Source organism: Netta rufina (assembly GCF_964035555.1).
Source record: "Netta rufina genome assembly, chromosome: 5".
Lineage (NCBI taxonomy): Eukaryota > Metazoa > Chordata > Aves > Anseriformes > Anatidae > Netta > Netta rufina.
Window position 1 is genome coordinate 51,077,650 of NC_140128.1, and position 72,089 is coordinate 51,149,738.

The 72,089-nt window shown below is 38.0% G+C and overlaps 1 protein-coding gene across 1 annotated transcript; it reads left to right on the forward strand.

Moving 5' to 3' along the window:
* The first annotated feature begins 4,517 nt into the window (after window positions 1–4,517).
* VRK1 (VRK serine/threonine kinase 1) lies at window positions 4,518–37,391 on the forward strand. The gene is made up of 13 exons (XM_084287369.1): window positions 4,518–4,581; window positions 9,389–9,550; window positions 11,082–11,137; window positions 15,697–15,766; window positions 16,170–16,257; window positions 17,656–17,764; window positions 17,907–17,999; window positions 18,954–19,086; window positions 20,337–20,457; window positions 20,754–20,812; window positions 21,974–22,152; window positions 27,169–27,262; window positions 35,762–37,391. Exons 2-13 carry the CDS (start codon window positions 9,394–9,396, stop codon window positions 35,842–35,844), a joined length of 1,242 nt encoding a protein of 413 aa, XP_084143495.1. The 5' UTR covers window positions 4,518–4,581; window positions 9,389–9,393; the 3' UTR covers window positions 35,845–37,391.
* The last annotated feature ends 34,698 nt before the right edge of the window (window positions 37,392–72,089 follow it).

Here is a 72,089-nt window from a genome sequence, read left to right on the forward strand (position 1 = left end):
ATTAGCAGCTCAGTGTTTCTTTAATTTTTGCACAGAAGCATCAATTTTTTTTTGTCAGATCACATTTTGTAACACAATATCAATCTTGCCATATCCATGTTCTAGACGGGCTGTAGGGATTCTGCTGTAATTATGTCAAAAAATGAAATATTTCAAAATCTGATTGACAGCTTGATTACAATAATGCTTGTGATTAAATTCAGGGTGTGCTGGTGTAACGAAGGAGGGAATGTCAGTGGTAATTAACTGTATTTTTGTTAAATTTTGTTGAGCATTTCTTGCTCCTAGGTTGGAGTATATTAAAACCAATGAGACACCTAGTGGTAGGATTTTTTTAGAATTACTCAGTGCCATTTGGGACCGAGGAAGCCAGTTCTTATGCAAATCATATATTTTGTTACATGTCATGTAAATTTTATGTAGATGAGTGTGGTCATGAACACCAAAACTACACTACAGAGCAGCATGACAGGAAGGATTCCATGCTATGCCTGGGTACAGAAGAGCAGCAATAAGTGTTTTTATTTTTTGCCAGACACCTAGTTTTGGGTAATACAGCTTGCCAGAAGACAGAAAAGTATATATTATAAGATACAATATTTTATTTTTAATTTTTGTGGTGTGATATCTTCTGATGAAACATTCAATGACTTCTGCCCCTTCTACTTTCTCCAAGGAAGTTCGTATGAGACAATTAATCCACCAAATACTTGTTTATATGAATACGAATTAATGTTTTGTATGAAAGAGCATGTGATATGCACTGCTTTTTCTTTCTTTCGTTCTTTCGTTCTTTTGTTCTTTCGTTCTTTCTTTTGTTCTTTCTTTCTGTCTCTTTTTTCTCTCTGAACAATAAGCTCCTTGGATAAAAACTGCTGTGTCCAATCTTACAAAATATCTCAGGTATTTAGGGTGTTGCTTGGATGTACAAGAAAAATGTTGCCTATATGTTAAATCTTTAGTGCTCTCTCTCTGTAGTTCTGCTCTTCCTCCAAGTGTTAATCAAGCTGCTGGCTAAAAGCAGAGATGGGAATCTGTTATTTCCTAGATTCCAGTAACTCCAGGTGCTGTGCCAGAGCACCAGGGGAGGAACGTAAGAGAACTGCAGCCTTGTGTCCTCACTGCTCTGCCAGTATTTCTAACCTTGCTATCTGCCTGCCCGTCTCTTCCACCAGTTTTACTGTCCGTTTACACATCTCCCTTACAACTGCAATATCCATTCCAGACCAATGCTCTTGCTGCCCTCCAGCTTTTATTCCCTTTTAAAAGCTGTTTACTTGTCAGAAACAACGTTACCTGTATTCACTCCATTTTTTGGGAGTGAGAGGACAGGTCAGAACAACTAACAGAAAGCTTTGGAATTTATTTGATATTTACTGACCGTAAACTCTTTGAACAAATGAAACATTTTTCTCTGTATCTGGGTAACATGCAGTAAATTTTGCTTGCTTGCACGATACAGATGGTAGAAATACATAAATAAAATGCAATGTAATATAATAAAGTGAAATATAAATATATAAAGCTGACATCCTCATTTATTTTCTGTGAAAGGAAACCCCAAGGAGATTGCTAGAGAAAGTAACAAATACATGGTAAGTGATTCTTTATTTTTCCCACCACACATACATTTTCAAAAAGTGAGGAAAAGATGCTTTTTTTTTTTTTTTTTTTTTTTTTTTTTTTTTCCCTATTTTCAAGCAACAGAATTAATGCTGCAGTTGTTCAAAAATCTGCTGTGGAAAACCTGCAATAGCCTCGTGATCTTGGGAGCAATGCTGACGTCTTTAAGCAGCGGGAAATATAGAACTGCAGATAGGGAGTAATTATACAAGGTTTTGCAAAGCATGGAGCTCTGCCTGTTTGCATCAAAAGAGGGTTTAAAAGTATATAACCTCATTCTTTCTTGCCTTTTGCTAGTGACTAGTCACTATAAGAAATCACTATTTGGTCAGTAAGTCTATTGCTACGGGTAAGCTCACCTCATTCAAGAGATCTCTATCCTCTGAGCTACAAAGGATTATAAATAATAAGTTTATAGATTTCTGATTTCTTATTTAGATAGCATGCAGTGAGAACACCACTACTATTTAGCAGAGAAGTGTTTGGAGGTATGCTAATGACCACAAGAAAATTTCAAACCTCCATAATGTGCTTTAATCACCAGCTGGAGATCAAAAGCCACCATGTGATTTTATACAGCATGGGCAGCTTCCAGAACTGCCTTACATGGAAGGAGATCAATGGTAAAATTGGTAGATACAGCAAAGCTTTTGCAGTAAAAGCGTTTTATGTATCTTGTTCAAAGCATTTAAGTGCCTTTTAGATCACTGATTGAACCATAGACATTATAAAGTGGAACCTTTTAATACCAAAATAAATTTGCAGAGTAAAATTCCATTATAGGAAAAAGCATTGCACTGCAACAGGATAGATAATAATTCTTTCACATGTAATGGGATATATGAAATGTTTGATGATAAACAGAAGTTCTTTGTATTGCTATAGTTAGACTGCCTGTACTGTTGTTTGTCCGCACATGAATGTATCTACAGCGTAGGATATCCAGCATTCCCCAGATAAAACGTGTGTATACCTATAAATATAATTTTTAACTAAGATGGGTGAAGACACTTCCGAGACAGTCTGGGCGTTTATTTTTAAGTAGAAAAAAATTGCCCGTGCATACGAGTTTTGGACCTTGACCAAAGAAAACATACAAACCCTTCAGAAACTCATGAAAGTCCTTTAATTTGGATTAATTTAATGCACTTCAAACAAGCTCTCGCCTTAGAAGTTTCAAATTATTTAAAATGATTCCCTTTAACAGCTTCAAATCTTGCCTGTTAGCTTCAGAAAACTTCAGGAAAAAGTGAAATTTCCAAGTGATCTGACTCTGTAGCATTTCCTCCACACTGTTTTCATTAAGGCCTCTAATACTCCATCTCTTTTTCATGAAATTAACAGGTACTCTGTAGAGTTTGGACCTCTTCTTCCCTATCTTCCATTCCTCTATTTACCTATTTAGCTACTTAATGTGAGGAATGAATACAGAAGATATTTTCAAAGAACTGCAAGATTTTAAAAGACTTTTCCTCCCTCTGCATCTTAATTTTGAATTTAATATATTTTGAACAGTACAATTAATAATGACCTTGCAATTTGTAATACCGAATTAGGAGTCCGGAAATCCATTTCTTACTCAGGCATTGAATACAAATTTCCTTTGTTACAACAGGCTAAACAAACTGTAGTCAGCATCTCTGTGTTTGTTTCTCCATTTGTTTTAAGGGCAAAATAGATATTTGCTGAAGTGATTCTTTATTAAGTTATTTAAGGACTTGATTCTATTTTAAAATGATATTGTACCTTCCTTTGGTAAGAAGAGCTGAAGTGTCAGCCCTATCTCATGTGGAATTTTTTAGACTGAAATGTAATATCTTTACTGAACAAATCAGTTTTGTCATCAAATCGATTGAATATTCAGAATTACAGTTGATTCTCTCTGGGTTCTGAAGGAATTCATAAACAAAAATGTAAGGTCCTATCTAAGCAAATACAAAAATTAGTCCAACTTGTAAAGACAACTGGAAAGATCTTAAATGTGTCAAAAAATTATTTGTAGCTACCTTTTAATAGCATTCTGTACAATAGTTTTTTACTGCTTTCCTAAAATACACCAGAGCTGTGAGGTTACCGAGCAGATCATCTTGAAGTCCTCTTGGAATGTACATTAATGGGTGAACAAAGACAACTCTGCGGCATCATACTGCTATTCTTAGGGAATGGTGGCTTTCCTTTTAAAGATTAATAGCAGCACATTAAAGGAAAGAAAACACACCTTTCATTTAATTTGTACACATTGTCACACTAAAGAAAATAATATGAAATGTGAATGAGAGGGAAAGAAAAAGGAATAAAGTTGTTTTAAGTTGTTTGCACTTTTGCCTGGCATCAGTATAGTCATGCTGCAGGGTAACAGTTGGATATGATTGGAAGTGTAACTGTGCTCTGTGGTGGAACCCCTTGCTTCTTCACAGACATTTTGTGACCTCTAACCTCAGGTTTTTAGCAAGACTTTTCGGGTTTAATGCTTCACGGTTTTACTAGGACCTGAGAGAAGTAGACAGGGGCAGTGACAAAGGGAGCAGGTGTGCTTCTGGGGGTTTGTGAGGCGTTTGGGTGAGGGCGGAGTGCGGGGATGGCTGGCATGGGCCCCTCATGGCCTCTGCACCAACCACTGCTGCACCACCTGGTCCCCCACACCCTACGGCCTGTGTCCCACCATGGCTCTGGGCCCAGGACACCTCCATCGGCCTGCCCACCCCCTCCCTGACGCGCTTCGTTTTAAAACCGTCCACTTTCAAACAAAACTCCCCAAACTCGGTGGCTTCCCGAACTACATTTCCCATCATGCCCTAGTGCCCCAGGCGGGGCAGGGCGAGGCGGGAGCGCGGCGGCCAATGGGCGCGGCCGATGGTGGGAGGTGGGCGCCGCGGCGGGGCGGGCCGCCGGCGGGCAGTGCGGGAATTTCAGACGGGGCGGCGGCGGCGGTGGCGGCCGGGCCGGGGCGCGGAGGAGGTACTGGCGGCCGCCTCGGCCCGGGCGGGCCTCGGGGCCCTTTTTTCATTTTATTTTATTTTATTTTATTTTTTTTCCTGGGGACGCCGTTTCGGCCTCGCGGGAGCCGCCTCGGGCGGCGGGGCCTGGCTGCGGCCCTTCCCGCAGGGGCTCGGCGCCCAGTAGCGGCGGGCAGGGGCTGAGGCGCGGCGCGGAGGGCCCGGCGCGGCCTGCAGGCCTCGCGGTCCCCTGTCCGGGGCTGCTCCCGAGTAATCCTGAGGTACTGCCGTTGTCAGAAGGCCGCTGCCGCCTTCTCTGGAGGAGTGAACTGTTGGGTAAATTCCCAGGGGTAACCCCCCTAGTAGGCGGGGTTCCTGATGAATTTCAGAGCTGGTAATTTTATACGGTATGCCAAGCCGCCAGGCAGTCTCAAAGTTAGGTCACTTTCACGTGCATGGGTACTTGCTGTTGGTTTGGAGGTGATTTGGAGTGACAATGGCACCTTATAAAGGGTTCTGTGTTCTTTATTGCAAGAACTAACTGAAGGCATCAGATTTTGAGGAGAATCTGTACTTCTCCACTGCACAGAAGAATAAAATGTATCTGTTGGAGACACTTGGGAATTAGTTAGCAACACAGCAATTCCCCTTGTAAATGACTGCCTCCTTTCTCTGAGCAAACTTCTGAAGTTAGGGAAAAAAAAGAAGGTTGTGTTGGTGTGTTTTTAAAAAACAAAACCAAAAGCCCCACAAAACAGCACATAAAGTTCAGTTTGCCTAGTATGATGCAATCGTGATGAAGAACTTTTAGTAAACTGTGGTCTAACAATGCACACTTACTCATTTTCTCTTAAAAAAAAAAAAAAATTCTTATGGAAAGAGCTGTAAGGCCTCATCTTCCATACGTAGCATCATTTGTTAGCTGTCAATCTCTGGGAACCGAGATTACAGCAGTACTCAAAAATATAAGATGGTGATAGTGAGAGAAGACTTCTTCGCATATACTGGACACACAAATTGTGACGGGTCCATGTACCCCTTGGCACTGCATGTTACTGCTGCTTCAGGTGCATTTTTTTGTGCTCCTTCCTGTGAAGCAGTCCTGCAGCACTCAGAAGTCTTCAGGTGTTGCGTTCTTCCCCTCTTGCTCACTAAGCGAAAACATTTCTTTTGTTTCTGGTGGTCTTTATTTCCTTTTTTTTCAGGCAGAAAAGGTGTGTTGCTGTGACCAATGAGCAGTATTAATGATGCACAGACTTCAGGTCTTGCCAGGCCTACGTGTTCGTGAAAAGGAGCACAGGTCACCAACGTGCCTTCTCAGCGCTGAGAATGAGAATAGGTCCTACTGAGATAAACAACCATGAAAACGACAATTTCCTGAGAATAAAAGGAGAGGATCAGGAAGAAACCAGTCAGACTTGCCACGCAGCTGAAATGCGTCCTTCAAAATAAATTTGATTTATATTAATTACAAAGTTTTATTGAGAACGGATGCCACCACCGATTGAGAAGTGGCTATTCATATTTATTCTAAGAGTTCAAGTGTAGTTAGAGTAGCAACCATTGCAGACATGTTTGTAAAGATAACACTACTAATGGAACTATTGATGCAAAATTGTCTGCATATCTCAAGTACGGTTTATTCAGTTTCTTCCAAGATGTTTTATTAGGGAGAAGAAGGAGAAATAGCCTTTGTGGTACTAAGAGGCTTTCAGAGAGAGTTTAGACAAATAGGCTTCTGTTATTCATACTTGTTAGAAGCAAGATCTTTGTTTTGCACATATTGTAACCACATAAAATGCTGCTGTTTACAATCGTGCACCTTGAAAATTGTTCTTGTCAGATACCTTAGCTAAGTAGGGTCAGATCTATTTGCTACTTGAATGATAGTATAGTACTTGACACGGGTGGCACTCTCTTTCCAAGGACTTCAGCATGGCTGCAGGCACTAATGAATTGAGCTTCACAATACCTGCGAGATAGAAAGTATTTCCATTTACTGATGGGGAAAGGTAATTGAGATGCAGGAAAGGTAAAGGTGATTTCTCTTAATGAAGTTTTAAAGGTGATTTTAGGGAAAAGTAGATGACTGTATTCCAGCTGTTGAAAGTACAGTAGGCAGTTCTGCATTGCATTTGCTGGTTCGTACATTTCCTGACAAACCTCTTGTGTTTGCTGCTTTGTGAGGAACACACGGAATGATACAATTTGCACTAAAATGTCATTATCTCATTTTTTCATTATTTTTGTTGTTATTTTTCAATTTTGTACTTTCATGACAAAAGTTCTTGCAGCCTCCAGGTATTTCTGCTTTCAATCAGTCTTTGAATGGATGGCTCATACAAGTGAAAGCATGTGTGGCCATTGCTAAAATATTTCCAGGGATAACAGCTTTTTAGCAATAGGCTCTGTGCTTAGTGTTGTGCATGCTGCCCATTGAAAGCGATCAGTGTTTGGCACCTATGGCCTACTGATAGTTTGACCAACTTGTAAGTAGGCACGCTGCCATCCTAACAGATGGATACGAATATAGGCAGCCAGGAAACCATGTATGTGTGTCTAGTGTAGTTGGAAGGGCAGGGTTCCCAGCTGGGGACGTTCAAACTTATGTCCATTTTGAAATTTTGCTTTTATGGATGAAGGGAAGACATTGTTAATTTTTTTTAACTAACTACCTTCAGGCATATAATTACTGACCACATTGAATAATAACGCCAAAAAAGGGAAGCACCAGCTCCTTTTATACTATTGAGGACCTATTTTAAGTAAACTTAATTCCATTTCAAGCAAACCTACTATCAACAGACTTGCTGTGAATGTCAAAGATGTCAAATGAATCAATCGTTTTGTTTCACTGGCTTGCTAGCTTTATTGAAAAAGAGGTTGCAAGTTGTGCCTTTACTGAACAGTGGTTAAGACACTTCCAAGTCTCGCAGGGATGATGAGCAGTAACTCAAGAGGTCAAGCTGCAGTCTCTCCAGTCCTCTTCATGTCTCTCAAATTGTTCTTAGCTTGAGATCTGTTTGCTCACTTCGTTTAGTTTTGTACTCATTAGAAAATGACAGTGATTGCAATCATGTCCCACATCTGAGTCTGTTAGGCAACACTGCTGATTTTTGCACTCTGTTTTTCCTTAAGTCAGTCAGTCTTTGAGTTCCAAACTATTTTATTTTCCCATTATCACTTTCTAAAGGCTTCAGTCTGCCCCCTGTGTTATTGTCTTTCCTTTTCCTGAGCTGGGTGTCCTGAGAAGCTGCTTAAAAGCCTGCTCTGATCTTGTTGGCCCGCTCTTCTAAGCAGTATCAACATGTTGCCATTCCTTCCTAACTGTGTCTGTTCCTGATGCTTTGACACCATCACACTCCCATTGGTATGGGCCTAGCTGGGATTGCATCTGTTGCTTGGAAGTGTCATTTTTCTTCTGCAGAAAGTCTAGGGGAAGAATCTTCCTCTAAGACAGTACAGTGGGTATCACCTTGAAGATTTAAAAAAAAAAAAAAAAAAAAAAAAAGGAGTTTAAGTTAGCCTTAAATTGTGAGTGTAGAATGTCAGAGTTACATCTGGACTACAGGGGGAAGGTTACTTTACAGAAGTAATTGGAAATATGGGAAAGTGATGCAGAATTAAAACATCCTGTTTTGTGATACTGAGGAGGTGTGTGCTGTGTAGGTCCTTCAGAGGACCGTAAGAATTGAAAAAATAAAACTGATGTTAAGTAACTGCACTAAGGGTTATTGTACTGAACAGCTGGACTAATGAGGAAAAGATTTTGCTGTCCAGAAGCTTTCTGAATTGTGTTAATACTCCTTCCTGCTTACGTAAGCAAAATAAAGTAGTAATCCTAACAGTCAGAACTTTATCTTTTATAAAATAAATGTGTGTGTTTGTATACCTTTCATCTTTATAAGGTGGTGGGAAAGATCATGTCTTTGTAAAAGCACCTCATGAAGGTCTTTAATGCAAGTAGAGCTAGTGCACACCTTGCCTTATGGCCACTTCAGTAAGTTCTTTTACTGAAGCAAAACATGGCTCTGCAAAAAACCCCAAACGTATATTTGCTCCCAGTGAAGGCTGTTGTAGAAATGCAGCGGTGCTTTTACATCTCTGATCTCTAGATACATAGTTATGTACTGTTTTTTTGGTGATCTACGAAGTGCTGTCCTGTGAACAATAAGCAGATGCTCACTTCTGTTGCTTGCAGTTATACAGAAAAATAATTAACAATTAGTTCTGTATTTTTCTGGTATTTTTTTACAGCTAAGAGGAATCTCTGAGAAATTTTTACCAGTGATGGTGTTTTTTTTTTTGTTTGTTTTTTTTTTTTTTTTTTGTGTGTGTGTGTAACCATTAATAACTTTCTGTATTATTACTGAAGACTTGGACTATCTGGCATTTCTTCACTAAGCAAATTAAACCCTAGGAAAACTGATGAGCTGTGTTTCATTAGTTTACTTTTTCTAAGTTCAGAGTTGTGATTGATTTAGAGCAATAGATTCTGAGATTTTTCCAGCATGTGTTCTACAAAGTCTCCTCATAGATTTCTCATGTGAAGACTTTTGCTGTTTGATTTTTCTGATGCCTGGAGAAATTAGTTATTTTTTGTTTAGAATTCATGCCAATAAAATTACTTGCTCTATTTCTTTTAAACTATCTTTGTAGTACCAAATTAACAATCTATCCTTACGTGGAAATCTCTCAGAAGGAAAAACAAGGGTAAAACACTGGCATGTGAAGTAGAAAGACAATAATATTTTCTCGTCAGCATGTAACCCATTTTTTTCTGTTTTTTTTTTTTTTTCTTTCCTTTTCTCCCTCCCTACCTGCTCCAGTGAAAATGCCGTATATTAAGAAGACGTCAGGAAAAAGAGCCCCTGCAAAAAGGAAGCTTGCTGAAGTGTTTGCCCCAGGGGAGGTTCTAACAGATACATCAAAAAAAGAATGGAAATTGGGTGTCCCTATAGGGCAAGGAGGCTTTGGACGCCTGTACCTTGGTAAGTCTGGTTATCTTTGGTAATACTTTAAAATGGAGAGTGAGGTGTTTATCCTTGTTCAAAACAATGACAAATTGACACAGTATCTTTAACTAATTTTTTTTTTTTGACTAGAATCAGAGCTTGGCTCATGTTCTTGGAAAAAATTAGCAAGAGGGGACAAATGGTCATTGCAAGTACTGGGTTGTGTGAGACGTTCCAGTAGTAATCAGAGTGGTGGCTCATTCATTCTTCTTATCCAAGATTATTATTCCTTTTTAGCAGTAAAAGGATGGTCTAATTTTTGTTTAAATTATATTTTTGGTCTGGCTGAACTGGATTTTTACGTGAGTGTCCTTTCACAAATTCTGAACTGGAACTGTCTAAGTGCATCCTATGGAGACAACTGATCAGCTGATGTGTTGGCTATTTTTGACTGTGCTGATTTTGAGTTCTTCATTGCAATGTGAGCTTCTGACAGAAGTTGGTTATTTCATCACCTAACCCACGTTTGGAACAGATTGCAGTCTTTGACCTTATGGTTTAAGGCATCGCCACAAACCTTGTCTTGTAATTCTGTTTTATTGAATTCAGAGAGAACTTCTTTTGGTGGATACTGTTCCCTATTCAGTATCTGTTTTTTGTACAGATGAACAGAGGTCTCAAGGATACCTCAGGGAATCAAAAAACTTGTTCTGTTCTTAGTCATTTTCCATACAATTTTGAAGGGATGAAATTTAAGGTGATTGTGTTAACAAGGTTTTCTTTTGCTGTGTACTTACATTCTTCCTCTTTGTGATGAGGTTGCACTGAAATGACACTGATTTAAAAAAAAAAAAAAAAATCTATCTTGGTTTCTAAATGAACAGAATGCAGTGTAAGTGGATTAAGAAACAAAAAGGACCAATGGGTGGCTTCTTGCCAACTCTCTACTTACTCAGCCTTGCACATTGAGCTAATAAATTCACAGAGACTGGAGTTCCAGCTCTCTGAAGTTGTGTAGTTCTTGTGTTAGCAATACTTGCATTGTTCAAGCCCAAACCTGCCTTCTGTTTGTTTACTCATGATTTGCACAAAGCTGCGCACCTGACTCCTGTGCTTGGTCTTTGCCTAACTTGATGTCTTTTATACTCGTGACCCCTTTTGTGACAACTATCAACAGCTTGGTACCAAGAAAAAATCATTTTTGGGTATGTGACATAGCAAAAAAATAGAATGTTCTCATGTTCATACCCACAACTGTGTTCATCACAGTCCTAGAAAATGAAGGAAATGCTTTTGACTGAAGAAAAAGCTTTTGAATAATAGAGAAAGAAGAGCCTTGGTTAGTAGACTGCCTGTTCTCCTGAAATAGAAGGGAGAATGTGGACCATGTCCATACAGAGTAGTTTTGTCATATATAGAAGTTCTTTTACAAGACACTAAGATACTAATACATGCTTTTGCTTCAATAATTGCACTGTCATTTGGTTGTCCATCCTGCATAGCAAATAAGTGTATGTTATGTGACAGTTTCCTCTCATACTACTAATAAACTCTTCCTTTTTAACAGCTGATGATAATTCTTCAAAGTCGATTGGCAGTGATGCACCTTATGTTGTAAAAGTGGTAAGACAGCATTTGAATCTTACTTCACAAATTGAAAATGTTTGTTCTAGAATAGTATGTGTAATCTAAAACCTCTTCTGACTGAAAATAATGTAGTTGCAGTGTTTTGTTGAAGTGTGCTTTGTTTAAGTCTAACACTGAAAAGCATGGTGATGCAGCAGAACTCTGAGATCCGAGATTCTTGTGTTTGAGGGTGGATAGTGGAACATAAGAACAGTTGAGAAAGGTTCCTGAAATGGATCAGATTCTGTTTCATTTCATGTTCATTGTAAGTAGCCCAATTACAAAAAAAAAAAAAAAAGAAAAATATAGGTAGCTTTGGACAATTTCTGTGATTCAAGAGTGAGTCTGTGTGAACTGCTGCTCACCACTGGATGTTGGTAAGCTGACAGATGGCTTGGGAGTAGAAACAGCAGAACTTTGATTCCCAAGGTCCCCGCAGATATAAAGTCCTTTAAATCTTTTATCATAAAACACATGCATATTCTAATTTCTAGTGAATTAAAATGGCATTGATGCATAATTTTTTAACCTCAGGATTAGGTAGAAGAAAAAGCACTGTTGGTAGCTCAACTTTTTTGCTCACTGAAGTAAATAAGCAAGTTTTTTTTTATTAGTTGAAGTTTTCTTCTGTTCTAATATTAAGCTAAAAAAAATACTTATCTTTGTTTGGTTTTAGATATTTAATTTAGGAAAGAACATTAAAATATATTTTCTTAAATTTTGCTAGATTATTTTGCATAGATCCCGCTATTAGATATAGTTGCCTGGTAAAATCATGGTAAAAGAAAATGGGAATACAGGAATAGACATAGTAGATCCAGACCTGTCATTATCTTGGTGGTATGGTTTGTGGTCTGTGACAGAAGCAGATATCAGGAAATTCTACAAGTACTTCTCAATGTGAAAAGCTAGGTCTTTGGCACATGTCAGAAGTTTCATCTTTTTCAATATCACTATGTGGTTTAATAAATAAATGCTTTACTGTAATATATAGCCACTTATGCAAATATGTTAATACTCCTAACATTTTTCCCCAAAACTAAAAGATCAGGTTAATTTAGAGTGAAATACGTTTTAGTTAGCATGTGCCTTTATTCTTGATGGTTTTACATGTGCTGACCAAAGGGAGATTCTACAGTGCTGTTTTTGATACTGATAAAGCACCCCAAGATGCTGTTGGTGATGACTCTCTTTTTGAAATGCCAGTTGCTTAAAAAAAAAAAAAAGCAGTGCTTATGAAGCAAATATCAAGCTGCCATACTTTCAACATCCGCACAGTGCTGCTGTAGGCGTTGGGCAGGAATTCCACGTGGCCCAGAAGTGGCCCTGCAGCTGTTCCATGGTGGCATCCTGCTCCTGCATGCCCAGCTGTGCTGTCCAGGGCAGGGAGTGTCCGTCCTGCAGCAGCCGTGCCCTGTTCCAAAGGCAAGGAGCAGACACCCCAGTTAACTGCAGTGCATTGTCTCCTAATGCTAGCCTTCTTCTGAGTTTGGACAGTTGGAACTGACCGGGAAGTATAGAGCCTTGTAGTTTTCATGGAGGAATGCAGTTTGACCTGATGAAAAAATAGTCAGATCTGCATTATTTTGCACTGTGCATAATTGCTGTCCCCTGCTTTCCCCAAGGTGCAAGGCTGTGCACCTGCTTTTTTTCCTTCTACTTTGGGCTCTGATTATAAGGAGAGTTGTCATAACTTTTGGGCTGATTTTATGCTGGATTCACTTTGTTGCAGCAATTCATAAATACCCCCAGTTCTAATCCCCCCCAATGACCACTCACTTTTAATTTGTCTTTTATAATTTTGTGTTTATGGCAGTAAAGAGTAGCCCAGTCTCTGCCTGCCCTCACAAATGACCCATAACATATTATGCCTCCACAGTCTAGTAAAGCACAACTACAGATAAGGGCCTATTTTTAGATGCCTGGGTGATTCCTAGTTGATCCAAAGCAAAGTGGTTAACAGCTTTGAACAATTATTAGCGTTTAACAAAATATGTGCTTCTATAGTAATGTTCTTCAAATTAAGCTATTAAAGCGGGATGGAAATTGGCTTAGTCTTTGACATATCCTCGTAGTATTGATGTCTGAGCGGTACGAAATGAATCAGAGCTTTTATGAAAAAAGAAATGCTTTTTAAACATGTGGACCTTTCAGGTGTCATTGTTCAGGAGTGGATGCAGAGTTTAATAACACTTCATTAAATTGCTGACTGAAAAAGATTGCAATTCTTAAAATATTACCTGAAGAAACTTGTTGGGTTTTGACATATGTTCTGTAATCTCTTCTCTTCTATCTTTTCTAATTAGACTTCAATTTCAGTTTTGCAAAGTGTGTGTTTGGCATGACTCTGAGCATGAAGTTGGAGAACTTTGTGTTCGGATTCCTTCTGGATTTAGTGTTACAAGATGACAAGTACAGCATAGAGTGGACATCGTTATGTGAACCTTTTTAACTCAGCACATGCATTCATTTATCTCTACGTAGAGTTAATGATATTATGGGAAAACAGCAACATAGTTAACATGAATTTCTGTTTTCTGCTTAAATCATTTCTTCATCCCCAGAAGAATGAAAATATAGCAGATCTTCAGTATTTGTTCTAACTAGAGGATGATTTTTTTCAGTTTTGGGGCATAATTTTTTGTTAACTTATTTAAAGATAAATATTTTAAGAATTTTTAACACTTGGAGCTTTTCACTGCATTTTAGTAACAATAACATTCTACTAATGTTTATAAATTGAATCAAAATCATATGTAAACTTTGTTCTAATTAAGTTGGAGTGTTAATGGAGTATGCTACACAGGAACAAGCAAATAGGTCAGATAACATTTGTCCAAGATGACTGCAGTAAAAGACTTCAAATGTTTAACCCTTCTCCATGGATATAAGCTATATATCACTAATTTATTGTCTGTAGTGGAGATATGAAGTATATGAAGGTAGTTATGCATGTTCCAAAGTTTCTGTGCATAACTCAGGCGGTCTAATGTTTTTTTTTCAGGTTCATTGCTCAGGTCTAGAGCTTGGTTGCACAAAGAGGGGCCAGAAAATGGTTGTCTTGGCTCCACTGTTGATCGGTGCAACGGTGCTGGAGAATGGGAGATGGAGATGGGCTTGTTAATAGTCTCCAGGCCTAGGACTGGTGCCCAAGCTGGTGTCTGGTCTCATTCTGACTGGTTTTCCTACTCTACCTGTAAACCAATAAATCAGATGCACATTAAAGGCCATGTTCGTCAGTGTGTTTGATCTCTTTGCATTGCTTTGTCAGTGTCAGACAGCAGTAAACCTCTATTCACTGTGGTGCTGTGTGACATTTAACAAGTTTCTGGATCGCTGCATCCGCATTTAAAAGTTACAATTAAAACCATTTAAGGTCAATATTATATATCTTGGAAATTTTGCTAATACTGTGTGATTGTATTTCTCTGGTTTTGCTTGACAGTAAATACATACCTTATTTTGTTGTTGCTTTAAAGTGTAGGATATCCCAGAAAGGGGAATTTTCATTGAGAATGAATGAGTTTGGATGTATTTGAGTAACCAGACTAAAATCATAGAATCACAGAATGGTTTGGGTTGGAAGGGACCTTAAAGACTGTCCCTGACCATGGGCAGGGACACCTCCCACCAGACCAGGTTGCTCAAAGCCCCATCCAGCCTGGCCTTGAGCACCTCCAGGGATGAGGCATCCACAGCTTCTCTGGGCAGCCTGTGCCAGTGCCTCTCCACCCTCTGAGTGAAGTAGAAAATAAGCTGCTGAAACTTACCTCAAAATCAGTCATTTAAAATTGTAAGAGTTAAAGTCACCTTTTCTGTGCAAACTTCTGGAAATGTATAGTGAAGGTACTCACCCACCTGCAATTCTTGCAGTATTTCAAAGCTTTGGTGTTTTCAAACTGATTTCTCTGCTGTTTGCTTATAATGTGTAGCTAACCAGAGCTTTGTCCAAAGAAAATGGATCCAAAATATGTTACGTTAGCTTAAACACAAGGTAGACACTTAAATCAAAATTACTGTAGTTCTTTAGTTAGAGAGAAATTGTGAAATCCTCTGTAAATTTTACCTTGATCAACTAACCTGTGAAAGGAACAAAATACCTTATGTTCAGTAAGAATTTAACTTTTGGTGAGATTTTTTCCATCCTGTCATTTCAGGTTCATTAATGGCTATTACAACTATGGCAATCCAACTTTAATTTGGAAAATCTGAGATAATAATGTTGTTTAATGTTCTTTGCTAAACTATTGCTGCCAGTTATTGGTAATATTTCTATACATTTCAGTTAATTTGCTATTCTTTATTCTCCCTTGTTATGGGAATAGGTTATTTGATACTCTTAATGATAAGCAATTTATAATAAAAATAAGTTTTTAGGGCCAATCTTATATTATAAAAAGAACATAGTATTTAATTTATCAGCAACTGTAGAGTATTTGAGGAAGAATATGCTTTTACAGGGTGAGGGTTTTTTTTTTTTTTTTTTTTTTTGGAGCTTTTAGTAATTATTAGGCACTAACACAGCAGTTTTTAACTAATTTTAAATTGTCTTAAAGGAACCCAGCCAGAATGGACCTCTTTTTACTGAGTTAAAGTTCTACATGCGAGCTGCTAAGCCAGATGAAAGTAAGCAGTCTATTAAAATGTTTTTAATGAACTACAAGCATTTAGGAAAATAGAACCTACAGGTATAATGTCGATCTTAAAGAGAATCTTTTTAGATAATTTTCAAAATTATTTTTAAAGAATTAAGACCATACAGACATATACTCTTAGAGTAATTCAGACATACAGTAAAACTAGGCATTTTAGTAATGTGTTCATTATCTTTGTGTTGATGACATTGTCTAAATTGAAACTTTAGTTGTATCTCTGTCCCTATAAATGATGCATCATTAATTTTCCTGTATAATTGGCATACTAGTTTCCATAAACAAAGCAGCTCACATGTAAGTGATGGGTAGATCACTTTTCTATGTAAATCTTCACCAATGCAAATTCATGAACTTATCTTTATTTGTATTCTCAGTTCGGAAATGGACTAAGTCCCATAAACAGAAATATTTAGGTGTACCAAGATACTGGGGTTCTGGCTTGCATGAAAGAAGTGGAAACAGGTGAATATATCTCTTGTTAGCATATACTGGGATTTATTTAATTCCAGTCACTGTCCCTTTTAACCTAATTTAATTTCTAAAGATGTATTTTCACTTACCTTCGTATTGTTAGTTTTGTTGCAAAAGTTCATGTTCATAACTGATGATGTATAAAGAATAGATGAATAGACACATTTTATCTGTATCCTATTTGTTACTCATTTGTGTCTCATTAAGGATGTACTTTTCATTTGTCTGGAATATTGCTGGGAACAGCAATATTGTGTGTGTGGTAGAAGCTCTCTTCTAATAAAGTTAACTTTTAATTTATATGTCCTCAACTAATATGACTACCTTTAAAATGTTTCCTTTTTCATTCTTCTGGCACTGTGTGTACTTAAGAGTATTTTTAGTCACATATATGAGGGACTTACTACTATCTCTAAATCTATTTGATTTTCCATAGGGAGACTTACTCACAGACTTTATACGTGAGCTAGACTAATTCCTAGTCTCTTGTCAAAATGTGTCTCGAGTTTAGTAATAGTTTTATGATTCTTCTGTGTCACAAAGGGTTTTTGTTACTTGGTGTTGAATGGTATGCCTGTTTATTAAACAGTCCTGGTTTCCTAGTGGACCTTCCTTTCATGGTTACGCTGCAAAGTTTTACTATTTCTCTGGCAGATTATAAGTAGGGCTGGGTTTTTGTCTGGACAGCTTCATGGGTCAGTTGGTATGTATGGCCTAATCTGCCAGAAATATTGTTTCAGTAGGTCCTTAGATTTAATCTTACATAAAAACAGTATTGATTTTGAAAGGCAAAAATAAATGTAACAAAATATATTTTTCTAAGTAAACTTATATTCACAGTTTAATATCTGAAACTCTTTCATATAGGTGCTATGAACTTTTACAGTAATAGAACAGGTTTGGCCATAGTGATGAATGTCAGAACGCTTTTGGCAAGTGAGATTTTTGTTTTTAATAGTAGGCTAAACGAAAAGTTGTAATAGATTTTGAGAAACTAACTCTTTAAGGTAACAATATTAAGTTACATTTCTTAGCTTTATAAACGACAAAGTATTTCTATAAGCAGTTGATGCTTGGTTTTACCTAGAATGAATGGCAGTACTTTTTTTTTTTTTTTTTTTTTTTGTGGGGGTATGGTATTGCGTAAGCAGGCAGGCATAAGGAACAGTTCCGGTAATGGACAAATTTTCAATTAGCTCATGTAGAAAAGTTAACTGTCAATATAAAACCTTATAAAAAGAGTTTCCTATATAGTTGTTTTCTGTGTACCTGCAGTGTATAGTTTCGGAGAAATGTTTTCTTTCAGTAATTTGTACAGTTAACACATAGATTAAAATACTTTGCTAAGTACAATTCAGTAACTTTGCTAGTTTTTTTCCTTGGATTTAGCTATCGGTTTATGATAATGGATCGATTTGGCAGAGATCTTCAGAAGGTGTTTGAAGAGAATGCAAAGCAATTTCCCCATAAAACTGTACTTCAACTAGGCCTGAGAATAGTAAGTTTAAAATATATATATACCTTTACAATTTGTCTTCCTCATATAACTCTTTCAGTTAAATCCCAATTCTGTGCTGAATATAGGTCCTCTGCTGGGTGGAACTGGGTACTGCATTTATGTAACTGTTCTGTTTTGTTAGCTTGATATTCTGGAATACATCCATGAGCATGAATACGTGCATGGAGACATCAAGGCCTCAAACCTTCTTCTGGGTTACAAGAACCCTAATCAGGTATTTCTGATGCATTTTATTCCTCATGTTTTAAACCTTTTGTTTGACAACACATGGAAGTGCTTTGAACCTGTGAAATCTAGCAGAAGCTCATTTTTAAGAATGTATATAGTAACATTATTTCTGCTTGACATTTATATCTAGTTAATATTCTACAATTTTTTTATGCAATTTGCTGGACAGTTATCAAATTGACTATTTGCCCTAAATAATATTCTAGAGCCAAAAAAAAATTGACTCTCAAATAGGTATTTGCAGGTGGAAGCTTAAAATTATATAGCACACCAGTAAATTATGTTTGCCTGTCTGCATTGTTACTTCATTCCTTTGTTCAAGAAATCCATCAGATAAGTGTTCTGTTACTTGGAAAAAATGGTCTTTACAGTGTTTATTGTTCCACTTGATTTACGGAAGTCTTTCATTTGTCTGCATTTTTAACTCTCTTTGCTATTCAAAAAATGTATATTAGAGTTTCAGAATTGTGTATGTATTCTTGCCAAAATGTTTTGGCTCATGAAATAAGTAAAATAATGTCAGTTTTCTTAAAGTAACTGTGGTGTTAGTGAGGGGTAATAGTATATAGTAGTCAGTGTGTTCAAATGGGACAGCTGACTTTAAAGAAGGCAGGACAATAAGTGTATTCTTAACTCTGCACATTAAGATATGGTAGGATTTTTTTTTTCTTGCTTTGCAGCTTGCTGGTAATAACTGACAGTTTTGCTATATTTGTCCTCTGCATCGGCAAGAAATGACTTTAAGATCAGACTGGAAAACAACAAAACCTAATACATAGTTTTCAAATCATATGTACTAATCTCAGTGAAGCAAGGATCGTTTAAATTAAAAAAGAATATATCAGTTTTTGAGTCTTTTTAAGAACTGAGAATGATTGGGAGTTACATTTATTATTTGTGTATTTTTGTATTTATTGGAATTCTGTGTGGCAATTACTAGGTATACTTGGTGGATTATGGACTTGCTTACCGGTACTGTCCTGAAGGAGTTCACAAAGTATATAAAGAAGATCCTAAAAGGTGTCATGATGGAACTATTGAATATACCAGTATTGATGCACACAAGGGTGTGGGTAAGGATGTAAAACTTTGTTCTCAGCAATAGACATTTGTGCCTCCTTTTTAAAATAAATCCTAAAGATGTTGTTTGTTGCATTAAGTTCGTAAACAACCAGGTTTCCGAATCTGTTTTTTTTCTCTGTGGACTCTGCTGGCATTTTTCTTCTTCTAAATTTACTAAATTCAATACTCTGTTTTTAATGCAACTTTCTTAAATAGGTTTCCTTAATTTACAAAGACTATTAAGATGTTTAGTGTATTACATCTTATTAACTAGGTAGAAATGGAACAGTACTTATGAGATCTTGATAGACGAACAGGTCCTATTTTCAGGAGTAATAGTTTCTTCTATCAGTGTGAACATTGTTCCTTCACATTTAGCAAAGATACACAATATTCTTGTTTATAGATTAATTTTTATATGATGATTGAACAAAACTTTTGTTATGATATATTAATAATTATGCTTATGGTCACTAAACATCAAAAGGCAAGAAGTAAGAAAATATTGAACATTAAAAAGCAGATCTGTGAATATAAATTGTGGACCTATAGTGAACACCAATTTTATTTTCTTTATTCTTAAATTTTGTTTTATTAGCATAAAAGTGTGTCTTGCAAAAATGTCAGTTTTTGAAAGTTATTTACTCCAGGAGGAACTGTTGCATATGTACTTAAAACCGAATATAAACAAAGGTGGCTTGAATTGCTCATTTATCCTTTTAAAGTGTAATCTGTGATCCATGTATGTGTTGTTTGTTTTTCTTTTTGGCAAGATTTAGGAATATGATGTATTTCTATCCTCTGTTAGGTTTTCAGGCCACATAAAATATTTCAGCATTGTGAAGTAATTATTTCAGGAGCTGTGTTTCAGCACTATTACCTTTTTATAGAAAAGGTGAAGTAAAAACTGTTTTGAACAGAAAGTCTATCACTTCAGTAACTTGATCATTTTTTTCCCACAATCTGAGTACTTAAAAAGCTTCCCAAATTGGGAGAACTGCAGCATGTCATTTCCTTGAATAGAAGAAAGAGATTGCTAAAGGACTTGAAAAATGAAGTTATCCTTCCAGTTGTAGGAACACTATTTTTTCCTTCTTTGCTTTCATGCTTTAAATAAATAAAGAACAGATACAGTAGCATTCCATTGCTAGCATTGGCTTTCTATTGTTTTAACACACATACAGATTTTAACTGTAGTTTAACTGTGTTTTTTAGCTACTGTTACGGATATATATTTTTTAACCTCTGTGTATATATTTAGCACCATCAAGACGTGGTGATCTGGAGATCTTGGGTTACTGTATGATTCATTGGCTTAGTGGTCATCTACCATGGGAGGATAATTTGAAAGATCCAAATTTTGTCAGAGACTCAAAAATCAGGTGAGAAACTACTTGTTTTCCTTTTGAAATAAAAAACAAATGAAAATGTCTTGGTGCGGAAATGCTTTGTACTTTCAGTACGTTTCCTTTTGGTCAGCAGGGTATTGTTTTTTATACACCTCAATTTCTCTTCATTGTGTATCATGTGTTCTTGGGGTGTAATTAAACTCTACTTTAATAAAGTTTGTCTAGTAGTATTTCCTGTCTCTGACAGTAACCTAAATCAGGTACTTAGAAATTGTGTCAGAATAGGGCAAGATTTGAAACTTGAAAGAAACAATAGTTTTGTTTTTCAGATGTAGAGATAATATTTCGGATTTGATGGACAAATGCTTTTCTGGGAAAAATAAACCAGGTAAGAGGAGCCATTTTATATTATAATGCTTTGATTAATACCACTTTGAAGTCATTCGTTATTGGTTTTAATGTATTTTTTTCTTCAAAAATAAAAAAAATAAAATCATCAATCATCAATCGGTTTGGTTGCCATCACTGAATTGTAGAAAGCTTTGACAAGTAGAAGCTCTGAAATGCCTCCTTACATTGGATGTTTTGAGCGTGTACAGGGGAAGGCTATTCTACTCTGTATTCGATTAAGAACAAGTGAATTAAGTTGCTGCAAAAGGTGAGGAGTCATCAGATTGTCAACAGCATTTTCTTCCTAGGAGGTGTGTGTCAGGCATTTGTACTCCAATCTGTTGCTGCTTTTAAGTCCTCTACTGAAGTTTGTAACCTTTACTTTTCTCAGCAGTGACAGAATGGCACTGATAACCTTGCTGAGTAGTAGCAGTTTACCGTTCTTTTTGGCTGAAGTTATATGAACTGCAGTGACTGTGCTGCTTCTGACAGTATTACATATTTGCAAGTGTGCAAGTATAAGCTAATTTTTACAACTGAGCTTTAGAAACGTAAAATATAAAGTAATGCAAACTTGAAGTCTAGAGTGTTTCTGTTCATCATTGGTGACGTGTTGAGTAGATGTTATTTTAAAAGCTGACTCTACTAGAAATCTGTTTTCTTGGGATTTCAGACTTAAATGTTTAATTATTTCCAGCTACTTCTGGTGGTCAGTAGAGGGTTGCCTCTGTCAAGTGTGACTTGTCTGGTTTTCAGTAGTAAAATTTGTTTCATGTATTTTTATACATGTTTCAGTCTTAAACTGATGAAATTCCTCGATGACATTGAGTTTCCTATTCAACATTTTAAAATACAGACATAAGAAATATCGTAAAAATAAGCATTCATTGGTGAAGATTGGCCTATTACATTGTTTATGACTGTTTTCTTCATTGCAGTAAACGTATAAAAAAAAAAGTGATGCTGTCATCACTGGGTAATGAAGCTTGGTATAATTTTTTAAAATGTGTTGTGATAAAGTCATAATTATGAGTTTATAAATAACATTTTCAAAAAAATAGCATAAGTAATGCACACATAATTTCTGACTCTTTTGTGGTAAAAGTGAGTGATTAAAATGTTTTCTTCTAGAAATTAATTGGAGATACCATTTCTTTAGATGAACTTGGCAAATACATGGAAAAGGTGAAGCTGTTGAGCTATGAAGAGAAACCTGTTTATCAGCATTTCCGAGAAATACTTCTGCAAGGTCTTAAGTCCATTGGGCAAAAAGATGATGGAGTACTTGACTTTGGCTTGTCCGAAAATGGAGACTTGCAAACAAATCCCAGGCAAAAGGTTTTTACTCTAAATATTTGTCAGCTTTCAATGCTCTTTTTTTTTTTTTTTTTTTTTTTGAGATAAATGAAGGAGTGGTATTGGAAGTAGGTGTCATAAATGTATGAAGTAGGAAATAAGCAAATAGCAAGGTGTTTATTTAAGTCATACTCATACGCACTATTTCCCTAATTTAACACTAATTGTTAGGAAAGGCTAATAAAGATGTATGTTTATAGGTGTACTTTTATAATAGATAATATCTTGGATAATAGAATGTGTATGTGTAGTTGTAATGACATTTGAACAGATGAACATTTCGTTAATGGACTTTTTTTCCTTAAGTTGGTAGAACTCTCCAGATGGGTCAAAATACGTGAAAGGTAAAGTAAATCCAGTTTTCCTTTTCATAGGATGATAGAATGATTTGGGTTGGAAGGGACCTTAAAGATGATCTAGTTCCAAGCCCCCTGCCATGGCAGAGACACCTTCCACTAGACCAGGTTGCTCAAAGCTGACCTTGGAACATTTCAAGATAAGGATGGGGCATCTGCAGGTTCTCTGGTGCTGTTCCACTGTTTCAACACCCCTGTGGTAAAGAATTTCTGCCTTATATCTAATCTAAATCTGTACTCTTTCAGTTTAAAATCATTACCCCATGTCATATCACTACATGCTGTTATAAAAAGGCTCTCTCCATCTTTCTTGTAAGCCCCCTTTAAATACTGGGAGGCAGTGGCCTCCCTGGTGCCTTCTCTTCTCCAGGATGAACATCCCCAGCTCGCTCAGCCTCTCTTCATAGCAGAGGTGCTCCAGCCCTCTAATCGTCCTCATGGCGCTCCTATGGACCAGCTCCAACAGGTCCATGTCCTTTCTGTGCTGGGAGCCCCAGACCTGGAAGCAGTGCTCCAGGTGGGGTCTCACAAGAGCAGAGCAGAGGGGGAGAATTGCCTCCCTCGACCTGGTGGCCATGCTGCTTTTGATGCAGCCCAGGATATGGTTGGCTTTCTGGGATGCAAGTGCATGTTGCTGGCTAATGCCCAATTTTTCGTCCACCAGTACCCCCAAGTTCTCTGCAGGGCTCCTCTCAGTGCATTCATCCCTCAATTCCAAACATCAATACAGACTGCCCCAGCCCAGGTGCAGGACCTTACACTTGTCTTTGTTGAACTTCATGATATTAGCTTCCTTTCCAAGACTAGTTCAAAGTTTAGTTTTAAATATACGTCTTTATGCTATGTATTTGATTCTGGAGTGTACATACTGTATTCACAGTGACCTAATACGTTATTTATGAACCCTAATTATGGTGGTAGACTGGGGGTATTTTATTCCTTGTGTTTAAGAAGCCTTTAACTCTAGATTTGGACTTACATTTGAATACAGCCTAAGAACTTTTTATGTTTTAGGAAAATAGTATGCTAAAACAGTTTATAATAAGAATAAAAAATGGGCAAGCAGTTGAACAATAAATATTATTCCTGTACTTCAGCCTGCATTTATTACTTGTGCGTTTGCATTTGTTAATAACAGGTGGGCAGTTTATTGGTTCCTCTAGCATGAACCAGGGAACTGAGAATTACAATACAGGATAATATTAAAAGAATTCTGCTTGCTTGCTGACATCGGAAAAAAGTTGTAGGCTCTTAAAGTCTTCTAAGGATACATCTATCTCCAGCCTTCCTTGCTTCATTTTGCCCAGTAAATAGTACTTTGGCTAAAACTCTCTGGCCCTGGTCTTTATAGTAATATTTTCTGCCAAATCGAGTGTAAAGATCTGTCCAAAAAGAGAGTTTATTAGCGTAAATTCTTCTGTTCCCCCTGTGGATCGACATGGCTTGAGACCTGTGTTTTGGAAAAAAATAAATAAATCTGTTTGTAATGGTTGGCTGGCTTCTTTGCTGAGTAAGTTGGCCTGCTGCAGAGCCAGCAGCTGTGACCTTTAATGTCCTTGTCCAGCAGAGATGGCTGGTGCACATTTCCAGTGGAATAGAACTTCAAAAATCTTATTTACATAGCCAACATCAGTCAAGACCATTCTCAAAGGGTGTGATAATACTTGTGTGTAGGTTCTTATGTGCTAGCATCAATTAATGTTTTTACACTTGCGCCCTTTCCCCCCTCTCTCCCTCAAGAAGCACATGCATGGTCAACTTACTCAGTCATCATAAATACGTTCAAGCACTGAGGTAAAACAAAGGGTGTTGCTGTCCTTTTTGAAAAAGGGTATTCAGCTTAACGATTAATATTGCAGTGCACTTTGTACTAGCTATTTCATGGCAGCTACTGCTAGGTTGTCTAGATGGAATAAGATTGTTTGCTTGAAGCCAGGTTAACATGTAAGATAGTCTGCTTGCTTTTGACAAAATACCAGGTCAAAGGACTCTTGCTTCTACGCTGGATTTTCTAGCCCTTGTAACTGTGGTGGTAGGCCAATAGATTGCATTGGTTATCCTTCCAAGGCTGTATCTTGCACCTCCCTTCAAGCTTGAATAGTAAGAGAGTCTTCAGCGGGATGTCTCCCTTCCCAGAACGTATGTTTGGGACCTGATGTTCTTAGCTACATTTCTGTCAGGGTATCTTCCAGAGGGTATCATGCATTAATGAGAGGCCAGGAGAACTGGAAGACAAGATCTGCCAGTTGAGAGAGAGCTGGACAACAGAACTGCTGAACATTTAGATATGCAGAGGAAGAATGGAATAACATGTATGTATTTTCAATTAGCATATTATTTTGAGCAGTGACAAGAAGCTTAACTTGACAACTGCTTGAAAGATGTGTTCTCTCAAAGTTCCAAATTTTATCAGAACAAAATGCTTTCTGTAAAGGTAATATATCAGTGATCAGTAGCATCTTGCTTCTGAAAGCCAGTATATTCTACCACATGTTAAATTTCTTTTGGCATGCTTGATGTTTAATTTGGAAAAGAAAAATGGAGCCTGGCATCCTCCTTTAAGAAGACATTAACCTCTAGTGTACAGTATTTGACGCATTTTGATAGTACTGATTTTTCAGTTCTGGCAGGACTTAAGACACCTACTCTTCAATTCCTTTGGGGCGATCTTCCATAATACTGTCTAAAAAGCATTATTTCATGTCTTGAAGTTATGCTATTTCATAACTAGAGGAGAACTTTTGCCTTCTGTCTAAATTGTTACAACATAGGGTTCTCTTGTGCAGTCAGCTTGTATGGCTAATTGAGCCACGATGTGCACTAAAGGTTGCGTATAATCATGGTTGGTCTGGAATCTCAGACATTCTCCAGTACATGGATATCTGGCTAAAACTCACAGATGCCTTCTATATTAAAAGTTAGCATTTTATTTTCTGTATCATGACTCAAGTTTCCCCAGATGTATAAGTAAATGAAACACAGTCCACAGTTGTGCTGGAGTTTTTTTTTTAATTTCTGTAAAATACATGCATGTTGGTTCATGTGTGTGGTATTTTATAATAGTTCTAGCTGAGCAAGAAACTAACAATAACATGTGTTGAAGGAGGTATCTGGAACTCTTGACTAAATTATTTAGGGTAAGAACCACATCTTATTTTTGTTTAGTGCTTAAGAGTTGCTGGGAAATACTGGGAGACAACTCTATTGTAAAATATGTTTTTTAGTGATTTGTAGTTCCATCTAACATTCAGCCTCAGATGCGCAGGTGTTGCTTTTGTCAGATGAATGCTGTCTGATTTCTATTGCTATGTAATTCACCTGCATCAAGATTAAGAAACCATTTTTATTAAATAAGCTTGGAAACAAGATAAATGTATTTTGCTTTTGTGTAGCATGTATTGGATATCTGTTTTTCTGATGAGCGTTTAAAATGTTTTCTAGTACAATTGGGAGGAATGCATTATCTCTCGTATAAAAGCAGTACTGCGCTGAAATAGTCCTCCTTAATTTTGGTCAGAATGAACAAAAGTGTCTGTGTTTATTCCTGCCTAATGCATCACAAATCTGCTGACATGCTAACCTTGGAGTCTTGGCTGGCGGTAATCAGGCCTGTGCACCGGCAGGAAAGATGTACCTAATGCACTCCATCAGTGCAGTTTGCATATGGAAGTTCTCACAGGGGAGCTGCCCTGTGCCAGCTGAGGGTTACCTGCCCACTGCAGTTATTGTATGTAATTATCGAACCAATCTGTTCAGCCCAGCAGGGTTTAGATGGTAATCATGAAGCAACACTTTGGAAAGGAAAGATGTAATGCACTCTCCCCTTCTCTCACGAGCCACGTGAAGTTGTAACCACTTTTAAAGCTGTATTAGTAAAGCTATAGTCTTACACAATTCAGGAAGAGGTAAACTCTTCAAGTGTTTAAAATGGTCAGCTATGTCTCTGATACGGATATGTGTCAACTCATCCTTTGCAAAAATTATGTGGCTTTGGAAAAAAAAATCTCCAGCCTTAAGAATAGTTTGTACTAGTAAGATTTAATTATAATACACAGATAAAACCTTTAAACGCATAGAACTATTAAGATAATGTACCTTGAATAGGGTTCAGCTTTCCCAAGTGCCTCTCTTTGGAACAGAACCCGTAGCTGCTATTAGACAAAAATAATAACGTACCGTCAGTGGGTGTTAGGTACTTCTAAGCTGTGCAAAGAAAGCCTTTGGAAGCCAGGATCCAGATAAACATGAATTTAATGAGGTGTAATTGCTAAAGAAAAAGCAATTAACATCAACTTTGCTTAAAATGTTTTTCTTTGTTCTTTAAGATTATTCAGATTGATTCCTTTGTAACCAGTTACACAATGTAAATAAAAATAGGTTTTGATCATAAAAAGTTGTGTTTTTATACATTAAAATTTCAATTCCTAATGTCATCTGTCGATAGGGGAACTGAACTTCTAAATTTTCTGTTGCCTAGTACTAGTGTTCTTGTATTAATATATGAATAAATTTTCTTTACAATTGGAGACCTGATATATTATATGTGGGAATAATGGTTAAAATTACAGAATACCATGTGAGGATATTTTCTACTTTGTGTGGTCTTCCCTTGTCTTGAGTTCAATTGCCATTTGTTTTACAGAAAAAAAGAAAGGCAGCAGTTGCAACCAATGAGAGCAGTGAAGCAGAAGTGGAAGATGCAGGAAGTCCAGCAAAAAAGAAGCCTACTTCTTCTAGTAAGTCAGAAGATCATTCTTACAGGCACATATACTGTTGTGGTAGGTTAACCTTGGCTAAGGGCCAAGCTCACACCCGCCATTCACTCCCCACATCAGTGAGACAGAGGGAGAAAAGAGGTTGAAAAAGCTCTTGGGTTGATACGAAAAGGGGAGATTCCTTATCAGTTACTCTTGCAGGCAAGACAGACTCAACTTGGAAAAATAGTTTTAATTTATTACCAATTAAAGTAAATTTTGGTAGTGAGAAAGACAAACATTAAAACATCTTGTCTTCCTGCCCTTCCCAGCTCTGCTTCTTCACTCTAGACATTTCTATTCCACTCCCTGGAATACGGAGGGCATGGAGTGTGTGTTATGGTTAGTACACAGCACTTTGTCTGCGACTTCTTCCTCACGCTTTTTCCCTGCTCATATGTGGGTGCTCTTTCATGGGCTGCAGTGCTTCAGGAAATATCCATTATGGTGAAGTAGCCTAAAAATAATAAAGTAGTGGCGTTAGACTCTACCTTAAAACAAATCTTGTTTAAAAAATATTGATGGAGGAGTATAGCAGGATGGGAAAATGTAACATTACAAAGACAGTAATATTGGTAAGTTATGAATTTGCTCTAGTATATTTACTCAGTGTGGTACAAAGTACAAGTAATTAAGCTAGTATTATTCCAGAAGGTAACACTGATCTGTTCATTTTCAGCTGTTTACATTATAGAATTCTGATCATTAAAATCAGTGGTTATTTCTCTAACTTGAATGCCTTTTGAATTGTTGATCTCAATTTATTATGAATTTTCTAGTCAGTCAGTGGCTAAAATAACATTAGCCAGATTATACTTTCTTTGAAGGAAATACAGTTATTTAACATGGTGCTGACTTTTATTCTTGGTTTTAGCAGATTTTCTCGAAGGCCCTGTAACAAAATGTTTAAAAATACAGCTGACTACATACTAGTTATGTTTTGATGCACATGAACAGAATATACTTCCACTTTATATTATATTATATATTACACTTTTTATTCCTCTGGGATTGTGGATTGAGATTTTCAAAGACTGAGATGAAAAAGAGCTTCAGGAGTTACAATCTAAGTGTTAGCATCAGCTTTTTAGAAACGTTAAGATTTTTTTTTTAACTAATAGTATTTGGGAAGTTGCATGTATTTTCAGCATCCAGTGGTTAAAACCAGTGATGAACACGAATTTACATTTAAACATTCTTTTGCTAACTCAATAGATTTACAAGTGAAATGGTACTAATTTTGCCTTTTTTTAGTACTTACCTTAATGAATGCCAAGCAGGGGTGGGGAGGGCTTACCAAATTATTTTAGATAGAGTGATGCATGTACTTCTTCATCTCATTGTTTTCAAATTTGGAATTAAAAACTTTACCACTTACAACATGATCATAAATCTGTGTTGAAGGAAAAGGCAACTCTTTCATAATTTGATTCTGGTGCTTTTGATAAATTGGAAATAGCTGATTACAGAAATATTTAGAACTGTAGTTCCAAATCTGACTGGTTTTATGTTCCCGTGGCCTTTCCTTCTACTTTATGTGGTAAGTCCTGTGACTAAAAAAAAAAAAATCCTAGTTTACTGTCCATTAAAAAGGATAATTTCCCGATGCATCTTAATTGTAGAAATTAAAGTTTAGTCATACAAGAACGTTTACAATTTTTTGAAATGCTATTTCATTATAGGTATGTCTGGATAGGGTTTACTCTTGAGGTGTTCAAATAACATCTCATGAGTATTTGGACTTACATGGCAAGAAGATTGATGCAGACTCTTGCTGTTTGGCTAATTGGCGTTAACTGCATCTGATTACTCAGTTTGTCCAATCCAGTCCAAAAGATTAGTTGGCCCCAAAAGACCCTGATCCAGCTGTGCAGCAGTCTGAGCACGCCATGGTGCTCAGTTGTCTGTAGGGACTCTGCTAGTACAAAAGTCTGTTACTGCTGAGATTAAGGAGACCCAGACTTGGTAGAGGAGAAAGAAAGAGCAGAACTAAGAAAGGACAAGCAGGCTTGTCCCGTGAAAGGTAACCTTACAGGATAATATGGATGATGTTGAAATAGTCAATCTCTTTCCACCAAGCAAAATACAATCAAAAGATATCATTACTATTTGAAAGGTTTTTTTTTACACTTCATTATAGTTCCATTTTCAGTATTAGCCTCCTTCATGTAAAATATGCAAATTTGTAAGTGATGATGCTGTTAAAGCAAAATACCAAGTTTTGGCATACACTGTACATATCCACCAACGCTTCTGCAGGGCTGTACTGCATAATATTAATAGTTCTAGTATGCTTTTTAAAGTCAATGTATGGAATAGGCAGCTACTATAAGGAACTTTTGTGAAAATAGCATAAATACTGCAAAAACAATAGTTTTCTGAGAATTTGTAAACAGTCCTATGTTCAAAGCTACCACCACTGGGAGTTTTCTTTAATCTTGGGGTCGATGAAGATTGGGTTGTATCAAACAGAATTTTTTATATGAGCTTTTTTCTTTCGTGATTTTTAAAAACATTTTTGGTTTTTATTAATTGGAATAATATAGAGGTAATATAGAGTGAAGTTCTAACATAAACGTGACATATAAAGTCCTGCATTTTTTAATGGGATTTTTTAATAGGTAATACTGCTAGGGGTAGGAATTGTGTGTGTCTGTATTGCTGTACAGCAAGCATCTAACATGGTAAGGCCTTAACAGAGGTCGTTTGGTTACTCTTGCAGTATAAAAAAATATAACCATGTGAACAGCTCTATGTGAAAACAGTTACACTCATGGATTGGTTAGAAGGCATTCAAAAGTAGAGGTTTAATAGCATTTCTCAATTAATAGGTACTTAGCATTATGCTTATTTACATTGTGTGGCTTTGCATAAATCAGTCTCTGGGGTTTTTGTCCTAGAAATCTTTTCTTTCGTGATTCAAGCAAGATTTATTACTTAATGTTGGATTAAATCTATACTCAGGTTCATTTTTGTATTTACAAAATTATTGATCTTGTTCTCAAACCTTAGGAGAAAGCAAATCATAGGGGGGTTTTGAGCTTTTTTGTGGTACTACTTGTTCCTCATCTTTGTAGCCTACACCCATGCATATGTTATAGGTCAATTCTTGCCTCTTAATTTTATGTCTTTGTGTAAACATTTTCAGAAAAAAAAAAAACAAACAAAAAACAGTACTTTACAATAGCTATGATAATTATAACTATTATAAGTCTGTTATTCTTTTGTTGTTTCACTTCACTTCCTGCTCATGATGATAAGTGCCAAATTTAATTTTTTATACATAAAATATGGGAATGCTCCTGTTTATATCTGTGTCTACTTGGAAGACAGTTTTCTATTTAGCGTTCATCAATGTTTTAAGCATTTTTCTGTGCATTTTTTTCTGAGTACTTTTAAGAGCTGAACACCTTTAAAATATAAGTACATTAAAGTTGCATGTCATGGAATGCCTTTCTTTCATTTGTTGCTAATGAAATGTAACATTTTAAGTGAATTAAAAAAAAAGTAAGGAAAACTTTCCATGGAGTAAGTTTTTGTATAATCACTTCACTTGTTTTGTGTAATCACTTTTGCATAGCTTCATCATTTAAGAATAAAAGTGATGTCTATTTTTCTTGTTTTTCTGTGAACTGAAGATACACTGCAGTATTCCGACCAAGTACTGCAATTCAAACTCAGATATAAAATTTGAAATACAATTTTTTCTCCAGAAAATAAAAAATTTATTTGTAGTGTAGTGACCCAGAATTTTACAGAGGATTATAACCTTTTTTTTAAGATTTAAGTAATACTAAAACTTATTTCATCTTGCAAATTGCTGTGTGATGGAGAGAAGGGCTATTTTTACATACACGCTGCGTGTGATTACTGATTTATATGTATAGGTACAACTGTGTTTTAATACCTCTTCAGTAAAGCTGTTTTTACAAATAGAAGTAAATCAGTCTTTCAGTTTTATCTAGAACAACTTTGTATTACATTTTTAACAGAACATTCGTAGATTCAATGTTATCTTGAGGAAATATGCAAGTAGAAAGCCATAGAATAATATGTTCTTGTGTCCTGATGTCTTCCCATTTTTTCCAACAGAAGTGTATTGGCTTTATTTGTTATAGGAAACATCTATTGGGAAATGGGACTCAGGACAGTACCAAAAGCCAAACACATCCCACAACTGTACAAACTTTATTTCTCTTCCCCCACCCTGCAATCATATATTTCCTGGAATTCAAGTCATATTTCCATTCTTCTGGTCTCTGCTCCTTTTTCTGACTCAAATTTCAGATTTTTTTTTTTGTAGAGGAAAGAACTGCTGAGAAGGGGGAACAAACCAACTAACCAAAACTGCTACCTGTTGCCCTTGCAGTCTCTTTAGCAGTCTTCTAAATACCGGAAAATTATTGTTTGAGAAGTGTTATGCTACAGGGCTTCATCAGCTATGCAGTGTTCCCTGGATAAGCTGGGAAAAGGCCTGCCAGAACTATATACTCATCTTTACCTTTTTTTCTTCTTGAAGGAGGGAAAAAAAAAAAAAAAGAAACCTTACTGTATTTGATCAATGCGCTCAACTGCTTGTGTTTCTTTTCTTTTGAGGTCAAAAAGTGATAGCTATATTGTTTAATTATGATTGTGGCAAGTGTAGTTTAAGAACTTGTACAGACTATAATTGCTGGCACCTTCCAACCATTCTACAGAGCCTTTGCATGTACTCAGTCTTTGGAAGGTGTAAATTCAGCATATGCAAGTGATGCAGTTGCTCACCTGCAGCATTCTTTCTGCTAGATATTTTTTTTCATTTACCTGATATTTGCTTCAAGTCTAAAATCTGTATGCTGTACTGTTTTTAAATATTCTAGGCTATGATATGTGATCTAGCAGTCACCTGTGACACCTACATCATACTTGATTTCATCTGCTTAGTAGTGGTGTTTTCATGCTCAGAATCTCTCACTGTCCATTTTCATCAAAGCTGACAATTAAGTGGGAAGCTTGGGACTATCTCTGCTTGTTTTTACCAAAGAAACCTTTGTCATTTATAGAAAATTTTCTTTTTTTTTTTGATTCAAGTACACTTTTATGTCTCTTTCTGCAAGTGGAATGAGAAGGGTGTGCAATAGAATTGGAAAACAAGATGAGAAGGGACATGAAAAAGTGGTGGGCTCCATACACCAGCTTAAGGACAGGATTTTCTGCCTACACTTTTGTTAATCTTGATACATAGCAAATTTTCCTTTTAAAACCTCCATGATGAATATTCTAAAACATGTCTGGTCAGTGCCTCTTCTAATACTTAACTATCCTTGTTACTGAAAAGGGCTTGATAAGATGAAATGTTTTCTTTTGATACTTTTAGTAGTTACGTTGAATTGTGCTTATTTTTTGCAGCAACCTTTGATGAGTATGAAAAGCTGCACCATCACATCTCCCCTTTTTTTCCCCTTTCTACAGATAAGCTAAATAAATTCAATTCTTTTTATTTTTTTCTGGGGAGCTAGAAATAATGATCACCACTCCAGTTTTTTTTTCCTCATTTTGCCCTTCAAGAAAGCTGAAAAATGAGAAGTGCCGAAAACTACATAGAGTGCTGCTGGGTTTCTTTTGTAGTATTGCTTTATAATACTGTTTACATGGAGAGGATCAGATACTATAGTCAAGTTGTCTAATAATTCCTCTAGAGCCTGTGGGACTCTATACCACTGCTGAACTTTGTTACAGTCTCAAAACAAGCTGTGCAGTGACACCATCTGGTTTATTTTTGCCTATATTAATTCTTCCTCATTTAAATTGCTTTCTGAACGTAATTCAGTTTAATCTGCTTTGTAAAAGCCCTCTCCCTTGCTTGTAGTAGCTTTGTTTGCACCCTCATTTGGTGCTGCCCACACAGGACTTGCTGTTTTCAGAAACAGAACTGATGTTTCTTCTACAGGAAAAATTTGTGGGAAAGGGGCAATATATGTTAATGGGCTAACTAATTTTGAAAAAAGCAGTTGAGGTTGTTGGTATAGACCTTCAGTTCTGAAATAGCTGCAAAATTTATACCTAAATGTGTTGACAGCAGTGGTTTTTGTTTAATGTAAGTTAATCAGATACTTAAAGATAGTATTTCTGCTGTGTAAGCTTGAAATTATGAATAAAGGGCCATGACAAGTATTTTTTTTTTTTCCTTTTTGGTACGATCCAATTGGAGATTCTCTATGAGTGTGTTTATTTAGAAAAGCTTTGAAAAGAACTCATTAATGATGAAGGCAAATTTGGAGGCAGGGTGGCTGTCTTTTTGGTGTTCCAGCACGGGCAATTAGAAATGGGTAAGCTCTTTCTGAATGAGGAATTAGTAAGCTTCATTTGCTTGTATTGTTCTCGACTACATGAAATACTACATTCCTGAAATACAAATATGAAAACTAGATAATACATTCTTTTTCTTCTGTAAATAAACACCCCATAGTGTTTTCCTTTCTAAGGTCATTGTTTTCATAGACAGTCTTCCTGATATTAGAGCATGAATTTCACCTGCCTTTGCTGCATAAGGTTATGTGATTTATAATCTGATGAAAACAAAATCAGTTACCTCAGACGAAACTGGGGAAGAGTAAGGTTTTTTTTTTTTTTTTTTTTTTTTAAGGAGAAAACTTTGGTTATTCTCTACTTTCTTTTGAAATACAAAAATTCTAGGGAAAAATCTTAGGATGGAGAATGGAAAACCAGTACAGTTGACAGGATAACTGAACATACCGGCCACTATAAGGACTCAATTTAAAAGCTCACAAGAGAAGTGTGTTGCTAGAATTCACAACTATACTTGCTGAAACATTGTGTGACTTGAGTTTAAATATAAACTAATACTTAAAGGTATTGTGCATGTCATCTGGGAGCAGGAATGATTTACATAGTTAAGCTGCCACTTTAATTTGATACCTGTTTGTATAGCTTTTTGGCTACCAGAACTTCTAAGGGTACCAGAATGGATCAGATTTTTATATAGCAGTTGATGTTGGGGGGTGTCTGGTGTTTTGCCAGAATAGATCTTTCATTGATAAAGCTGCTCTTCTCAATAAGAAATCATCCCTAGAGCTGTCGGTTATTTTGTGATTTATTAATCAAAGATGCATTGTCTGACAAAATCTATTTGTAGTTTTATGTTGAATGCAGCAAATGATTTTGGACAAAAAATACTTCTTCATTCTCCGTTTCATTTTCAAGAATGGGAAAATTCTTCAGAGTTGATCTTGGCATTTTCAATTTCCAAACAACATTTTAAGAGCAAATTAAGTTATGTAAAATAGAACAAACATGAAAGCAAAATAGGCAATAATTCTTTGCTTTTCTTGGTGTGGTTTTGGTTTTGGGTGGACTGGAGACTATTTTGGTTTGTTGAGCATTGTTCTTTGCTTCCTTCTTTCTTCCAAATTTACTCATTGAGCTTGAATGATCAGTGACTCATACTGCTCAAAGGCTGTTGTTGTCTTATGCAAGAAGCTTTTTACTAAAGGACTTCCATGAAACTCAATCTTACATCATTTCTGTGTCAGTAACACAGATCAGGAAGTTGACAGGAACTTTAGGGTTATATATAGGCTAACAGGGAGAAATTTAGATAGGCATATTGACTTCAAGGAGGAAATTGGGATTAAAAAATAATCATGAGAATACCATGAATAGAAGATGAAAAACATGTAATTGCTACTGTGTATCTGAAAATGGTAGCAAGTTTTATTATATGTAATATCTTATTTTCACAAAAGTGACAGGATGAATGTGATTCATGTAAATGAGCTGCATTTTTTTCCCCTTTATTTTGAGTGTGGTCTTAAATAACCTGCCTGCCAGGTTTACTAAGGCTCTGTTCATTTCAAAGCTATTTAGATGGCTATGTTCATTATGGTTTTTAATAAAATGTTGTCAAATAATAGCTTTGAATCTGAAGGTTAAGTTGCACTGATATAACAATGATGCCAAACAAAAGTCTTTCTTCTACCTTTGTGCCTTCTACCAACTCTTTCATAAGCTTGGTTCAGAATGGTCTAGGCAGCTGCAACTTATTAAATAAGCCATCAGACCAACAAGTTAAGTTCTTTACAAGGTTACAGAGCTGGATCAACTTAGCACAAGGTTCAGAGGGCACCAGAAATGACTCAACAGTGGGAGGGATCACAGAACAGGATTTTGGCATACAGGGAGGAAGGACGAGTTTACAATTGGAAGAGGACCTGACTCTATTTTTTGGTGGAGGTGAGCTGTTAAATTGGCTCAGCAGTATGTAACTGTGGTTTGAGAAACTGAAGTGCATAATGTGTTTTTTTCAGTATAATATTGGTGCACAGAAATTGTGGTAAATTCCTCTGATTTTTCCCTCATGTAAATCAAAACTAAATGGATAATTGGAGTTGGTCTATCCTCTTAAAATATTGCAAAGAATCTTCTTGTAATCCATTTCTATTATTTTACAGAAAATGTTGTCTTTTTTTGATTGAATTGCAGAAGCAGTAGCTACCAGAACACGGCAGATGACCTCACCAAAAGCCAAGAAAGGCACAGCAACCAGGAAGAGAGTTCAGAAGTAAATAATAAATGGAGCAAAAAAATATGTTGCTCTTCAGCTCATCTCTGTTTTTTTTTTTTTCTTTTAGTTACTGCAGCACTGGAATCTATTACTTTCCTTTTTACATGATCACTCCTGTAAAAAAGCAAAAAACACCCTTGGACTGCTGTTTGTACCTGTTTTTTAAGAATAAATGTTTTATTAAAATATTTGAATAATTTATGTATACTTTAGTACTGATGCAAAATTTTGCCAACTTTAAAGTGAGGATGCATTTTTATTCTTTAAGACATGAATTTGTGTATATAAAAGCAAACTAAAAGAAAGTTGTTTTTTCTGCTTTATAATGTAGAAATGAAGCATCAATGTAGTTTTGTTATGGGGACTTTTTAAGGAACCGTAGTGTATCTAATTTCTTTAAATTTTGAATAAATTCAAAACAGGTCACTTTAGATGTACATTCAGATGATAACAGTTAGGAGTCTGAAATGATAGAGACATCTTTTAAATACTTCTCAAGTGTTTCAACCAAGAGAATACAAGAAAAATCACCTTTCCTTTCTAGCTTGTAACAAAATGTTTAAATAATTTTTTGTAGGACAGGTACTGAATATTTTGTTTTTGAATGGTGTTTGTATTATTTTCACATTATTCCCATTATCCAGAGTTTCTCTGGAAAGAAAAAAGAGACCAGAACTTCAGACATAAGGCCCAGGGCATTAAAAATAAAAAGAAAAAAAAAAAAAAGAAAAAAACATGCCCCTCCTCAACCCATTCCTCAGGTTTTTGTTTTATACCAGTAAAGAGGCATTATAAATGTGAAGAATAACTTTGTAAGCTATCTCGTTCTAGTGAAAGCCTGACTTACTTATGCTTCTCATAAGAAAATAATGCTTTACCTTTATTTAATAGTCAAGAAACTTGTAAGCTTACAAAAACTTTTTAAAAGCACTTCTTCGCTTGGCTTTGGGTCTTCAGTGTTGTAAGTCAAAAAATGCAGTATTTAATTTATGTGAAATACCATTACTTTTCATTTAGATACGACAAATGCATATAATTAGGGCATGAGCATAATTGTCATCAGGGAGACTGCTTTATGAAGTTTGGCCAGCCAAAAGGAACCCATATGAGCCAATGGATTGTGTTTCCGTGTGGATGTCCAGTGTACCACTCAGCTGGCTGTGTAATGCTTGGATAGCTATACACTGAAAAAATGTGTTCTAGCATCAAATGCTGAATGAATGATGAGCTTATGTTTTGAAAACAAGGGTATGTGTTATTTTCAAATAAAACTGGAAAAACATATTTAGAAATTGTAGTGCCGTGGCATTTTGTGGTGACTGGTCTTCGGACTTGTTTTCTTAGGTAATAGCAAAGTGTGCCTGATGGCTTTAAGCATAGCATTCTATTTCAGAAGTAACAGTAGGACTGCTGAAACCCCTCATAGGTAAATCTCAAATCAAGCTGCTGTTTTAACTCATTTAATAATTTTGTTCAAAAAGTGATAAACTATTCTGAAGAACTATTATCAAGAAAGTATATTGTATTCTCTTGTCTTGCATACTCAAAGCTAACGTCTTTCTTTTATACTTTACTTGTTTGACATTTTAGTAGCTTGTTTATTGATAAACTTTTTGAAAACTTGGAAAGAATGCTTTCTTTTGATATTACCAAAACCAATTGCAATAAACAAATTCTTGCATCCCTGTTTTGAATGTTTGAGCTGCAGATTTCACAAGTGGGGGCCCCTAACTCTTCCCACCCCAAATTGTCTCAGAAAAAGTTTTTACTGGCAAGTGTTCTATAAATCAAAAGGGTGCTTTCCATTCTAGGTGACTGTTGCTTCAGGTCTTGTCTCTGCTCACAAAAAACAGCATGCAAAACTACCGTCTTCACGGGCATGAATGTCTCTGGCTCACTGTAAACTGCAGTGATGTTTAAACTGTGGGATGGCCAGGATGAGCCAGGAGGAAGGCTGTGATAATGTCTGCACTACTGCTGTATGTATTGCATAGAGTATGTGTTTGTACGTGTTTTTACTGTTTTGCAAAACAGTGATGGGGAAGTACACCACTTTTGAAGAGGAGGAGGGTGCAGTAGATTTTTGTTGACATCCCCATTTGAAAGTAAAGCCCCTAACACAAAAGAAGCAAGCTGCCTTTAGACTGCATTTACTGCTCTTGATGACTCCAGTTGTGTGTAAATATTAGAAAACAGCAGGGTCCTGCATTCCAAGAATCACTTGAGCAGTGCCATGAAGACAAGTGTCCTTACTGGTATTGTAGTCATACTCCCAAGCTCTCCTGCTGTTTCTAATCTGTGTGCACAGCCGTGAAAAAACTGGACTGACATTTACAGGCACAGCAGGGAGACACTTGAGTAGGGAATGTTAAAGACTCCGCTACCTATGTTTCAAAGTGGCCACCATACATGATAAATCTTCACAGGAGAACTAGTCGGTACTTCAGCTGATGGTGTAATGAGGATATTGATAATGAAGCAGAGAATGCTTCTTTTAGTGCTTGAATGTTTTGCAGACAGATTGTTTATATTTTTTCCCTAATCTAAAATATCTGGAGAGAGAATCAAATTCAGAATAGGTATAAGTTATTTTCTAGATGGTGCTAGGTTGATAATTTTTACAAGAATATTTCCCAATAGCTCCAAATCAAATAATAATTCCCGATATCTGTTGCAGCTAGTATTAAGGGAGGGGGTCAGTTGCTTCCCTGAGTAGTCTGACAGACTTTACTCACTGTTTTGTCCCAGTGAGCTGCCAGATTTGGGATGCCATAATACCAGTAATGCAATTAGGTTTTCTGCACGTTGTCTGGTTGACTTCTCAGTTAAGAGTTTCTTTCCCTTTGGGAATAAGACTAGACAGACTGTCATTTGCTATTACTAATTCTGCTTAGCATTATCACTGGAGCTTTTTTGTAATTAGCTATCTTAGTTGGCTCTTAAATTTTAATAGCCAATTGAAGCTACATTTTAGCCAAGTTCCATATCTAAATTGCATTCAGTCCATTAACAAAGTTGGTTAAAAGGCTATTAAAACAAAAGCCAATATATGGTGGTTAGCACTTGCATGTTCGCAGCAGTAGCAGTACCAGCCTCCAATGAATATTCTCAAGAAACGGCACTTCCTTCTAGCAAAGGAAGTGCACAAAGGATGACCAAACTTCTTTTTGGGAACAAAGGCTGATTATGCAGAGTACTTGTAGGAAAAAAATAAATTGAAGTGTGTCTTTTCTGGGAGAAGGTGGGAGAGACTTGCGGGGGATACAGAAGGGGGCAATTAATGGTTCTGCTCAGATTTGACAGGTTCTGGAAAAGCCAAATAAATGAAGTGATGTTTTTCTCCATTTCAGCTGATCAAAATTATTAGCAAAACCATCTGAAGCACCTTCTGGTGGAATTGTCATCTTGCTGAGTTTAGTTTGTAAAACATCCTGCCAGACATAAAAAAAAACTGTAAGCATGCCAGCACATAGGCTCAGAGCACCGCTTCTCTAATTGATAGACCCTATAATTTTCTTTTTCTTTTTTTTTTCTAAAGACCATGGCTGGATACCTCAGCTTCCTGAGTAATTTAATGTAACATCAGTCTGAATTTTTTATTCCTAGTAGCACTTGTTTAAATTAGATTTTTCTCCTTTTTTTCTTAAAGTGTAGACAGGAGATTAACAGCCTTCGGATTATTCTGTAGCAAATAGTGTCTTTCTTAGACATTTTTTTTTAATGATATCTTCGCTATTTTGAGAACTAGATATTAATATTGCTATAGTTTTAATAGAGTCTACTAGTTGTTGATGTGTTGTTTCAATGGTGGTTGGCAGTGCCCTGTATGGGTGATAATAGATAAGCACCGCTAGCTTCATCGAAGGTGGTTTGAGGCACATCTCAGATTACATCTGGATAACCAGTTTAGTGTATTCTTTTTCCAGTATATGTAGTGGGTCATCTAAATTAGAGTTTCCATAGTGAATCAAATGCATTGTTACACAAGATGTAGAGCTGGTGCTCTTTGGACATGAGCTGTATCCTGTTGCTTGTAGCTGGACTGGAATATCAAACTGGTTTGAAAAGCTTGCTGGCAACAGGTGCCGGCTCCTTCACTTATTGTGCTGTTTGGAGGTGCTGGATTTGTTGCACTGATGCAGTGAAAGGGAGAAGGAGTCTGATTTATCTGTCTGAGGTTTGATTTTCCTGATATTCTTTTCTACAGACAGGGAGAAAGCAGGTATGATGGCATCAACAGTTCTCTAGATAAGAGTCCCAGTCAGGATCTCACATATAGCTTTATGCAACTGCATGCTAATTCACGTGCACTTTGGTTTTCTTCCCTGATATTTTCTAGATTGAGCAGCTGAAGATTTAGAAGGTGAGTCCATGAATCCTTTGCTTGATTTTAGGCTTTCTTTGTCTCTGTGGATGACACCTCTATAGCAACAGTGTTTTAAAATTATTATTTTTATTATTTTCTTCTTTTATCCTGAAGGAATACATGAAAAGGGAATATATTGCTTCTGTGAACTGAATTTTGCCTGAATGCAGAGCAAGCCAGACAGCTCTGAAAAATGCAGCAGCTCTAACTGGATACCACAGACTGGTTTTCTGACATGCCACAATTGCAAACATGAAGTCACCAGCAGTATCACATTTGCATTTCTTTTTAGTTTTCTGTTTTCTCTCATGCCAACCTAAACCTGTCTCCTTTCAAATAGAAGCTTCCACACCAGATTTTAAATGTTTTAAAATTCCTTTCTTGCACTTAGGTCTACTGCATCGAAATAGCTGAAGTATTTTCAAATGGACCTCTAGTTCCACAAGTGCCTAAGCTGCTGACAAGTGAATCCTGACAGCTTTTTTCTTCATCATTGCAAATGCTGCAACAAGTCAACGTTGAGGCTTTGCATTTTCTCATGGATATCCCAAAAGGTAAAAGAGTTGTGGAGGAACTGTCATTGGATAGGAGAAAGATTGCCTCCCATATTTCTACCCCTGTCTTGGGAGGTCAGCTTTCCAGCCCTGCAGACCATAGCAGCTGTGATAGATTTCTTGTAAGTAATGCTAGAAAAAAAAGTGATGAGAACAGAATGAGACAGCTGTGAAGTACAGTAGAAGTGAAAAGAAAATATAGGTTTTTATGAATGTGAACTTTCCTCAACTAATTCCTTTTGCCAGACCACTCCAGACAGGAAGAAGCTGGCACAGTGGTAATCTGCATCTGCAGCTTCTGAGAGAAGAAAAATGCTTCCTTGGCAAATGGAACAAAAAAAAATAGAAAATTAAGGATTAATATGTTCATTTATACAGAAGCAGTATGAACACAATAACATGAAATACAACCAAGGAGGATGCATTTAGAAGACAAAAGAGCCCTGGAAGGGAAGGTACTTAGCTTTGTTCAGCATGCAAACTATAACATGCAGTTCTGGGAATTGGTGAATTGCACAGCAGAATGTTAAAAGAAATTACTTGCTACCACAAGAAATGCACGATTTGTGCCTTGAAAACCTGAAGGTGCTTTCCTTTTCTTTCTGCCAGGAGAGGAGTGGAACACTGGATCTACATGAAAGTAAGTAACCCTCCAGCTAATTTTTTCAATCTGCTGCTAAACCTGAGCAAAAATAGTTTTCCTAATACACTGAATTCCTTTCTGAAAACAGATATATCCATAAAAAATAAAAATGCCTTTATGCTTGCAGTCTCAGTAATCTCCATTATGGGGCTGTTCCCTTGGAGTGGTGACAGTGGGTCTGTGATAGCAAACGTGCGATCCCTGACTTGTAATAGTGCTCGGTGGTCGGCACAGCGGAAGGTGCAGAGTAAACAAACAGTACCATGTTTAGAAGACAACACATTGATGGAAATATCTGGACTTGGTCTAACAACTACTTCCATCAGTGACAGAGCTGATCATCAGTAATTTATAGGCTTTAAAAAAAAAATAATTTAATTGGTGTTGTCAAACGTGGAAGGAGGTGGAATTTAAAACTCATCCAGACCAGGTGACACTTGATATACCACTTTACAGACTGGCAGTACTTTTTCCTCTGATATCTTCATACATTAACTGGTTCTGTGTGTGGCAGGGAGTTATCTCACTGATTGCTTCTTTCCCTTCCTCAAGGCAAAGGCCTCCTGAAAACAATTTTGAAACTTGTCACCTGTTTCTGGCCTAAGCACAGCACATTTTCTCTAAATCCTGCAATTAACTTAGCAGTAGGTGCTGAAAAGAAAGGGGAGAAACATGCACATGCATTTCAGAAGGAAAGGTAAAGAAACATTGAAATTTTAGTGTTTTTGCAAGATGATATGGCTTTCTTGCAGAATTATTTGATATTAGAGCAGATAAAATGCAGATGAAACATTTGAATGGTCTTTTATCCCTTCTCTACAGAGGAATCACTTTCATAAGAGTGGGTAGTTTGAGGGTGTTTCTGACTGGAATACTTATTCTCTGTGTGGAACCTGGTCTGTTTCAGGGGTGAATTCTAGTTCTTTTTAAGGGAAGCCTGACTTGGTAGTGCCCGAAGAATCATTTGAATCCAGTGAGAGCTGCAGGTATCCAGTATTTCTGAAAATCAAGGTTACGTTCCTTTAAAAATGCACTCCTTGTCTGCAAGGACGACAATAATACTTTCGGCTGTTAGCTCACTTCTGAATTCTCCTTTAAGCATGGTGATAGAACCAAAGCTGCAAGAGATGCCTGAATAGGGCATTGTAATTCATAAGTGGAATTGCACACTGCAACATGATAACTGTTAAGAAAACCCACAGAATTTGTACTTGAACTTGAAATTCCTTGATTAACTAAGTGTACTGTAACCAAGGTAATGAGGAACCAGAGGAGTGAGAAACAAATTTATTGAAATGTGTTTGTGTTTTGCTGTGTTCTTCACAGATTTTGCATGTCAGCTTTTTTTTAAAACTCTTTCGAGGGGTGGTTGTCTTCTTACCCATCTGCATAGCACCTGGTGTACTAGAATGTGGACTGCTTATGGCAAGATGAATTTTATTCATTATTTTACTTACCTCATGTCAATATGCTTTCTCCTTTAGCCTTCCAAGGGAATTTTTGGGTTATTCCAAGGATTACTTTAGCTTTATTAGATTAATTATTTAGCCTCATTAGTCTAATTATTAGCCTTATTGAAGTGTACATTGCCCTGAAGAGCGTTGAAAATAAGAAGCCAGAGCAGACTTGGGGCATTGGCAGGCATTGGTGCAGGCCAGGGCACAACAAACTGTTGTGCTTCTAACTGGGGAAATGGGATTGCTGTTCTGGACAGGCCCTCTGCTCCTTGCCTAGGGATGAAGGTTCAAGGTGTGGACTTTTCCTACAACAGCAGTTTCCTCTTTGCTTCATCTTCATCATGTCTGCCTGGCAAAGCAAGGTAAAACCATCGACCTTCTTTCCTTCATCTGTCTCTTGCAGTCCTGCTCAATCTTATTTCTTCCTGCTTTCAGTGCAGAGAACTCCAGGTGATATGGAAAGCATTGCTCTAATGGGACGTGTGCAATGTTCAGAGCCTTGTGGAAGCAAAAGAGTGAGTCCTTCATGGGTACTGGGGAACCCATTAGGTCACTGTGAGTCAGGTGGGTTTCCCATCTTGGCAAGGTGTGTGATATTGCAGGGAGTCCTCAAGAAGACAGGAATAGTGGACAAGGGTTTGCTCTGCAGTTTGCTAATTTTCCATCCATCTGTTCCTCTCTTCTGCCCCTGCGTCTCCTCAGTCCATCTCTTTGCGGCATCTACAGATACTGCTTTCCCTCTTCCATCTATTTTTCTTCTACTTCTCTGCACAGCCACATCTAAAGACTCATCAAAGAAGCCAAGAGTTCGTGCTTTCTCCTATTTGTTTTTCTAAAAGACCCTCAAACTGGGAATGAAAGAATTGTACCGAAGAAGGGACTTCTTCTGGAAAGCAGTTTTATCCAGATGCCAATTGCCATATTACTGTCTGATGTTCAACCACCAGAGTATTCCTTCACTCTGCAGGCACGATAATTTTCTGTGGAGATACATTGTCTTGGTATGGCTTCTCACAAGTGTTTGAGTTTCTTAATGCCTTAATGTTCCCCAAGGGAGAGACAGCATAGATTAATAAGTCTCTAATTATCTTGTGAGTTCTCAGGTATCTAGATGGGAAGATGGACAAAGATTTTTGTATATCATCTCACATTCCACTGGGAGCTTATTTGCTGTGGAAACCTGCTGAATGCATGGATAGCCCATGTAGGTCAGCAGCAAGCAATGGAGAGTATCCGACATCATAAAACTGCAAGTTTTATTTCTAAATGTAGGAATTCTTCAGAGCAGTGCCAGGGGATATCATGCCCAACAGTTGATCAGTCTAGTAGAACACCAGCCAAACAAAGATCTGAACCTCTGGTGGCAAAGGGACTTGCATCATTTACTGTCTTGAGAATGATTGCCTGCTCGTGAAGTGGAGCTTTAACTGAGAAACAACATTCATTAAATACATTGTTCATACAGAAAAAAAAAAAAAAGAATCTCTATTAAGATTTCTGTTCTTTTTTAGCCTTTGTCACAACCTGAAGAAGATATCCTTCTCTGGACTGGTAAATTTCAAACTCTGCTCTAATAGGTGCATTCCAGTTATGGGCAAGAACATACCTGCTGTAGTATCACAAGCAGTGACATGTTTCTAGCGCACAGTCTTCTGGCAGGTTATTTAAACCCACAAAAGACTATCAGAATTGCATACCTAAATACCTTATAGCAGAATTTATGGGTATTTCCAGTTACCTATACTTGTACCAACTCTAGTGGTCTGTTTTTCTCCAGTGATGTCCCAATGTGATTGGTGATGTCCCAATGGTTGAAGAAGACATTCATCAAGAGAAAGCTTAGAGAACTTATGGTAGGTGGATGGGATAAAGGGACATTAGGGTATCTGCTCCAGAGATGCCTGGCTCCAAAAAGTCATAAAATCCAACTATTCCATGTAGGCTTCCATGTCAGCACCTTTGCCTTTGATACTAATCTTGTCCTTGGTGAGTCCAGCCTATTTGACAAAAGGAAAGTGAAGAAATCTAAATGATATTTATCATCATCCCCTTTGCAGCTGAACCCAATTTATTGCACTAGCACTATTATAGGATGCACTAGAAAGTATTTCATCCCTGTCATAACTTCTTCCAGGTCTTATTACAGAATATGGATTTCTTGCCTTGTATTTCTTCAGAGGAATCAATCAAACAAACATGATCACAGCCAAATTTTCTATGTTAGATTTCAGTGGTAGGTTAGTCTTGATAATGAAGCACTATCAAATGTATTAAGGCCAACAGAAAAATTGGAAACAAATACTGAATTTCTGAATGGAGCCCTTCTTCTCCAACAGTCTTTTTTTTTTTTTTTTTTTTTTTTTTTTGTCTTTCTGGCATGTCAGCCCAGTCTGAGCACTTAAAAAAATGGTTGGAGAATAAAAATTCAGTGTGTCTTTGATCGTTCAGACTCTGCAGAAACTCAGGGCAAATCGTTGCTGCTTCTTTCTGTTTTCAGAACAAGGTTTTTGAGAGCAGTCAAGTTCAGCAATTACTATTTTGGAAATCTAAATGGATCACTAAAATGCATTCATCTTTTTGCTTCCTTCTTATCAAAGTATTTGATTACTATTTGATGGTTGGAGGACATCACAGTCAGAAACCCTTTGCCTCCCACTCTTGTATCCTTTGCAAAGAAGAAGATGAGTTCAAGACCTGCCCCAGAATTCATGTCTACTTTCTACCTCCTTTTGAGAGGTGGAGGGGTGTTAGGAGTTGTGCATAGCTGTACTGAGGGCATACCATAAGTGATACCAAATGGAATTGAACTATTTCTGAAATGTCTACGAGTACCTCTGATGGGAAACACAGTTCTTTTAAGAATTAGGGCATGCAGTTCCTCTACAGTTCTTCGCTATGGCAAAAATGAATAAGTCAGTAGATTAAATATGTAAAACATATTTAGTTTTGCTTCACATTAGCAACGAGGGTATCCTGCATAGGAATTTATTTTTACATTCAGGATTTCTTACAGCTGGCCTGTTTTACAAGAGTTAAGATTCAGCTTATTCTCTTTCTGACTTTTGTGTTCTGATCAACAATGACATTTTATTGATGAGATATAAATATGAAAGGAAAGACTCTACAAGCTCAAACTCCTAAAAAAGGGCTTTTTTAAGGCTTTTTCCCCGTTAAGCTGTTCTGTCCTCCCTACCCTACAAAACAAGCAAGCACTAGAAGAGAAGAATTAATCAACAGCAAACCAAGTGATATAAAGAGAGACATTATTTTTCACGTGTCCTTTTGAGAAGGGTAATTGAAAGAGACAGAAGTCAACTAAATTTAGTACACTAAAACAATGTACAGTACTGTGAGTTCCCAAACCTAATGGATCAAATACAGTTCTTTAAACCCTCCCCATTGCAAATCCAAGAAGCAAGAATAAATGCAGTAGAGGCTTTATTTCTAGAGTTGTTATACAATTAACTGTAAAATAATTCCAAAGATAAAAAGGCATCTTTAATGCTCTGCAGTGTGACTTCAGATTGGATTTTTTTTTTATCGTACAAAAAATTTTCATCACTAGAATCTCTCTTTCCTTCCTTGTTCAGGCATTTAAAACCCACACTCAGGCTTGTCAAGTCTTATACTCAGAGAATAAGACTCATTCAGTTGATTCCTGTCTTGCACGTTTCTAAAGATAGGCTGGGTATCAGTCAGGGAGAAGGTTCACATTGCAAACAAGCCATTTTAGGGGCGCATGGAATCAGTAGCACAGCCCCACTTCCTTTTGCTGCTTCCTAGCTGTGTGTTCCTGTCCCCTTTGCTGTACCAGCAAGGTTGCTCATTTGAGTCTGTGGTGAGCTACCTAAACCTGCAGAGGTTACGGCCGGTCTGTTAAATTAGGATTTGGGTTTTTTGTGTTTGCTTGTTTTTGGAAATGAATTTTAAAGACTTTTTTCATCTAGGAAATAATTCTTTTCCCATGGCCTGTATTACTTTTACATGTATGTCATCTGTTACTGGGCTGATGGAAAACTGGGCAGCTTGAAATAACTGTCCCATCCTAAGACTTCTACATTCATTTCTCAGAAATTCCCTTGTGCCTTCAAATTAGCCAAGTGCCTGATCAAGCTGCATCATGTGCCTCATCACTGATGTTTTCCTATACATATGTAGCATCTGAAAGTCAGTTATGGAAAGCAGACTTTCACAGGCCAAAAGAGAAATGAGAAACCTACAATTATCTCTATTTTCCAGTATTGCTTCAAGTAGTGGAGCCTCAAGAATTGCTAGGCGCTGTCACTCTTAGCCTGGTGCTTGCGTTACACTTTGATGCTCTTCTTGTCACCAATTAAGCAGGTCACAGGGTTAATTCTAGAATGTCCATTTCAAGCTATTAGCTTTGTAATCAGAAGAAGTGTTGGGTTGGAATGTGATGAACTGATTTAGAATAATTTCCAGGGCTGGCAAGATGCATGTGCTAACCCTCTGACTTCAAGAGACATGCAGTGGAAACTGTTTATGTGGAAAGAATAATCAGTTTGCTCCTAGACCATCCTTATGGGTTCTCATATTCTAATAAAGCTACACTCATACAATAGGTGGATTTGATTGTTCATAACATGTACGACTAGTAAGCCTATGAGGTGGTCATGACATTGTCTTTCACTGTAACATTGAAAGAAAACAAAATAAACGTCCTTTCATACAAAAGCAGTGGCCCCCAGGAAAGTATCTTTGTGTTGGAAGGATAATAAGAGCCTTCAGAATTTTAGGCCTTCACCTAAAATGTGCATGTCTGAAGCTTTGTGTGTTATAATTATGAAGGGAAGGCATTCTTCCCATAAGGCTATTACCTGTTTGAGAGAGAGAGAGAGAGAAATTACAAAGAATGTGGAGGATAAAATCAGTCTTGATGTTTTAAATAGTATTGACTTGGGACTCTAAAGATTTTCATGGACTGCTTGATAAAGTAGAAAGAGACAATAGAGAATTTTCTACATGCTGGCTTTGCAGAAACATGTTCTATATTTGATTGTGTTATTGAGTGCAGCAACCATAGTATACAAAACATTTAGGATCAATAATGATTTTGTATGTCTTTCTTCCAAAGAACTCAATCTATTCTACAAACATTGAGCCTCAGAGCCTCAGTAGGAGGAACTCATATCTAGGAACTCGGTGCCATCTTCCTTTTAAAGACAGGGAAACAGGGGACCAGAAACACTGTTCAGCTTGCTCAGCATCACATGCTAAGTCAGGTGCTAAACTGCATGTAAAATCCCCAGCTATTACATGTCACTTCCTCTCCTGGTCCTTCATACAAGTCCTGAAAAGCATTTGTTCTTGATTCATTGTCCAGCTAAATTATTTAGGGGCAATGTTAATATCCTATGGAGGCCTTGTGCAATAAAACAGCCTCAGTCAATTCAGCCAAATGTAAGGATGTGTCTGTAGTGGAATTTATACAGCTTCTTCTCTAAACTCCTTTGTCTTCCAGAAATGAAGGCTAGCGTGGGTATGTATGTCTTGGATTATTTGTCTTGGTTAGTTGCTTGTAAGTACCAGTGGCTGCACTGAACTCATCGTCTAGCCTCTCCTGGGCTGGGAATCGCATTAATCACCTTAAGATGGCAAATGGATGTACTGTACAAACCAAGCATTCATGTGGCTGCCAATTTACCAGAGCCTTTTAACATTTAAAATATAATTACCTGGGCAGACAAGAGATGGTTGACTGACCAGGTTGTGTCGTCACCTTAATTATAATGCTAGAATTCCTCTGGTGTTACAGAGAGCAAAAGTTAGCACATTTCTGCCTCCTTGTCTGAAGGAAACTTCCTAATGCTTACAGCAGTGTGCTGGGAGCCAGCATGCTGCTTTCAGTGTCTGTTGCTGAGACTTGCTTAAAGAACGGGGGAATCTCATAGTCTGCTTCTGGGAACTTCTTTGCACTTTAAAGATGAAGAACCCTGTGCAAAAGCAACTTTTGATTGCTTAACTATTTGTAACAATTGACATAATCTTTCCCATTATGTTCCTGAAACCTTTCACTTTGTACAGGTAGGGAAATGCAAATGGCATTTTGAGGATCGGGTCTTTTCAAAATGATAGCTATTGTTTTACAGGATGCTGCCAGGGCACCTGTATAAAAAAGATCAGGTATATTTACCATTTGAAATAATTATTTACATTTTGTCAGTTTCGTAGTAACACTGTGATTGCAGTCAGTTCATCAGTTTGTGGGATGAATTCAAACTGTATATTCATAGAGGGTATTTTCTCAAAATGGGAAAATAACAATGTTAATAATATCTAAAAGCAATAGAATTCTTCTGTTGTTTTCACAAGTTTGGCTTAAGTGGAAAGTGTTTTGTAATGGTAATAAAAATAACCATTCTTCACTTTCTGAGGGTAGTGAGGGGAAACAAAACTGGTGCCTACATCTGAAATTACAAGGGGGAAATCAGATTGTCGGGAAATGGTTTGAAACAGATGCTCAGGTATTGTAAGGAATGCAAACTACAGTGTCCAGCATTCTTAGATCCATCAGTGTTGAATGTAGCCTCTCCAAGTAGACATCCCAACGCTCTTTTGTATTGTGTAATTAGCTCATTACAGAAATGTGTTCTGTCTTTATCTTCTCACTGCTTGCTATAGCAGCGTGGGAAGAAGTTGACCCTTCATGTTACCTTGTATTTTAATAGCTTTATATGCAAAATCTCCACTGCTTGTTGAATTGCCTGCTTGAAGCCAGCTATTGCCTGTCATTAAAAGCAATTTCTCAGGTTTCAAGAGCATGTCACAGTGGGGTGGTAAAACCAGGAGATAGTACAGCCATAATATTACTGTATATAGTAGCACATGTAGGGAATATTACATATCATGCAAAGTGATTTTTTTCTTCCCAGAAACGGAGTTCTAAGATCCAGCTGACAAATCATCACAGAGTGGAGTGTGTCACTGCTCACAGCTTTGCTCAAGGACAGAGCAAAGTTGGGAGCAGTAGGACTCACTGCAGAGGAGCCCAGGGAAGTTTAGGGGTGGGATGTGGGGCCAAAGCTTGACGGAGACTAAAGACAAATTCTACATCCACAACTAGAAGGGCAGCTGCTGATGCTCCCTTCTCTCCCTTCCTCATGGTTTGGGCACAGCAAGGCTGGGATTAAGACAAGCAAAGCAACCTCCCGGCTGGCTGAAGGCATGACATGCTGGAGGTTGCAGAGTGGAGTAGGCATGAAGCTTGAGTTTCATGTCACATGCAAAGCAGTGTGGGCTGCAGAGGAGTTGGGGGGTTGTGAGACCAAGGGTGGCAGTGGGAGGTGATGGCTAGGGGGCTCTGCAGGTCCCTGGGAACAGTGCACTGCCTGGGATTTGGTGATTTGAGTGCTTACAGTTAGGCTCAGTCAGGAATTTGTTGCTGTAGAAAACCTGGGTTCTTACGCACATAAGAAATCCTCTTCACTTGGGTTATGGCTGCTGCTTAGCTCCACCTGCAAGTCCATAAAGGCAGTTGAAACTTCCCAGTATTTTGATCCTCATCTCAGGTCCCATAAACACACACTAGACCTACATCACAGCTCTGGCTTAGAGACTGCCAAATCTTTTAAAACTTTATGAAGTTATAATCATATATAAACTATATATGCACACTGGAAACACTCCAGTTACGAGAAGCATCTGAGAAAGCACATGGCAAACACACAGTCAGTTACTTTTTTAATATATATAAGCTAGATGTTTGCTTTAGAACTACGGAGCTCCCACCACAGTGAATTTGGGAAGCTGGCTGGCGTGGCTTAAGGCAGGCCTATTTCTGTGTTGGAGAAATGATTTCACAGGTATTTGGGGGATTTTAGGGAGAGGTAGAAGCGTATTTCACGTTAACTAAAAGTGGCTCCTTATCTGAGCCATCTGAGTATCTGAGCACCTTATGCAACCAACTTCCCTAAGTGCACAAAATACACAGTTGTTATCCAGAGCACCGACTGGATCTGAGCAGAGTCTGTGGAGCAGAGTCTGCTGCTTTTAGTCTTATGTGCCACGTCTCAGGTAAACTAAACAGTGTATCTAATAAATCTTCACATGTTCAGGACTTGAAGTCAGGTCCCACAAATAAACAACAGGCCTTGACTGACTCAGGTAGAAACTGGCAATGTAGTGGAAAGATGTTTTAGTAAGTTGAGGAAAACCCAAAGAGGGGCCATCAAGGCTAAGTGATTATATTGAAGGGAGTTCATACACAGCTGTCAAGAGGCGCTGTGGGCAGGGTCTCCAGAAAACTACAGCCACTTGCAGCCACTTTGTGGCAACAAGAAGAGGAGCTTTGCCAATAGGTAATTCAGAAAGGAGTTAGAAATTGTTTTCAAAGTAAAATCATCTTTAAGCAAGTGAGGTCTTATTCTCCCATCAGAGGGAAGGTGATTTAGTACTGGCCAGGCCTCAGGATGCAGGCTGGATTGCAGTCTCCATGATCCCTGTAGTAGGGAGAGTGTGATTGTGGTCAGGAGCTTTCTTAAAGAACTATGCTTACCATGATATGGATGTTTTTTTTTTTTTTTTTTTTTTTTTTAAGAATATTTGCACTCTCAGTTAAACTTCTCTGCTTCTCTTGCTTCTCTCTTACATTACCTCTGAAAAGGTTAACGGGGAATGAACTCTACAGCCAAGAGACTTCAGGGAGAAAGGGGACCTGGAGGCTGGGAAGGGCTGTGGGCCCCGTGCAAGGGCCCGGACAAGCGGAGTTCTGGGCTCTGCTGGCTGGACCTTACACCCGGGAATACTTTTCAGAGGCCTTGTAATAGAAAGAATAAGCGATCAATCATTGCTTATCCCCTTCTTTTCCCTTCCTGTGGGAGCCTGAGGGGACAGCAAGTGAAACATCTGAGACCAAGGGGTGTCTGTGCAGGTGTGGGCTGAGCGATGACCACGAGTGTGCCATCGGAGGGCAGCATTGCCCAGACACAAAGCTGGACGCCTTTCCACATCGCCCTGTGCATGCATGGAGGGGCTTCTTCTTCTGAGGGCCTCCAGGTGCTCCCTGGTTGGCGGGTGCAGTGTCCCCACCACCATCCTGGGAGGCCTGTGGGATGCCAGGCTCATGCAGCCTGCACAATCACCGCTCCCTGGGGAACGCGGAGGACTCTGCTGTCCTTGAGCTAGCTCATTTGTGTCTTTTGTCTTCCAGTGTCTTCAAAAGATAATTACAAGGAGTTGGGGGCCATTTGCTCAAGTTACTTTTAATCCCCATGGTGGCTGTAATGAAGTGTGTACTGCACATCCATTTTACTAAAGTAGTGTATAAGGACACACTTGACTTGCTTTCCCTCTGCAGATGAGAAAGGACAGATTGTTAAGAAAACAGGTATGCTACCTTATTTGAGCCTTCAGACAGATCCCCCAACCTAACGCCTTTGGAAGAGCTGCAGGCTGAGTCTTTGAGACCCGCCAAGGTGTTTGGTGGGGGCATTTAAAGTGCTTCCTTTTCCCTCAGTTCAGCTCCTTTTCTCCCAGCATCAAGGCATGGTCACGGGGTTTATCTCAGAGCAGACAGATGGCCTTGGTTACCTCCTTAGGCACACCGATAAAGGCGTGTTAGTGAGCGGCAGAAACTTCCATTAGAGGAAATGGGGTAGAAATTGCCCTTGCCGACAAACAAATACATTTCTGAAGGCTCCCACTTCATAACGCTGGCAGGTACCATTCCCTCATGACTCAGGTGGGGATTGGGGATTTGGATGTTTACTTCCACGTGCTGCTTGGCCTGCTTAATGTGTACCTGGGGCTCTGACTGAGGACAGACCTTTTCACGCTCAGATCCTCCTTTCCCAGTTCTTGACTGCCCAGAAGGCCAGGAGTTGCAGCACGCATACAGATGCGTGTTTATCGTTTCCTGAAAAATCGGCTCTTCTGAGCTGCTCTCCATGGAAGCTCTGTCCTGTGTTCACTTGCAGAAGAATCAGTGACAGGGATTTAAATCAAGCTCTTCCCACGTGTCAGAGGAGTACATAACTCCCAAGCTAGAGTGCATTTGATGCTGAGATTACATTGGAACTTTCAAGCTAGATATATTTTATATAACATAATTATGCAGTTTTGTGTTTGAGATACCCACTCAAATTTCAGTCTTTGATCTAGGAACTGCTCGTTTCCCAAAGTGGAACAGTGTCAATAGGAGAGACTCATACCTCAAACAACTTTATTGCTTCAGAGGTGGGGTGCTGTCCTGGAAGACTGAAAACCAGGCTGTTTACTTCAAAGTGATCTACCTAAGTGTGGCGATTTTTGAATAAAAGACAGGGGTGGAAATGAGGAAAGTTGGCATCAACTGTTTTGTAACAATTTTGACTTGCATTTTCGCTGCTTTTTTGTTAAAAAAAAAAAAAAAAAAAGAAAAAAGTTACCAAATCAATTTGTTTCAATGCAAACAAAATGCACATTTTTTCTTTGTCATGGAAAACTTAGAAACGTATTTGGTCTGGATCAATTTGATTTTTTTTCCCATTCTTTCTTTATTTTGGTTGATGTGGTAAATACTTTTCTCAAAAATGATTTAAGGAGTCTGTGCAGAGATTCATTGAGCATAAACCTGTTCACACTTTTACTAAACTTTGGTCACTGGACTTAGCATTATATCTCAAAGTTTTGATTGGCATGACAACATCATAATGCGTTTTTGCCCTTGGTGACTGATCATACAACTTCTGCTGGAAGCGAAGAGGATTACATTACTTTTTCATATCTTGCAGATATACAGGACACAAAGCAATACAGACTCCAGGAAGGAGTAGGAATGAATTCTTAATATTTGTAAATCACTTGCTTTAATGTTATCCTTAATTTCTTCCCTCAGGTTTCTTCATGTCAGGACTTAGTATGCTGAAAGTATTAGGGCTGAGGTAACTGAGGAGTGGATGCTCTTGCTTACAATGAAAGCACCCCACCATTGATAAGATTTTGTCTTCACTGTTCTGCAATTCAATGGAACTTTAAAGACCGCATATATAAATGACCAGAGTAAACTCTACATGACTGTTTAGTGAAAGGAACCTTGTTTGCTCTTTAGTATTTTATAGCACTGCTGAATGGATGTAAAAAGAGAACACCTCATACTTAGTCTCTGTAGGACCTGAGCTGAAACGGGAAATTTGGATTGGGTGTTAGGAGAAGTTTCTTCACCGAGAGGTTGGTTGGGCACTGGAACAAGCTCCTCAGGGCAGTGGTCATGGCACCGAGCCTGATGGAGTTCAAGAAGCATTTGGACAATGTTCTCAGACATATGGTCTGATTTTTGGGTGGTCCTGTGTGGAGCCAGGAGTTGGACTTGATAATCCTTGTGGGTCCTTTCCAACTCAAGATATTCTATGATTCTGTGAACATCTGCAGACAAAAGAGTCCACATGCACTAAGCGTATATTTATTATAATCATACTACCACTCAACTACTGTGTCCATTTTCATAGTAAGGAAAATATACTCTCCTTTAGGAATTACAGAGGTCAATCCTTTGCCCTGTGTTCAACTGATGGTAGCTCAGCCTAAACAACTTTAGTGCTCCTTCATCCCTTAACTACTATAAGTCATTAAAATCTGTGACTCTGAATTCAAAAAAATGCCATCACTGTATTAAAGCATAAGAGTGGTTCATAGAAAAGCTTTTGAACTTTTGATTATAATGAAGAGCTCATTCAGAAAACTGCAAAGCTGGTTATTTTGCAGTGAGAATAAAACACTTTCTCTAAATTCCCCAAAGAAGGTTTTCCTGTGGTAAACTCAGCCAGGTGGGATCTCAGAAGGAACAGCAACCAGAAAGCAATTCCTGTGATGTTTAGACTTGAGGTTTGTTGCTTTGCAAAGTTCCATGTAAAAAATGTGTATTTTCAATTAGTTGTCACTGATGAAGCATCTACTTATTTGAAAGCTTGCAGTGCACTCTAATGATGTGTTGTTAAGTTCTGCCATTGTTATTTCAGGAGTTAGTGCTGATTTCTTCTCCACATTCCCCTATGGCAGCCTTAAATGCCTTTAATTTGCCATGAAGCATGATAGGTATCAGTCTATTTTCTTCCTCTCTTGCTGTATCTCAACTTGAACTGAGCTTTTGGTGGGCTCACCCCATGCTTCCCTTAGTATCACATTTAAGGCGTCCAGATGGGTTGACAGAATGGAATAAGATACCAGCCCTCCATCTGTTAAAAAAAAAAAAAAAAAAGAAAAAAAAAAAAAAGAAAAAGAAATGAAATACAAGGTTTTATTGTTCTTTAAGTAAGAACAGATACAGTCTGTATGTCAAGGCCAAACTATATGCTATTAAATCTATCCTTTGAAGTCTTCCATTGGGCTGACCAAGGACAGATGGTAAACTGTTATCATTTGATATGGGATTAGGTCAAGTCGAAGTTCAAGTTTGAAGGTAACAGTGAGAGTCTCAGTTCAGCTGTCAAATGTATTAGTTTATATAATGAATAGCACATAGTCAGCATCTCTGCTACTGTTCTGCTACTTTAAAAATTGGGAGATTTATTTAGCCATGGATCTCTGCGCTCTTTAGAAGTCTAAAATGGCAGCATGTATCTATGCTAACTTAGCTGCTTATTAATACAAACTTTATTCTTTTGGAGAAGAAAAGAGTTTAAGATGTACTGGCCTAAAATATAATGCATTTTTGTTGTATCTGGCCCATACATTTTCAGCATTTGACTTTGTGTTTCTATTCTCTTTGCATGTGTACTGAAACCATAATATTGTTATTGGAGGAACTGATTACTATTATCAGATGTAGGCAAGGCTGTATCACCATTTCTTTTTTTACACTTTATTTTCACACCCAAATAATGAACAAAGACCATTGACCGTGAAGCTGAAATGCTGCATGTATGTCAGGCTGTCTGCTCTTTAAATTTGGCAGAGCAAATGAACTTGCCTCCTTGTTGCCTTAAAAAACTCCTACTGAAGGTATTTAGAAATAGATTTCACAGAACTGGCTGATGTTTGCCATATGACACATGCAGAGGACCTTAGACGTAATTTGGAAGCAAGCAAAGTAGTTAAGTGTGTGCCATTTGAAAAGCTGAGACAAAACAAACTTTCAAGATCTGGTCATAATCTCATACAAGTAATCCTGTGGCAGCGTCGTGGCTTAATAATGTGTGCTGCTTATATGACTTAAGGACTGACAGGATGAGCTTTTGCTGACGAAATTACAGCTAAAGATGCTCAAATGACTTCCTAAAGAATTGATTGCTCTTTATATCTCTATCTCGTCTTTTTCTTCAACTCCTCCAGAAAAAACTCAGTGAAGGGGAAACTTCTGTTAGGTGTGTTGAGGCAGAAGAGAGGAGCGATAGTTATGCAGCCTGACAGTGTGAGGTGCTGTAAAGTCACAGAAACAAAACGTGGTACTGCAGCACAGGGTTTGTATTTCAGGTATACGAGTCAAGAAATTTTTTAAAAATCTAACATTTCTCTGGTACTGTTCACTGTATTATGGGTACACACTGACTTCTCTTCTCCATATGACATTTGTTCTTTTATGTACTTATTACATATGTTAATGTGTCATGTGAATAAGTAAATATTGCCAGAAAAGCAGGACTTTTGAAGTTGTGACACTTAGTGCTTCATCACTTGACATTCAACAGCTCTTTTTAATTTTTACAGTTGGGATGATGTGTAGCTGACTGTAGCGTTATACTGTGTTAGTAACACATCCAAACTAAAAAAAGAGACAACCCTAGAACTGTTTCTGGTTTACTCTCAGCTTGAAGAGGTTTCTGTCTAAAGGCTCAGGACTCAATTCCCATTTGAACAGATTTTTAAGCTTGGTTGGAGACGGTGGGAAAGTCACTTCATGCCATTTTTCCTGTCCCCTGGAGTTGGTCTGGCTGAAGCCAGTGTTGTAAAGAGCCTGTGGACTTCTTCCTGTCACAAGGAATGCAGGAGGCTCAGTGAATATTGCTGAACTTAGAGGCTCAAATGTGGCACCGTCTCATCTGCTGTGTCCTTTGCTGTGCTCCTTTCCTCCCCTGCTGCCTGCTTTGTAGTGCTGAGATGGCAAACCCCAGGCAGAGTGACGGCTGAGGGCTGGCAGGCAGACAGGTACCACGCAGGTGACAGACAAGGCGTACCGTGGCCCTGCTTGCCTGATTTTTCTTTAGTGATTTGCAACACACTGCGTTCTATTTGAGCAGTCTCCTCCTTTGTACAAGACGTAAGTAGCATTTTTTTTTAACTTCAGACTGATAAGTCTGGAAACTTCAGCTCTGCAGACTGTTCTTTTCCTTACCCATCCCTCCGAGGTAGCTTTATATATGTCTAGGAACAGGGATGGGGTGAATGCAGCAGTATCACTTGGAGAAATATTCTCTGGAGAATAGCTTTGAGAATGTGTTGAGCATTTCAGTGAGCCTTTTCTCACTTCAGTATAAGCTTTATATAATTACCATGGACTGCAAAACTGAGTAACTATGACATCAAGTGGAAAGAGGCTAGGATCTATTTTCCAGCCATGTTTTAATGTCACTCATCAAGAGCAAAACATTTTCCTTTAGGAATGCTGTTTTTTTCTACTTTCTTTTTGTTCTCATAAACAAGTAAGTTCTCATAAAGCTTACCTGATCTGTACTCCCCACTCTAACAGGAAGAAAGTTTCCACTATACATGGCCACATAAAGGAATGCTTAATAATCAAAATCAAGTTGCCTTTGCTCAGTGTATTTTGGTATCCAAATGTATTCAGTATACACTAATGTATATACGCTTTGAGATCCTCCATCCACTTACCTATGGTTCTTTCTGTTTGCATTTTTCCTCACACTTTCCTCTTTGTTTGTTCATTTGAGAAGGGATCCACAGTCTGCCTAGTGTCAAAATACTCTGGTTCCTTCAGTTTCATTTATTTGAAAAAAGTAGTTCCCTGAGACTTTAACCAGTGGCCTGATGGGTGGATTGAGTAGCCCTGTGGAGAAGAACTTGGGGGTGTTGGTTGATGAGGAGCTCAACAAGAGCCGGCAATTTGTGCTTGCAGCCCAGAAGGCCAACAGTGTCCTAGCCTGCATCAAAAGCAGCATGGCCAGCAGGGTGAGGGAGGTGATTCTCCCCCTCTGCTTTGATCTTGTGAAACCCCACGTGGAGCCCAGCTTAAGAAAGATGTGGACCTGTTAGAATGGGTCCAGAGAAGGCCACAAGGATGATCAGAGGGCTCCTACAAAGAGAGGCTGAGGGAGCTGGGATCAGCCTGGAGAAGAGAAGGCTCTGGGGAGACCTTATAGCGGCCTTCCAGTACCTACTTCTCAAGAGACCTGGACAATTCTCAGAGGCTGATGTGCTCCCCATGACACACAGGAAAGCATCATCTCCTCAGGGTGTGAGGTGCTCAGCTCATGAGGGTAGGACACCCTAAAACGTGTCAGTCTCTGTGTGTCTTTGGGGAATGTCTCTGTGCTCAGCATCGACTGCCTCTTGGATGTTTACACCAGGACAGGCATAATGCAAACAACAAAGGCAATATACTAAAGCAGTCCATGGGTGTGAATCAACAATTAGGCTCATAGTCATAATTTTTCTCCATAAATAGCAGCAGTGAATACATTACTTTGTAGATGGTTATGATAGAATAAGTATAAATGGTACTATATAAAAAATAAATCTTGTTCTGCAGTATCCAGGGACCATGGCTGTCAGGGGCCAATGCAGCCATCAAGAAAGTCTAAAATTAAAACAGACAAGTTGCCAATGCATAAAACTGCCATCATTGTGTTCACTTCCCAGTTTGTTTCAATGGCCATCCCATCTGTGAAACATATTTCTGCGGGACCGTTAAGAGTTGTGAGCATAAACCAGGTCGTTCCTGTGGATGCCACGACCCAGGTGTCGCTCTTGTTTGAAAAATGCCTGGGTGGCCCCACTGCCAAGGCTATAACTGCAGATAATTCAATCCCGATATCCCTCTCCAAAGCAGTGAGTAACTGAAATTTATGTACTTGCATAACTCCTTTATTGCAGGGAGAGCAATGAGTCCAAGGTTGTCAGCTCCAGCCACAGGGGTTGTTCCTGGATCCAAGAGGCCTGTGACTTTCTTGTCTGGATGGCAGAGCTGAGGCTGGTGGTTGGCACCGCTGCTTAGAGGCTGGGAAGCGCTGAATGAGAGGTGAGGGCACAGACTGCTCTCCTTGGCAGAAGGAAAAATACCTCAGCAGGGGTCATTCACATGAGTAAGGGTTTGGATGTGAGGCGCCAGGCCAATCTGATGGGCTATAATTATTTTCTGTAGCATGAAGTGTCCCTGATTTGCTCCCAGTGCCAGCAATGTGGTAGCTCCCCGGTTCTTTGATTCTTTCTATTTTGAATCCAAGTGGAAACAGGTTTTTGAGATCAGTTCTGGTTTTATGCATGATTGTGAGTGAGATTTGGTAAATAAGTTCTGTATATCCAGAATTATATCCTGCTGGTAAATATCCTTATATCCGGGAGATGTGTTTTCCCTATTTCTGCTCTGTCACAGGTTTAGCTGAGTCTGTAACTTTTCCGTACTTACAAAGACACATATATGATAGCAAGATGGGAAGAGTTTGTTCTGTGAAGAGTCTGTGAAGGTCTTATATGACAGATGCTATAGAAATGCAAAGTATTACTGTGACTATTAAACTAATTTGCCACTGAGGTTTGTTTTAACAAGCAGGTGCTCTCACTTCAGACATCCAAGCAGGGTCACTGTCTCAGCTTCTGGACTGTGGGGCTCTTTGTTTTCCTCTCTCTTCTAAAGCACCCATCCTTTCTTCTATTTCACTGTGTCATGATTGCATTTTCACCATTTCAGAAAGATGAGAGAGTTCTGCTTAGGACAAGATGATCTTAATGCTCTGTGAATCATTCACTAGCTTTCTTCAAGAGTAAAATCTGTAAATATTATTTCAGTTTCCTACAGATTGGGACACCTGATGAGCAACCATAACGTTGGAAGTATCCTGGTACCTCTTCATTTTTTAAAGCAAAATGAGACAGGATATATATTGTAGGGAAGAATAATGTGAGACTTTACTTTTCACTTTTAGACAAAAATTATATATATATATATTTCATATATAATTTCATATAATTATATATGTAGCCTTTCATAATCACAGAAACTGAGGCATGGAAAGGTCAGTCAGCCTAGTCTTGCTAATGGGAGGACCTAAGCTCTAATAATATGACTTAATAAGTCCTCTAATAAGAGGACTTAAGCTCTACCCACTTCTCTACTTCAGGTTTTTCTTTGCACAAACTCTCCTATATTTGCCCTGAATCATCTAGATCTATAGTGAGGACTGCGATAAACTCTGTAACAACACTATTCTTTCCCTGGTGGTGAGAGATACTGGCTGAGCTGAATATATGACTTCTTACGTCCCTTTAACCACAGGCCTGACCTTCTTCATAAAAGTCCCTATGTTATGATAGTCTTGGCAGGTTTTAGCGGTTGTGCTTATAATTAATTAAGAGGCACTAAGTTGAAAAAGTCACTAGAAATCAAATCACAAAGGGTAAGTTAAAGACCTTTCTGTGAACTTTGGTGTGCCCCTGTATTACCTCTAAACCCACATCAACAAAAAGGGACATTAATAAAATCATTATATATTTGAAGAGTAACACCTTGCCCATGCAGAGTTTATGGCTACAAATGAGTACGTGTCAGGGAACATCATCAGGTCAATTAACCCGAAGATTTCATTGATGCTATTCATTTAGAGGGCATGCAACTTTTATCAGTGTGGTGTTGGATAGTAGCAGAAAAAAAAAAAAAAAAGAAAAGAAAAGGAAAAATACTATTTATCCTATTTTTTTCTCCTGCTTTATGAGCTATACAAACTTCTGGGTAAGTATGAATAAAAATAAAACTTGCTGCCATGATTTACTCATTCATAATTTTTCTTTTAATCACTAGAAATCTATTCCAGTGCATGTAAAGTCTTAATGAGACCTAGCAACATTATGAGTGCTGGGAGCAATCGCCCTTCAGCCTCATGCCTGCAAACGCTCTCGAGGCATGCATATATCTCATTATGGCCGAACGCCCTGTCATGTGTTATTCCTTACTTAGTGACAATTTGTCACTGTCACCCTTGACATGTCACTCTGCTGCAGAAGGATTTGACTTCAGCGCAAAATGTGACAATCAGATGAGAGAATTTTGTAATCTGAACTGAAATATGGGGCTGAGAGAGACTAATTTCATTCAAACACGATCCTAATATAACATAAAGGGGAAGAAATGTTTGCATTTAAGGATTTTTTTTAAGGTTCCTTTCCTTTTCCTTTTCCCAGCTCCCATTCACCCGTTTCAATTATTCCTTAGGATAATGCTTTTATTTTTGAAGGATGGAGCCTTACATTTTAATACCATGCATTTTCAATTAAGTGCACTAAGATCCATGGATATAACTATTACTTAAACTATAAGTAATGGTTACATGTAAAAATTAGGGAAACATATTGTGCTTTAGATAAATTACATTCAGATTACTTCTTATTATAAATGGGGTAGAAAATGGATTTTTAGCTCTGGCTGGCCAAAGAGCCAACATTTGTATCTACTTCATTTGTTTAAATATATTTCAAGCCAGATTGAAATCCATATTGCTTGACATTAATTGAGTACTGAAGCATCAGTGTACTCAAGTTTCATAAACCACTGATGAGTGAGTTTTTACAGGCTTGATTTAAAAAAATACCATCCCTTTTATATGAAAATTATATTCCGTTTATAGAGTGATTCCTAAAGCCCAGCATTAAATGGTATAAATCTTAATAAGACGAATGTAAATATGACATTTGTACTGTCGAGTTGACATCTTGTTTGCTAAGAAAATTATATTTCTCTACTTGGTATTATTTTAAAATATTCGTCTGTGTGATATTCTAGGCAAATGTGTTTTTCTGCTGCAAAGCAGAATGGGGACGAGAGAAGGGTGGGCTGTGAGACTGAGTGTCCCGGAAGGTTACTTGTCGGGTCCTGGTTAGCCACCTCATCCCAGGCAGGATCCTCCACTCCTGGGCGTTTTCTGACAATCAATCCTATCAGGTTGCCCAGTAATTTATTGGTTTTGTGGCACTGACAAATAGTCAATCATTTCGCGGATAACCTATAGGAAGCCAGGCTTGAGCTCATGTTTCCAGAGGTGAAAGTCTAGGGCATTTTAACCCATTCTTCATATTTGCAGTTCTCGGAGAAGCAGACGGTATTTGAGCTAGATTCTGCCCACAAACACACTTGGATACAAAGGAGGTGCAAGGGTATGATTTTTCCTTCCAATTTCATCAAATTTCCCTGCATAAAATGAATGAATGGATAAGTTACTAACTAACTAAAGACGCCCTCATCAAGCAGCTTTTACTGGCTGAACCAAGTGTCCTATGGCCTTCATCAAGCTGCGCTCTATCTGAGGTAGAGAATGACTGCTTTTAAGTGAACGCATTATGAAGTACCATCTGCAATGTGCCGTCCTCCTGGATATTTTTAACAGGACTAACATAGCTGTCAGGATGTCAGGCAATGAATGTTGGATAATTTGTACACTTGATTTTTTTTTTTTTTTTATAAAGCTCTCGTGCTATTATTACGATGATAAAGGCAGCTTTCTGCTCTAAGTGCTTTGGCAGCTTTCTCAATGTACTCACTGAAGTTTCTTTATTTAAAATCTTTAACAATACAAATTTTGTTTAATAATACAAACATCGTGAGGGAAGACAGTGTATACTGAATAAGCAAGGCTTCTGTGAGGAGTTCGATGAGGGGGGATTTTTCATGTGATTTCTATTATTTGTGTCCTTTGCTCGCTGTCTTCATCAGAGCCTTCAGAACCAGGAGGAACTTGTTCTTCCTTGTAATACCGCACAACTTGGTTAAACCTTAAGTTCAGATTCCAGGCACACCCCTGATTTTCTCTGAGATTTAATGTGAATTGTTCGAGCTCTCTGTTTCTCAGTTCCCAGTCTGTAAGACACAGGCAACCTTAGCTACCTCACAGAGAAGTTAATGGAAATGCATTGAAATGGCTGCAGGCATTCAGATAAGAACTGGGTGAAAACACAAAGCACCAGGTGAAGTTGTAAACCATGACCAACAACTTTTGCCTTTTTGTCCCCTGATCTGTTCACGCTGAGCTGTGCACTCGGATCCTCTCCCTTGAACTAGCTTGGCAATTATTGGATACTTTCTTGGCCTAATTAATTGTTTAAGCCAGTAAAAAATATTCATTGTATGTGCCATGGTTTGTTTCCTGTTGATACAGCAAGTTAGTTGGCTTAGTGGGACCCCTTCTTCTGGATTTAACTTTGAGTCATTTCAGTTTTCTGTGTACGAAGGCATTTTTCTGGGACCATCTGAGCCAATCTACCAGATCAGCACTGTCAAGAAGTGGATTTTAACTGTCCTGCACCCTAACACCTAGCCAGTCCCAGCTCTGTACATCTATCATTGAACTTATAATGGGTCTGGCTCCTGGTGAATGATTCAGTTAGTCAATTCAACGCACTTATCTACAGAAAGTAGATCAGGAGAGGGGGAAAAAAAGGGAAGGGAAGGGAAGGGAAGGGAAGATATTTCTTTGCTGAGTTACAAGGGACATATACTGACACCAGAGCCACTGACCCAACAGAGGGGACCCTAGCAGAAACTGTGCAGCTGAGGCAAGGCAGAAGGAAAGAAGAGCTGGTGAGGAGGAGCAGTTAGGGCGAGTGAGAACACCCACTGAACACCCATCTCCTTTTGTTAGGAGTGAGCTGTCAGGCATAGTTTTGTGCATGATTATTGGTTAGCCTAATAGTTTGCTATGGCAGATAGATGGAGGTCTGTTTCCCCCTCCTGCCTATGTTCTTCTGCATTTCACCTTGTGTTGACCTCCTCATTTGTCCATATGGAAAGGAGATTCAATAAATAGAACATCAGAAAAATAAGAAACTTTTCAGCAAAAAGAAGTAGATATCTTCTTGTCAGGTTGATGAATTGAATCAGCAAGGTGTGAACAGATAAAAAATGTCAAAGGAGTTGCAGCAGAGGAAGGGGCAAAAAAGGGAAAACCAGGGTAGTGGAGAGAAATGGAGTGAGAGCAGAGCAGAACTGCACTGCCCCCATCCTTTGATGTCCCCCACAGAGGGTGTCCCACCCCAGTGATCCAATCCTATTTGTCTTTCCCTCTTTCTCATGTCCTGAATACTAGTGATCCAATTTTTTTGGAGAAGGACTTAAAGAACAGTTTAGGAACCAAATCTAAACATTCTTGGGAACCTGGGGATATCCTAGGAATTTCATTGATGAACTTTACTTGGATTCCCCTTCTCATAGGAGGCAATTTCCATTCATCAGTGATGAGAAACTTCCAGTGCTCTAGGGTCAGCCTAGGTCTTTCCTTCTCTAGGACCAATTGCATCTCTCTGTGCTCAGCTGGACCTTATTTACAGGAGAGAACCTCATATTATCCTTATCATATATAAAACATTAGGGATGATGAAACAGAGCTCCAAAAACATTTGTTGGAAGGAATTATTTAGAGGAGTGAAGTTCAGAGTTTATTAATAGAACTGTATCAGATCACAGCTCAGAATTAATGTCATTTCTGCTCCCTTCCCAATACCCGCTTCCCTTAGTACACATCTTCAAATTTGTACTTTACTTAGCAAGACCTAAATTTATATTTTTAAGGAAATCAGAGCTGCTCGTACTCTTCTAGCAGCTGATATTTCTGGCATCAGGATCACACTAGAAAGCTGTGGCTCTACACTGGGATCTCCAGAGGCTTATTACAGCATGTTGGCCACTAAGTCCATCTCTCCCTTGACAGAGTACATGCTTGGAAGTTGTTCTTTTGCTAAAAGGCTGCACTCTAAACCTCCCTAAAAACAAATCATTTTTCCACAGGATAAATTTCAGGGCTATGTTTTTTTGTTTGCTTGTTTGTTTTTCTTAAACTATCACAATTTCAAAAACTTTGCTTTGATCTTTGAAATAAAGCTTAGAGGAAGGTGTTTTTTTTTTTTTTTTTCTTTTCTTTTTTTTTTTTTTTTCAATAGGTAGAAAGGGAAATCCCATATGCCAGTGAATTGTAGGGTTCTGGGTGAAGCATGGACACCCTGTTGTTTCATTTCATGTCTTAAGTTTTGCTTTGTTTTTTAATTCTAATAACTCTACAATGATTGCTCTATGCTGTTTACATTTTTTTTTTTTTAATTTCAGGGAAACAAATTTTTCTTCACACTGATATATTTTTGAATTGAAATAGGACAGCCTAGAGAACTGGCCAGCAAGGAACACTTGGCATGCTAGGAGCTGAAAACTCAGACATTCAGGTAAGCAACACAGGAAAACTTTTAATTCCCTTTACTAGACCCATGCAAATATTTATATCTGCTGTGGAGCCATTTTCTTTGTTCCTATATAGACTTTATGTGTTTTTTGTCTACTCACTGGGGCAAATTCAGAGGATCAGCAGCTAATGCACTTGTCTGTGGCAATGTCAGTATCCCTTTTTGAAACAGGTTTAAGCAACTGTACTAGGAAATTCTGGAAATCTCTTATTGGAGCTTGTAAAACAACAGCTTAGATGAGTTTCTTTACTTGAAACCTAATTTTGCATTGATGAGTTGACTTTGTAGTAAGCTGTCTGTGTATCTCTGTGCTTAAATAATTAGTCTTTTAAGATTTGGCTTGTCACAGGTGTTTCAGGAAGGTGGTGGGATTCACTCTCCTGAGCATGGAAACACGTCAACACTGTCCTTCCATACTACTGCTGCTGAAATTAGTGAGTTTATCATATTCATATCCACCCTTCTGATCTCACAGAAAGAGCTTTGCTGTGTTACTCCTGGAGTGGCTTAAACTTCATAGGAACTCGTGCTTACTTGCTTATTCTTTGAAATTGCAGATTTTGTGAACTCTGAGATATAATCAAGGTTGATTTCAGTATTCTAATGCCTTGAAATTGATACTTATGGGTACAGAAATCTGTTAGCCTGGTCACAGCATGAAGTCTACTATTAGTGTCACATGCAAGCTGGTCTTTGCATATGGACAGAATTGCATTAGGGGACAATTAAATGATATCGGTTTAGACCAGGGACTTTCCTAAGCAGATAGCCTTTAGTGCTATTGTGTTTTTTAAACATCAGGTTAATTGAGAACTGCTGTATATTTAATAGGGGGGCCTTTGGGATATAGCTACAAGGACTCTTTGTTGTGCAGCAGTCCATTAGGCGGAAACTGCAATTCTGAAATGGTCATATAAATCCCAGGAGGCGCAATCATTAATGGGACACTAAGCTCCAATTAAGGGCATGGCCCAAAAGACCAAGGTGGAAAACATGGTCCTTAGCATCTGTCCCAGAGGATCCCTCTGATCCAGCTGCTTGATTTCAGCTGCAGAAACATAATTGCAAAGAGCAAAATATTTACTCTGAAAAAAAATCATACTTTTTGTTGTCTGGAATGTAAATAGGAAAACAAACCAAAACCAAAACCAACGAATCTTTGCTATGGAATTCACTATTCAAATCAAGGCTAGAAAGATAAGATGTTAGAAGATGTTAGATTGAGCATCTCAACAGGTTTATATTCAGAATCTATGAAGACCTTTTCACTGTGACACTGTTTAAGTTTTGTTCCTGATTTGTCCTCAGAGTTTGGTGAGATGCAGCTACACACTTTAGTTAATGTGCTGGTTACTTTCTAAAGTTACTGGGTCTTACAACCTGCTTCTGTGTCAGATAGATTTTCTGGAAAGTCGTAGGTACACATTTTCCAGGAACATTGGGTCCTATGAATTGAACAGAGGATCCTGCATGACTGGTGTTCTTTGGAAATTTTATCCTTGATAATTTCAAAAAGTCTTTGCAATTAACTTAGCAAATCATTTATTGCTTCATGTGAATACCTTCTGCTGTCTTTGTCTGCTTGTAATACACCACTTTCTCTGAATGCTCTCAGATATAACCTCGTTGTTTTTCCAGCTACACAGACCATCGGAGTGGGATGTTAATTAATATGACACCATGGAATTCAGTTTAGTGAAGTAACAGAAAAAAGGAAATTAATTTCAATCATTGACAAACTTGTCAATTTAGTTGTATTGATTTTTTGATACTTCTACAGCACATGGCAAAGTTCATACATTGTGAAATACATCATTATTATTGGCTTAGTCTGCTGGATGTAAGTAGACTTATTTTTTCAATAAATTGACATTCTTTAAGTGTATGAAAATGCAAAATTATGTAAGTGGCTTTTATTACTATTTTTAATACAATATCAATTTGCTGTCTTGAATGGTGATTCTCAATCAGGGAGTTATTTCCCAATGCCTAAAAGCCAGCTGTTTTCATAGCAATCTGAAAACCACAGCTTCTTGGCTTTGTAAAGTTTATTAGAAGAAAAGCAGGTGAAGTCAGTTGTTAATAGATGCTGGCCTTGAGCCTGCAGGTAGGAGCTGGTGTTCTTTAGAGGCTCTGGGGCCCCCTGAGGCAGGTGTGATCGCCAGTGCTTTGGATGAGAGATGCTGTTAGAGCAGCGCAAGTGGAGCAGTCTCCAGTCATCTCCTTCAGGGCTGTGGTGTCAAGCCGAACAATTAAGCAGAGCCCTCTCTTTAAGAGTACAGGTCAATCACAAAATGCTCTGTCTCTGTGGAGTTTTAGAAAGTAGTGTCCAATACTGTTTTTTAGTTTTGTCAGACTCCTGTGATGGAAAATAAAAAATAAAAAAAAAAACACAATTGTTTTGCCGAGTCCAGCTCTAGTGGAAATATATTGAAGGGGTTCTGATTAAATTCCTAATTTTGGTCTGTCTCTTCAGAGCATATATAAGAGTGAAAAGCCTATATTTGACTTCTGTGTGTAAGTTTCCAGCTTTTTAAATGCAGTACTCTCATATTCCCACCTGAGGTCATTAGCCACAAGGTAGGTTAAAAAAAAAAACTTTGAAGGATGGATATAGCTGCATACAAGCCGCAGCAATCTGCATTCATGTTTATACTGATGCTTCTGAAATTCATCGTGTTACTCTGTTAAATCTGAGAACTACAGAATGCAGTGCTCGTCTAAATTTTCGCATATTTTTTTTTTTTTAATACTTAGGATTGCCAGTAATAGAGGGAGAGAAAGCATGTATTTCTGATGAAAATCCAATTGCTCTGAATTCCAGTATGTGGGACAGTTTGTATCATTTGAGATTTTTTTTTCCTTTGGAGCATCCTTAAACACTGTTTCAAAGTCAGTAAAATACACATCAGCTGCTGGGACAACATTAATGCAGAGGGGAGGGGACATGTAGTTAGGAAGCTAAGTCCTAAACACTTGAGGCTGAAAAGATTTTTTTTTCTCCCTCAACATTAGGTGTATAATAATGGAACATTTTTCTTCCATATAGGAGAATGTGTTTAGTTGTTGATGGGAATTGTTTGGTGAATTTTAGTACTTCAGGCAATTGCAGTCTTTCTACACACTACACAACAATTCAAAAAAATCAAAATGCACATTTCTGCAGAATTTAATTTCAGAGCATTCTCTTTTCCTGAAAATTCACATCTTCGTGCATTTGCTGTGGAACTATTTCAGCTTTTTCACTGAGAAATTAGCTTTCTTTTTGGCAAAAATATCAGCAAAGAAGCCAGGTCTGATAGAATCCCTAAGTTGCAATCCAATTATTTCAGTTGAAATCATTTAGACCAGCTAGAGCAGTAGTAAGTCTTAAGCAAGACAGTGATGCTTCCTTTTTTTCAAAAAAAGTTACTGACTTTAAGGCTGGAATTTCAAAGCAGCTGTGTGTGATCAGCTAGTGTTCAGTCCACCAGATTGAGATGGCGTTGAACACTTAGTTCTCTTACTTGCTCATTAGAGTCCTATTCTAACAATTTCTTCGTAATGTTGACAATGACAACATTTAAACATATGAAATAGGGGTAGAACTTTATAGCAGATATAAATAGAGAAACTGAGGCAGAACAGGCAGTGACTCATTCTGTCTTCTTGCACATGCTGAAGGTAAGATAGGCTCCATTTTCAGTCCTGGGCTTACAGTGTTTTTCCAAGATATAGAACATGCAGTGCTGTATTTTATCCTTAATAAGGGAGAATATTTGCTGTCTCATTTCTGAGGAGGGGTGTTCAGATTTAGGTGTGACAGCATAAGCAGCTGTAGAGGCAATGCTTTCTTTAGTTGCCACAGCTAAATCTGTCAGGGATCGTGAATCAGAGCCCTGAGGTGACGTAATTCACCCAGAGGGAAGGACTGCTGGGGGTGGTAATTTCTTTGCCATGAATTGCTGCTTTTGTGTGTTAATACAATTAGGCACCTACAATTAGTCAGTCCAAGGACATAATCTGTCCATTGACCCAGATAGCAGATTGGGCTCCAGGTCATCAGGCGTTACTTCATTACAAGGCTCTAATTATCTCCCTCACTTTTCCCTTCAGGACAAAATGGGTAGGGATACCTCTCAGGAATGTTGTGAGGCTTAATTAACATTTTTGTGGGGTCCTGAAGATGAAATGTTGGTTAAGTACATGGGGCCTGGATGACTTTTAGTGCCTAACTCCCACGGAAGTGCTCAGCACATGTGTGTTTCAGCATCAGGTTCTCAGTGTTAGCGTTAGTCACAACCTAAGGATGGAAAAAGAGAAGTGATTCAGTCTGCTCCTATGGTTCTCTCATCTCAGGCCTTCAGGTATAAAGCGGTTTTCTGCAGTGGCAAAAAGAACCATACTTTGTTCTTTTCCACATGAACAATGGAGGGAGGGGGAGAACAGCAGAGTTGAATTCTCTTGTGTGATCGCTGACATAAGGCAAGGCCACTGTTGGCCTCTAAGATTTAGACACCACTTTTAAAACCTGCCCAGCAATTTCATTAGCAAGTCCTGGGGCTGTTGTGCTGTAGCGGATACAAGCCTGAGAAGGCACCCTGGTAAGCTTTTCAGCTGAAGTCCTCTCTGCTGCATTAGGCTCCTCTGTACCGGGGACTCATGCAGAGCCAGAAGGAAGTTTGCTGGCAGATCAGGGCTCAGAAACCTTAAAAACCCAAGAAATAAGCGTGTGCAGAAGGGTACAATCAGCTATTCACGACTGAAATGTGTACATGTGAAACTACTCAGTAATAAGACATATTGAAAGTTGAATGCCAGCTACTGCATTTGGCCTTCCAGCTACAAAACAGGCAGCAGAGCAATGTCATCTAGACCACTGACACAATTGCACTGTACAATTAAAAGGCAATGAAGGACTTTCCTAAAAGCACGTTTGACACCCTGCTTTGTCATATTATTTATTTTTTTTTTTTGTACTGTTGCAGGGATTTAAAAAAAATTAAATTAACTTTGTGCCAGTGCATATTATATTTGGACAAGGGACTAGATGAAATGATTAGAATAATAGCCTTAGAAAAGATCACATTTCCCCACTGTGCCAATGTATTTGACTGCATACAGCAACCCTTTTAGGCCACTGTTCACAGTGAATTGTAACAACTTCCTGCAAAGATCTAAGTTCTGCATCTTTTGAATGGCAAATTATTAGAACTAGGTCAGGTCTAAGAAGAAATAACCATCTGAAGCCCACTTCTAGGGTAGTTCACATTAAGAAAGCTCTGCAAGCAAAATAAATATAAATTCACTTGGTCTTAATTACCATGCCTCAAAAAAAGAAGGAATGCATCGTATATGATTGCTAAACATTACAGGTAAACTACCACCTGGCCTAAGGGAACCCCTTGGGAATTTTCTGTAAGGTTTATCATTAGTTTTCTACTTTGAAATCAACCAAGCAATAGAAGGTACAAAAACATGAATGAAAAACATTTGGCAATATTTACATATCATTTTCCTAAAAAGCATTTTCGTGGGCTGGATGGGGAGTATCATTATGGCAATTTTAAAGCTGAAACAACCAAAGCAGCCAGTAATATGCAGAATGCATAGCTACATTTTGAGGCACCTTTCTTGTTAGACTAAAATGTTCTTATAGCTCTCCAATGTGTTTGCAATCTTAATACTAATCTTTATTACATTTTATGTCAGAAATGTCTCATAGTGCAGAAGCTTTCTATAATGTTCATGTCAGACCATGGACCAAGTTGCCTATGGTCAGTCATCTTGTACTTATTACTTATTTATTGTCCCCTTTGCCCCAACAAATCTTTTTCTTATCTTCTTTTTCATCTGAACTTCCTGTATTTGTGTGTCTTTGTTGTGGCTTTTGTGACACTTTACTTCTGCTGTATGATGTTTGTGAGTGCCTTGATTTGTTACAACAGAAAAAAAATTTCAAAGGAACCCAAGAAAAATTACAATTTTGGTAGGATTTTTTGTAGGATCACGTGCCTAGACACTCCCTTAGATATCTCTGAAAATCCTAGCCAACTAAGTTCAGATGATCAGTATGTCCTCTTTCAGCTCAGGTGTCTGTGACAAGCCACCTATCACAGACTGACTCCTCCTCAGAATGATGTTTGCTGGAACTATCACTCACTGTGAGCTCTCCATGCGATTTGTTGGAAGCTCACAGGAGCTTCCTTTAGAAAGTTATGACAAAACACAGGGTAAATACACTGAAATCTCTGGGGAGGAGTTATGTCATATGCGAAGACTGACCAAGCTAACCACTTTTATAAGGTTGCCTAATTCTTCAAGCTGTATGCTCAGAGTATTTGCCAAAACATACATACAGCTTGTTTTTTTCTTTCCTTTATTTTTTTTTTCTTCCAGAAATCAAGTTATGACAAATAACAACTGAAACCAGTGGAATGGATAGAAAATACTTGTGTATTTGTGTAGAATTCCCAGCCAAGCAGAACGGCACGAACGTACTTAGGTACAGTAAATATACACATATTAACAAGCACACACACCGAAAAAGATTTTTGTTTCAAAATAATCTTCATTACATGAGGATTATCATAATTGTCATTTCAATTGACTGATTTTAGTCTTTAAAAGAGGGTATAATAGCATTCACTGTCTGAGACTGAATTACTGTCATTATGTTAAAGGTGCACTTTATCACTTAGCTTTTCTCCATTATAAATGCTCATAGACGCACACCACTTTCTGCCGCTGCAAAACCTTCAAAACATAATATGACAAAGTTTTGTATCCAGACACTTTGTTACTAAAACTTTAGAACAAAGGAGTACTAAAGACAATCTGCCATTCCTAATACAACCACATTACCAAAAGCCAGGGAGGATATTTTAGCAATAGCAAGTTTCTGAATTCCTGCAGAAGAATGCA

Excerpts from the sequence above, each read along its gene's own strand:
- VRK1 (XM_084287369.1), top strand. The coding sequence starts at position 9,394 with ATGCCGTATATTAAGAAGACGTCAGGAAAAAGAGCCCCTGCAAAAAGG. Across the intron at positions 16,258-17,655 it reads CATGAAAGAAGTGGAAACAG|CTATCGGTTTATGATAATGG; the intron begins GTGAATATATCT and ends CCTTGGATTTAG. Across the intron at positions 18,000-18,953 it reads GTTACAAGAACCCTAATCAG|GTATACTTGGTGGATTATGG; the intron begins GTATTTCTGATG and ends GGCAATTACTAG.